Genomic DNA, 72,089 nt, shown 5'->3' with positions numbered 1-72,089 from the left:
GAGTATTTCGACCCTATAGATTCTAGTCGGAAAACCGAAAGTGGACAATGGACTAAGGATAACCTAGTGATCAGTCGACGAACTCAGTAGAGTTTCAACAGAAAAACCTGAGTGTCGAAGTCGAATCCAATGGGATATAGTGGTTGGACGTTAAACCTTGAGCGACAGAGTCGGCTCAGAATTGATCAGTAATAGTTATAAAGCCCTGTAAGGCAAGTACTTCTGAACTTTGTTTCAAGATATATCACAAATATTTTTGAACTGTTTCATAACATGTCGCTATTATTCAAAATAACTCCTGTTTTATATTGCAAGTGCTTTAAACTACTTACCCTTGAACCCCGATCTTTCTTGATCGTGAGCCGTAAGCCTTATTCTTGGTAAACCATCCTTTGTTGATTCTCAGACACCAATCAACACAAATATGATACTACTCCCCAAATGCATAACTACCAAACACCAAACACTGGAACAAAATTGTTTGAAAACACAGAAACTTTTATACTCCAACCATTCTTTATAACATCAAAGAACTATACCTTGAAAAATCATTATTTGTCTAATACCTGATCCTTTACGAACTGAAAACCATTTCTTATACATACCCTGATATACCCTTGTGATATCCATGAGTTTCCTTACGTTTTTATTCAAGTGTTTAATCATCATTGATTACGATCTTGTTGTATCAAATTATATTGTTTATCATATTGAACTGCTTTAGAATTGGATAGTTTTTTTTATATGGATCATATTCGTGGTCAGACCATATCAATGGTCAAGTTAGGCCAATGTGTGCCTTGGATCCAGTAGTTAGAGCAGTGCTGTGTGCTTTGCTCGGGGTTAGTGCGTGACTGATCAGCAGCCTAACCTTGGTTTTAAAAACTTAAAATGAATATCCAATTCTAATGATTATTTAGCAATAAACTCGATTATCCTCAATAATTGTCACTGTGACTTGCTGAGCTAGTTAGCTCACTCTTGCGAATCTTTTTATATATTCTACAGTTAAAAAGGATATGGATGATAGTGAAGTTCTTCAGTCCAAAGTGCGGTCTAGGGTTCCAGTTTGAGTTGGATCGAGCTAGCAGGAGCTTCATACGGTAGTGAGATAGTAAGATTGTAAGAATAATTTCATTATCAGTTGTAAGATAAATTAGTTGGGATTTGATACGTTATAATAAAAGTTAAGGTTGTGACTTGTTTTCATACTTTAACCTGTTGCGATCCATGGTTATGTAAAGCAGGGTCATTGCAAATAATATTTCTTATACAGGTTTATATATTGTGTATGTGCTGTGGACCCCAAACTTCTGACCCGGGTTTGGAGGGCGCCACAGGTTGGTATCAGAGCTACAGGTTATAAGTCACTGAAACAAGCCTAGATTGTTGGGATTGGGTAGAGGGTTAGGATTAGGAATAGGAAATAGAGAGATAAGACGTTGTGAGGTTGAGTGCGATTGTATGGTAGGTCTCCGGCACGGTTCGTATTATGATTCAGGATTCTTAGCTTGTGACGTGATTTCCAGACAACGACAATGGCAGATCCTGATTTCCCTGTACCATCCGATCGTTTGGAGCTTTTCGTTCAAGGACCGTCATCTTCTCTCGGATTTGATTTGTACCTTGTTCCTCCATCAGTATTAACGGTACTATCTTCTGTTATGACAGTTGCACCTCTTTAAGCTATTCTGCGCTATTCTACCACCTTTTGATACAAGACTACCTATTTAAGAACCTCCATCTGTTTAATTTTGTTTTACTGGACATTCGGCTGTGAGTGTATCTCTTTAGTCTACCCTACATCCTGTTCTATACCCTCGGTTTAAAACTTGTCCTATAAAGCAACAGTACCTACGAGGATGGATTCGGGAGTTATAGTAAATGGTGAGTACTTGAGATATAAATAAAGGTGAGGAGAAGTCTAGAAAGAAGATTCAGGTGTTCCGAAGGATAGTTGTTACCAGATTAAAAGAAGCCATTAGTGATTAGGCCACCCATGACTAGCTTGTAAAAGCCTTTTTTAATAAAAATGAGTTTTAAACATTGGTTGTCAAGTTACTACTTGAGTTTCTTGTTTGTTAAAAGACCCGGATTACCTGCAAGGATGTTTGTTTCAGATTTAGTATTATTAATTCAGAGAACAAGTAGCCCTCGATTATGAAGAAGTTGATCATGCCTAACGGCTTGACAAGGTTAATAACAGAATTCGCGTACAGAATGATTATTCATCCAGTTGCAGAGATCATTAAAGTTTATAGAATTCATTAATTTAATAGAAGCCTGGGCATGACCAAAGAAGATTGGGAAGATTTCCAGACCTTTCCAAAAGAAGAATACTATTAATAAAAGGATCATTATGTTGAATGATTCGGGGTTATTCTAAATTGAAAAGAGGAAACTCGAGGTTATCTGGTAGGGACGCCATTATGATTAAATTGTTAAAGTATTATACGTGTAGGTGCGATGTTAAAGACGCAAGACGTGACAAGTAAGAATTTATCATAATGCTTAATTTGCGAAGGCATTTCAACGTACTTTTTAAAGTTGTTATATGGAACAATGGGAATATGATCGAACAAGCTCGAAAGATGAATACAAGTGAAATGTGGATGGTGACCAATGGTGTCGTTCTTGTCTTCAATATTACAGAGTATATTCCTTTTTAATTCCTAAAAACATATGAACTTCTTTTCTTAATAAACTCCTTATAATGATAACAAAAAGGAGGATATTGCATTCCTTTCAAATTTAATTGTTTCCCTCAAGTTTTGCTTTCTGATTGGGACAAACAGTGTTATGGTGAGACACTTTGTCAGAATGACGAAGAGTCGGGTGGGACGCCACCTAATCATGTGTTGTATGCCATATGATATGAAAGACTGGCCATCTTAAGTACCAATGTGGTTGTCTCATTCATATTTAAATCCTTGTTTCTTCTTTCTTTTCAACTCTAATTTTGTTGAATTGTGAATCCTTCTAGTTGTTCCGTTTTACTGTCGTTCTTTGCAAGAGTTTTTCAAACAGAAATCAACGTGTTATGGACCAAGCGAGCGAAGTTCCATCTACCTCTCACGCATAAAAAGTAAACAAGGGCATATGGCGAGAATTGCAAATCACTAACCCAGTCAGGGATGCACTAAGAATCAAGGGAATCTACTCCAATAAGGAATACGTCTCCAAGAACGAGAGTTTATGATTTGTCTGTGAAATATGTTATTCAGAATACGGATGCGGTGACGTGAATGATTATCATGGATACCTTATGCGGTAAAGTATTAAAAGATGTGAGAGAAACTTAGTTGTTTATCTCTCAATGTTTTGTTGATAGGATGAATTACCCTGTTGAATTGATAAGATTATGATTAAAGGATTAGCAAGTCAAGAACGTGTAATTGTTAAATAAGTAAGTACCAATGGTGGAATTGAGATTTCTAGCAATAAGTTGTGAAGAATTGATATTATGGAAGATAAGAGGATTTGACATTATTCTAAGGAATGGATTAACTATTAAAACGTGATGTCCAGACAGATCGTCATGATGAAAAGATAATTTCGAGGATGCCAAATGAGAAGGTGGTGAGGTTCAGAAGATAAAAGAAGGTAAAGAATTTGTTAATGATGATTACGGTGATCAAGATATGAGCATTATGGTGATTATGGGATATATAAAAGTCAGAAGCAAACAAAAATTGAAGATTTTATAGCAATTAAGGAGTTTCAAGATATGTTTCCAGATGAGTTATCAACATTTGCTCCCGATAGAGAAATGAAGCTCGCGATTGACTTAGCACCTGAGACGAAGCCAGTGACTAAGGCCTTACACAAAATGGCACCAGTTAAAATGAGGAAGTTAGCAAAACAGATGCAAGAGATGCTAGAAGAAGAAGCGATTAGACCCAGTATATTCCATGAGGTGCACCTGTACTAATTATTAATAAAAAAATGGAAGTATGAGATTATGCGTCGACTAGAGAAAACTCAATAAGTTTATTATCAAGAGTAAGTATCTGTTACCTTGACCCAATGATTTGTTTGATCAAACAAAATAAGCAAAGTACTTTTATAAGATTGATTTAAGACTTTGTATTTCACCAATTGAAGATTAAACCTATGGGCATATCAAATATATTTTTCAGAACTAAGTATTGTGTTATAAAATGCTCGTATTGTCATTTGGATTAACCAATATACCAGTGATATTTGAACTTGATGGACAAAATCTTTAAGGGATATCTGGATAAGTTGTAGTTGTGTTACTTGAAGTCAACGAAGGACCATGTAAAGCATTTAATGATAGCCGGGAAGTCGAAGAAGAAAGATGTGGTATGAAAAGTTTACAAGGTGAAAGTTTTGATGGTAGGAAGCATAAATAATTAGTGAAAAGGAGACCAAAGGAGATCCAGTAGGAATTAAAGTTACTATGAATGAAGAAAGATCAAAAGCACCAACAAAAAAAAAGAAGTTTTATCATGGGTCGGTTACTATCAGAAATTTGTGCAAGATTTCTTGAAAGTTGCAATATCTTGGATGAAGCTAACCAGAAAAGCAAGAAGTTTATATGAAATGGTGAAGGGTGAAGAAAGTTTTGCGGAGTTAAATGAAAGAATGGTTATAGTACCCGTTTTATCACTTTGAAGGTATTAAGGAGATTTGGTAATTTATAGTGATGCTTCTTATAAGGGAGTAGGATGTGTGTTGATGCAGCACAATAAAGTTATTGTATATGCACCCAAATAACCGAAACCTTATGAGTAGAAGTATCCTACTCATAATTGGAACTAACAGTAATAATATTTGTTTTGAAAGATTGGGAAATATGATATGTATGGAGAAAAGTGTAAGATCTATACGGACCATAAAAGTTTGAAGTATGTACTCACAAGGAAAAGCAAATGTAGAGGCAGGCGAAAAGCAAAAAGGAGAAAACGAACATAGAAACTGTACCAGAAGAATTATCTATAGAATTTTAGAAGTTGAAGTTGGAAGTCAGATACATAATCCCAAGGAAACAAGGATGAGTAGTATGACCTTTCAGTTAGACTTGTTAAGAAAAGATAAGGAGATATCAAGGGAAGATAATGGGTCACGATGTTAACAGTGAATAAGAGAAAGATTATGCATCTAGAAGAACGATCACGATATTCCTAGGTTTTCTTCCGGCATTTGGATGTTACAAGTAATGGAATTAATAAATGAGATCCTACAGGGAATTCACAATATAAAGTATTTAATTTATTGAAGAAATGCCAAGATATACAGAAATTTAAAGAAAGATAGTGATAACCAGGTATAAGAAAGAAATTTCAAGATAGATTAGGAAGTGTTGGACATGTCAAAGAACTAAGGCGAAGTATTGGAGGCCTAGTGGATAAGGCAGACCCAGGAAGTGATTTTACAAGAAGTGAATCATGAAGTGTACCGGTGATGTTAAAGGAGAAAAAAGAATGAAATTATGAAAGTATGTACTGATTATCGGGAGTTTAACAAAACAACGAATAAGAAGAAGTGAGACCCTATAAAGAATTGATTGCTTATGAGACTTAATTCAAGAAGTGTGTTATGTCTCGAGGATTAAGCGAAGATCCGACCTGAGAACATAACAAAGATTACAATTAAAATTAGTTAAGAGCATTGCAAGCTCTGGTGATGTTATGTGAAATAACAAATACATCAGGTGACTATAAAGAATTAAGGAGTGTGGTGTATAAGGAGTACTCGAATAAGCGAATGGTATTTATTGATAACATCTTCAGCTGTTCAGAGAATAAGAAAGTCTGTGTGGAATGCCCAAGAATTTTCCCAAAGATTAGATGGAAAGCAGTTATACGTTAAGTCTTCAAATCTGAAATTTTGACCAAGGTTAACAAAAGATTATGATTAATCCACTAAAAACTACCTAAACAAAGCCTTATTGTAACGGATGCCTTATGCAGAAAGAAAGGATTGGACGTAAATGACCTGGAAAGAGTGGAATATTAGTTCAAATACCTAAAGGTGATAATAAGTGAATATATGAGATTACTTTTCAGCCTTAACTGATTGAAACGAATAGGAGATGTTTAGATGTTTGGAAACTAAGTTAAAAATGAGCACCTCCTATCATCCTTAAGCGAAGTGTCAAACTAAGGAAGCGATTCAGAAAATATAAGATATGTTGAGAGGTTGAGTTTTAAGGAAAACTGGGATGATCATTTATCATCAATGTCAGCTTTAGAATGCCACTTTACCAAGCCTTATGTGGACGCAAGTGTAGGTCCCCACTTTATTAAGATAAAGTGGGAGAAAGGCAGTTGTCAAATCCTAAGTTAATCCAGCACACCAAGGGCATAATGATATTGATTGAAACAGCTTGGAGTAGACAAAGAAAGAAGCGGAATTATATCGAGAGAGTATGAATATGGAAATAGGACCAGTAGTGTTAGTAAAAGTTTTACTTTAAAAGAGGTTGGATAGGTCTGAATAGAAGGGACAAGCTGAATCCTAAATTTAGTAAACCATTCGGGGTATTAATAAATATAGATAAAGTTGTTCATGAGTTGGTGTTACCGTCACAACAGTGTGTACATATAGCGTGTTCTGCGTGTCAATGTTTAAGCAATAAGTATCAAATTCAAATTAAGTAATTGATTAGGAGCCAATGGGCTCTTGTCCAAGTTTGTTCTGCATATAGTGATCGATCCAAATTCTTGATCGTTAAAGGCGAGTCCTTGAGAATGAGTGTATATCTATAGTAAGTATGTTTGAACCCTCGAGTAGAAGAGTCTACTTGGGAATTAGAGTCAAATATGCTTGACGAATATCCTCACTTGTGTAATTAGACCAGATTCTGAGGACAGAATCTTTTTAAGAGGGGAAGGATATAACGACTCGTGTATTTTTGAATTATTTAAAAATGTGATTATGGAAATTATTAAATGAATAAAATATGTGTATTGGTTTTAACCGCTATGTGTTGTTTGATTATTATCTATGTGTGATTTATGGTGTACCGGGTTGACCGCGTGATTAATTAAGGAATTGTATTGAATTATTTCACTTTTAAAAGTGGATTTAATGCAAATTTATTTGTATAAATATTTGAAGTATCTCTAAAATTGTATTTATGGTTTTATTATTACAATAATTATTTTTAGGAGTTTATAAAATGGAGAAATCAATATTTTATTAATTATTTATTTTTAAATGATTTCCTGAAACTTGTAAAACCCGTATTTGATTCTAGAATTTTTCAAAAACTATGAAACTCATATTTATTTAAGTTTGGAATATTCCGAGAATTTTAAAATTGTTTCGGAAATTTTTGGGATTAATTTCACCCGCGCGTTGTTTCGTTAATTATTAAAGAGCGGATATAAATTGTATTTCAGAAATTATTTTAAAATTTTGAAATTTATGTTTTTATAAATTTCGGGATATTTATAACATTTTAAGACAACTTTCGTGATTTTCTGAAATTATTTTAAGTGCATCTCGATTCATTAATTGTGAAATGCGGTTATAGAGCGCAATTTAAAAATTCACTAAAAATAATGAAAATTTTATTTTTATTAGTTGTTAATTATTCCTAGAATTTCAAAACTAGTTTGATAATTTTCGGTCTATTTTTTTACCCGTAAGTTGGTTCATTAAAATACAAATCGCGGGACGATAATGGACTGTCGGGAATTCGCACCCATATTATTTATGCGTGGCAATTCCTCAGGTTGGTTTGTGATACGTGTATCGATGTGGTTGACTGGAAAAAAATATATATATAATAAACAAAATAATAATAACAGCAGGAACTACCCCTGTTCCCCATTTTTCCCCATCCCCTGTATCTCTCTCTCTCGGGTGTCCATCTCTCAATTACTCTCCCTCTCGAATCTCTCAAGTCTTTTTCCTCGTTCCTGTTTTATCGAACTCTCTGCGTTCTTCCCTCTCCTGTGTTCACCGGATTGGTAAGTTCGCCGGTTGCTTTCCTTTTTCCGGCCATCTCTGTTCTCGGTTGTGATTGTTCCGCTTGGTTGTTGATTGTATATATATGTACAGTTGTGCGTATGTATATGTGCGAGTGCGATATTCTGTTTCTCTATTGTTGCCTCCGCCCCTCCCGGTTTTCCGGTGAGGATGGCGGCGCGTGGCCGTTATATTGCTGTGGTTCTGTTTCCTGCTCATTTTTGCCGATTGTTTTATTTGCTGTCATTTGGGCTCTCTCTGTGGGCTCTAATTCGGGCCAAGTATATGTGCAGTTGGATTCATACGTTATAATTTTAATATTATTCCCTTTTTATTTCATGGAATTATTGAGTATATTCATGAAATAAACTATTCGGTATTTGTGGGATTTAATTTTAATCGATAGAATTTGCGTTGGAAACCCGAAATTGTTCGAGTACCCGCGAATTTTATCGCCGTCGGCAATGAGCTTCGGTGAGCCGACGGTGGACAGTGATGAGCTAATTCTGAGTCCTAATACGAATAAAAATATAAAATGCGAATAATAGTAAATAATCGAATAATATTGGTGATTGGGATTTGTGACGTGGATTTCGGTTATATTAGTCGTTGGGTTGTTTATTATTGAATTGACGTCGAATTATTTCGACGGGTAGTCCGATAAATAAAAGAGATGCTGCCCAATTTTTGGGAAATTTACCTACGAAAATACGGGAGCGTATCCGATGATTATCGGGACATCGAGTGGTTATATAAATACATATGTGTTTATTATGAAACTTGACTGCATGACGTGATGCAATAATTTGCTAAAACCAATTACCCTGATTTCATAAAATTACAAGTATACGTATTTCCTGAAAATGAACACCGAACCGATTTCGAGAATGTGAACCCTAATTATTGGTTGTGTTATTATAATATGAATAATTACGAGTCGAAATATGATATCGTATGGGTAGGTTGGTAGCAAGGATATGTCAAGCATAACTGAGTATCTAACATAAAGTATTTCGACCCTGTAGATTCTAGTCGGAAAACCGAAAGTGGACAATGGACTAAGGATAACCTAGTGATCAGTCGACGAACTCAGTAGAGTTTCAACAGAAAAACCTGAGTGTCGAAGTCGAATCCAATGGGATCTAGTGGTTGGACGTTAAAGCTTGAGCGACAGAGTCGGCTCAGAATTGATCAGTAATAGTTATAAAGCCCTGTAAGGCAACTACTTCTGAACTTTGTTTCAAGATATATCGCAAATATTTTTGAACTATTTCATAACATGTCGCTATTATTCAAAATAACTCCTGTTTTATATTGCAAGTGCTTTAAACTACTTACCCTTGAACCCCGATCTTTCTTGATCTTGAGCCATAAGCCTTATTCTTGGTAAACCATCCTTTGTTGATTCTCAGACACCAAACAACACAATTATGATACTACTCCCAAAATGTATAACTACCAAACACTGGAACAAAATTGTTTGAAAACATAGAAACTTTTATACTCCAACCATTCTTTATAACATCAAAGAACTATACCTTGAAAAATCATTATTTGTCTAATACCTGATCCTTTACGGACTGAAAACCATTTTTTATACATACCCTGCTATACCCTTGTGATATCCATGAGTTTCCTTACATTTTTATTCAAGTGTTTAATCATCATTGATTACGATCTTGTTGTATCGAATTATATTGTTTATCATATTGAACTACTTTAGAATTGGATAGTTTTTTTTATATGGACCAGATTCGTGGTCAGACCATATCAATGGTCAAGTTAGGCCAATGTGTGCCTTGGATCCAGTAGTTAGAGCAGTGCTGTGTATTTTGCTCGGGGTTAGTGCTTGACTGATCAGCAGCCTAACCTTGGTTTTAAAAACTTAAAATGAATATCCAATTCTAATGATTATTTAGCAATAAACTCGATTAATCTCAATCATTGTCACTGTGATTTGCTGAGCTAGTTAGCTCACTCTTGCGAATCTTTTTATGTATTCTACAGTTAAAAAGGATATGGATGATAATGAAGTTCCTCAGTCTAAAGTGTGGGCTAGGGTTCCAGTTTGAGTTGGATCGAGCTAGCAGGAGCTTCATACGGTAGTGAGATAGTAAGATTGTAAGAATAATTTCATTATCAGTTGTAAGTTAAATTAGTTGGGATTTGATACGTTGTAATAAAAGTTAAGGTTGTGACTTGTTTTCATACTTTAACCTGTTGTGATCCATGGTTATGTAAAGCAGGGTCATTGCAAATAATATTTCTTATACAGGTTTATATATTGTGTATGTGTTGTGGACCCCAAACTTCTGACCCGGGTTTGGAGGGCGCCACACTTGCAAGATTACATGACTGCTATTTAATGTTTGCACGGTTAGAGACGAGGGATATAGTAGTAATTGCTGATTACTGCATGAAACAAACATTTAGCACCGCCCTTTTTAGCCTGGTGCTCATAAATCCCAATCCCATAAGCCGAGATTGGAGGAGTATCATCCCTAACTATTAACGTACTGGATACCGGCTATAAACATGACAAAAATGTAAGCCCCAAAAAATGGTTGCGAAAAGTGAGTTTTTACAATAATTACTGTCATCCTAAATTCGATATTAGCTTTCCGGATCCTAAAAATATCAACATAATCATTCTCAACATTTCAATTTCGAATAAATCTAAATATAATCAAACAAAGACATAACAAAATACTAAAAAGGAAAGACGAGAAACACTTCAAAAAAGAAACACACGAACACCCGCAAAAATGAATTTTATTAAAAGAAAATCAACGAAAATGAAAGAAAAATAAATAAACTGGGCTTTCCACGACAGGAAAACCAGTAAAAACCAATGGACTAACTTGTGAAATGACGACACAAAATGGGAGGCGGCTGGGAGGGGAGAGAGATGTGATATTTTACAATTAGCCTTATTTTTTGTCACTTTTCATTTTTCTCCTTTTTATATTTCTGTTCTTAAAAAAATATTCATGCTCACATGCTAATGCTTATGATAAATTGGTAGTTATTACAGAAATGTATTATTAATTAAATATTATTCCATATTTACTATTTAGTAATAATAGTATAGTGATATTTTTGTTTATAATTTTTGTCTTTTTGATTTTTATTCTTGCATTAAAATTAGAATAAATTGATAAGACCTTTGCTCATTTTTGCACTTTGTTGGTCAAAATTTTAATTTTTCAATATAATAACTAAATATTACTTTACTTATTCAAAAAAGTGGCTATAGTTATATGGGTCACATTTTATAACTCCCTGTTTATGTGTTTTGTGAGAATCGAACACGAGATATTTCATTCACATATACAAACTTCATACCACTATACCATATTGACCATATTCTCACATGTGTTTTTTATCATACACATAATATGTAGGTTTGGTAAATGAATATTGTTAGTCCCTTAATAATATGACAAGAATTAAAGAAGGGGGGTTGAATGGAATTCTTGAAACTTTTTTTTTCTTGAAATAAAAATGTTCTAATTCGAATATATATATAGGTGTGAATTGATTAACACAATGCGGAATAGTTACTTAAATGAATCAAAACACAAGTAATTAAAAACAAGAGTTTTTAAAAACTTTCTGGTGGATTTGAATGATTCCACCAGAGATATATATTATATATCGAGAGAACCCTGTGTGCAAAATGCTCACAGCTGCTTACACGTATTGAATAACTTAGAGTACAGAGAAATGCTAAGAATTCTGCTTACAAATATTTCTCTGCTTGTGTCTCCTTCTTTTCTTTAGTTGCCGCTTCTTGGTTTATATATCATCAAGATTACAAAGTAATGAGACATGATAATAAAACAAAAACTATCTAGTCTATTACAATGCTACTTCATTACTCTATTCCAGCATCTTTGAATATCTTCATAATAGCATGGAAATGGCAATGCTTATTTGTTCTCGAAAACCTAGTTAAATAGGCTACTACATTCCATTTGCATCCACTCGACGCATGTGACTACGTTGTCACTGTCAACAGATATTTGAATTCTTTATCCGTCGGGTTCATGATCATCCGTCGAGATATTGATCATCCGTTGGGTTGTTGATCATCCGTTGAATTTATTGTTTCTTCATCCGTCGGGTAGCAATCAGGCACTTGACTTCATTTCACTTATACAGAATTACAAGACATCATCTATGTACAATTAATCAACCTATTCTGCATATCTAACTGAGGTCAACATGACTCAAGTACTACTACAGATTCTAAACAATGTGTATGCAGAAATGTGCTATAGACTTATTGTTACATAAGCTACTCACTCGATGGATAATAAGTCATCATCCGTCGGGACTATATTGAGTCATCCGTCGGGATTATAAACCTTATCCGTCGAGTTTTACATAATTTCACCAAGTAAAATCTACCAAGGTGTTTTGTTCATGTAATCATCAAGTACACAACATATACACAACAATCTCCCCCAATTTATGTCTACTGGAATTGTATCCATAAATTAAGAGACACTTGATGATAACAAAACACCTTAAAAATACAAATTTTAAAGGACAGTAGATAATACTGAAAAGTGCTTCAATTAACAAAATGTACAAAGTTTTGCTCACAGTCATTTTCAAGATGCTCCTCTAGCCTGAGCAGATTTATCTAGTTCCTTGAAGGTCTGGATCTCTTTCCAAGCTTTTTGTTGTTTTCCTCAATCTGATTTTGGAGCTGCCTATGGAATTTCAGTTTATCAGATTCTGAGAGATTTAACTTTCCTTGCATTTCCAAAAGAGTCTCATTGCTGGAGATGCTCAATGGGTCTTCTAATCTGAAAAATCTTCTCACTCCTTTGTCATCCATGAACTCCATCAGCCAGTAGGGCCTTAGATGCACTCTTCTCCCTGTGTAGGGGATAATTAGAGTCTTTGGGAGTGCATCTTTAGCTCTAACACTCCTTAGTTCTTCAATCTTCTTCAGTACCAATCTTCTTGCAGTAATATTGAACCCAAAGTTCTTCTTGAAGGATGAATAAACTTTAATCAGTACAGCTTGGCTTTCTTGAAGGATCCTGTGAAGTGGCCACTGAATCTCCTTTCCTCTATTGTACTTGAACACTAACCTTTCAGGTAGGTTTCTGTATGCATCAATTCCTCTCACTTCATCTAGTTCATCTAGATAGAGGTTTAGATCAGAAAATTCTTTGATGTCACACAAGTACATGTAATCTCCCTTATTGACTTTAGATTGAGCTTTGACTAGAGATTTGGATTTGAGAGGTGACAACTTCACTTTCTTGACTGCTTTTGACTTTGTTCTCTTTGGCTTGTTAAGGATTGGCAAATAGAAGTCAGGAATTGGTATGTTCTCCCATTCTACTGGTTCATCCTTAGGCATAATAGGTTCACCATGGATGTTCCTGTAAGGATCCACCACTTTGATATCTTCAAATACCACAGAGGGTTTTGATGCTTGAGTTGTAGTTGGAGTGGATTCCTTGGGAAATTGATTCTCCAATTCTTTATCAACAATGTCCAATTTCCTTTTAGTTCTTTTAGCCAATTCCTTGATTCTTGGAGATTTCTTCTGTTGTTCAATTTGCTTCTTTGATTCAATAACTTCAGATGGCTGAGAAGGAATTTGTTGTGATGAATTTACAGCATGTAGCTTGGCCAAGATAGCAATTTGCTCTTTCTTTTATTTAGTCTTTTTAGCTTCCAGAGCAGCTTGCTTCTTTTCCTGCTTCAATCTAGCCTTTTCTTCTCTCTTTGCTTGAGCAAATTGAGGATGTCCAACCACCACACAAATTTCTTTCCCATTCTTAAAAATTTTAGCAATTCTTCTTTTTGAAGCTGAATCAGCTGGATCTTTGTAGAAAGCAATTAATCTTGACAGAAGCTTCTTTTCATCAGGCTTAGGTGTCTTATACACAGTATCCAAAGGGTTCTTCAATGATGATTTTGAGTAATTTACCCTTGGTTTCAGAATTGTTTCAGCCTTTGGAGATTTGATGCAGGATGGCTATCCTCTTTCCAGATAGTTCATGCTCATCTCATTCACACGAATTTGCTTGACTTGAGAGTGATGGATGGCTGACTTTAAATGGCTCCTTGACAAGTTCAAACTTCTTCTGTATTTCCTCATCAATCTTCTCCCAGTTGACTAAACTCAACTTCTCCTTATCAGCTGCTCTTATGCTGGCTGTTGCTGCATTGATCAGATCAATACTTTCTGTAATTAGTGGCTTTGAGATAGTAATTGAAGGCACAATTACTTTACTGATTTGAATCTGAGGCCTCTCCCCCTCACTTGGTCCTTTCTCCCCCTTTTTGTTATCATTAGGTTTAGTAGAGGAGGAGGTTTGAGCAGCCACCAATTTTTGAAGTAGATCTGTCTGTTGGGCTTGATGAAGATGAATGGTTGTTAAAGATGCTCCATGGCTGACATTCTTGTGTCCAAGGCATCTATCTTGGTTGCAAGATCAGAATTTTTCCTTAATTTCCTCTTGATGTCAAGCATTGTAGCTTCTGAAAGTTTAGAATCTATCTTGTCTGAAATGGCCTTCTTTATCTCCTCAATATCACCCTTCATGGTGTTTACATCCCTAGCATGCTGGAAGCCCTAGATTTGTTGAAGTTGCAGGGAGGCTAGATGTGCCTGAAGGAGCTTATTGGTACTATCATTAGTAGTGGTTTGAAGAGCAGTATTTGTCTAATTGATTAGTTGGATCAGGGTGGTCTTGAAGTAGTGCTCATCACAATGCTTTGAGAATGCCCATGATGGTATACCTGATCTTGAACTTGAGCCTACTTCTCCCCCTATGTCTATTGCCTCATCTTCATTATCCCCACTCCTATCACCAAAGAAATCAGCTGAACCACCAGTCTCATAGTCCACATCACCAGCTGTAGAAGGCAAAGCTGTGATGGCATTCTTAGCTCTCATCATTGACTGTGTGGTATGCACCAAATTCAGCATCCCTTCTGCATTGTCATTGCCCTGTTCAGCAAGAAGTTGATAAGCTGGAACAGGGTGAGTAAATGCCTCAACATCAAGGGAGGTGGAATCTAGAACAGCTTTAGGATGCTGAGATAGTCCCTCCATGTCTGCATCCTGGACATTCATTGACTCACTAGCAATGACATCCATCCTTATAGCTCCAGTACATGCATTTATCTCGTTTTCTCTCTTTTGTTGCATCAGGGTCTCACCCTGGCTCCCCACCCTCACACCCTCACCTTCACCTACTAAGGTGGGACTCCTCTCACTTTCTTTTGCCAATCCTGAAGAAATGGATTGCATAGTTTCACTCATTTCCTCTCCTTTTTCCTGGGAGCAACCCAGACTCTCACTCAAAACACTCTTCTCTCTCAATCCTAAGTGTGACTGTACAACCACTAAATCTTCTGCACTTGAAATAAATGAAGTTTGAAGCTGTGCAGAGATACTCGACGGATGAGTGATTTCCATCGAGTGAGTGGTTTTGCTATCCGACGGATAACTGCTGTTAAGCTTATCCGTCGGGATATAATCACTACTCGACGGATGAGCAATATCCATCGAGAGAGTATAAATGAATGAACTGGGAAAAGAAACTATTGTTGACTCTGTGCTGATTGAAGATATTTTGGGCACAGATGATACAACAGTTCCTGAAAGAATTGGCAAGTGAGCCAACAAATCATCTAAAAGATGATGCTCACTTGCATTAGATTTTGGCTTCCCCGACAGAGTTAAAGAAGGGGAATCAGGTATTGATATGTTTATCATATCCACATCCAGAGAATTTATTGGTGAGTTTGGTGTTTGAGGTGCTTCTATAACTAGAGATTTTGGCTGTGACTCCATATTTATTGGAGCCACATCAAACTGAATTTGTGAAGGTGCAGTGACTGTGTCTTTTGCACCAGTTTGCACAGTGTGTGTACCCTGTGCATCCCCAAGGGCTTTAGACTTCTTCTTTTTGGCATAAGTTTGGGGTGAGCTTATGTCCCTAACCCTCTTGGCATGTGCTCTTGGTTGAGAGCTTTGTTCAATAACTACATTCTTTTGGGAGGATGCATCTAGAAATGAGCTTTTATCCTTTTTAAGCACTGCAGTTTGTTGGGAAACTGCAGTGTGGCTAGGATGGGATCCACTCAACTCTTCATCCTTATCCTTAGGGTTTCTTTTATGTTCACCCCTTCCATCACCTATCTTTCCCTCCTTCACACTCCCCTCTTTGGTTTTACTGGATTTTGCAACTGGCATCTTTTGAGAGATACCAGAGGGGGCTTTCTTTGATTTGGGTTTGAAAATTTTTGCAGTTTTGGTAGCTTGGGTAGGCAACTGTTGGGTCATTGACACAGTTGCCATAGCCACACTGGAACTCAAAAAAATTGTTGAGGTTGGAATAGTGGTAGGGATAGATGAACTTATCTCACTTACCTGAGGTGCTAGCATTACAGGAAAATAGAATAATGGCACATCCTTGTGATGATTGGCCCTGTTCAAATCTGCAATGAGCCTTCTCTCTTGAACCCAACAATCTAGTTTGTTGTTAGGGTTCTCAAGCACAATCTCTTCACAGAGGTGGTTAGCTAACATCATAAAGAATCTAGCATAATACACATTCTTACCTCTTTTATTTAACTCTCCTAATTTAAAGCCTAACTCAAACAAGACAATGTCACTGAAATTATAGAATTTATCTGTAACTAGCATGTAGAGCATGTTAAGCATTGAGATATTGACTGAATCAAAATTACTGACTTTACCTGAAAAGACCTTTGTCACAACACCACACATAAAACTCCATTCTTTCCTAAGACCCATTCTCCTAATGGCACTTAACTTAGAAGTAGAAAGAGCATAGTTCATGGAATTAAGCATATTGATTATATCAGTGTAAGTATGTGGTGAGGTCACAGTGTTATTAGGAATCTTGAAACATGCTTTTATAACATCACTATTGATACAGAACTCTTTACCTTTAATGGTGAGTGTGATTGTCTTATCTGTTGAGTTGTAGGTAGCGGTTGTCCAAATCTCTTCAACAACTTCACATAAGATTGTGGGTGATTCCAGCATGGCATAGTTGAGCTTGCAATTCTTCACAAAGTCCATCATCTTGTGATAGTCACCAGATCGCTGAATACCCTTATTCACTAGTGCAGTGAAATTGTTCTTTGTCATAAATGAACCCAGTTTGAGACATAATCTTTACAACAGGTGCCATTGTTAGAGAATAAGAGCTTGAAGAGAAAGAGAGTAAGTGCTTTGAGAGAGAATGAAATTAGAGTAGTTGAATTGAGAATGATAAAAGAAAAGCGATTGAAATGAAATAAGCTTTTATACTAACTCAAAAATAACTGTTAAAAATAATAAAGTAAAATAAAGTAACCAATAGAAATTGCCTAAAATAGCCGTTTAAAAATAAACTGTAAAAATTCCACCCATTATCCGTCGTGTTATGCTTACAAACTGTAAGTATACTCGATGGATAATGTACATGGAATTAACGGCTGAGATTAAGACAATTCGACGGATGAGAATAAACTGTTATCCGTCGAGTCATAAAATATTCCAGAAAAATAATTGATTTTATTAGAAAATAGTATACCGACGGATGATCAAACTCGATGGATAAAGATCATCCGTCGAGATGTAAATTTTGACTTAGCCAAAATTTCATCCAAGACTGAAAAATCAATTAAATTTCTGGCTGCATTTCAACTTGCAAATTAACTCATATAGATTTAAGAATAATTAAGCATACCTAACTCACTTACCAACCTTGAAAAGGTGGATTCATCCAGTGGCTTGGTAAAGATATCTGCAAGCTGCTTCTCACTTGGAACAAAATGTAGCTCCACATTACCATTCATTACATGTTCCCTTATAAAGTGGTACTTGATATCTATGTGCTTTGTCCTTGAATATTGTACTGGATTTTCAGTGATGGCAATTGCACTTGTGTTATCACAGAAAATAGGAATCCTCTCAACTTGCAAACCATAGTCTAGCAATTGATTTTTCATCCATAATATCTGTGCACAGCAACTACCAGCAGCAATATATTCAGCTTCAGCTGTAGAAGTAGAAACTGAATTTTGCTTTTTACTGAACCTGGACACAAGCTTGTTTCCTAGAAATTGACAGGTTCCTGTTGTACTTCTTCTATCAATTCTACAACCTGCATAATCTGCATTTGAATAACAAGTTAGATCAAAACCAGAATCTCTAGGGTACCAAATGCCAAGTATTGGTGTTCCCTTGAGATATCTGAAAATTCTCTTAATAGCTATTAAGTGAGATTCTCTAGGATCAGCCTGAAATCAAGCACATAAACATGTAGCAAACATTATATCTGGCCTACTAGCTATTAAGTACAAAAGTGAGCCAACCATGCCCCTATAACTTGAAATATCCACAGACTTTTCAGTAGTGTTTAATTCAAGCTTAGTTGCAGTGATCATGGGAGTTTTTGCAGATGTGCAATCCATTAGATCAAACTTCTTTAAAAGATCAAAAATGTATTTAGTTTGACTAATAAATATTCCATCACTAACTTGCTTAACTTGTAAACCAATAAAGTAAGTCAGTTCTCCCATCATACTCATTTCATACTTACTTTGCATCAATTTGGCAAACTTTTTACAAAGTTTCTCATCTGTAGAGCCAAAAATAATATCATCTACATAAATTTGAACAAGTATACTAGAGCCATTAAAATTTCTAAAGAATAAAGTTTTATCTACAGTACCTCTTGTGAAATGGTTTTCCAAAAGGAACTTTGATAAAGTGTCATACCAGGCTCTAGGTGCTTGCTTCAGTCCATAAAGTGCTTTCAAAAGATAATAGACATGTTCTGGAAAATTTGAATCTTCAAAACCAAGAGGTTGACTGACATAGACTTCCTCCTCCAAATCTCCATTCAGAAAGGCACTTTTGACATCCATTTGATAGAATTTGAAATTGGCATGGGCTGCATAAGCTAAGAAAATTATGATGGCTTCAAGTCTTGCAACAGGAGCAAATGTTTCATCAAAATCTATTCCTTCTTGTTGACAATAGCCCTTACCAACCAATCTAGCTTTGTTCCTGACTACTATGCCATTTTCATCCATCTTATTTCTGAATACCCATTTGGTGTCTATTGGATTCTTTCCTTTAGGCTTGGGCACCAGCTTCCATACATTATTCCTTTCAAATTGGTTTAGCTCCTCCTGCATAGCTAAAATCCAATCAGGATCCAACAAAGCTTCTTCTACCTTCTTTGGCTCTTCCTTGGAAAGAAAGCTACTGTATAGACATTCTTCTTTAGTTGCGCTCCTTGTTTGAACTCTAGAAGAAACATCACCAATAATAAGCTCAAAGGGGTGATCTTTTGTCCATTTCCTTTATTGAGGTAGATTAGCTCTAGATGAAGAGGCCTCATTGTTGTCTTGATGTATGATTGAGTTTAGATTGTTAGAAACTCCCCCTGAGTTTGTGGATCTTTGATTTGAGAAAGGGGAACTTTCTATAGGTGATCTATCTTGATTTCCAGCTTCTCTTGATAACCCGACAGATGGTGAGTTTTGAGTACCGATGGATGAGGCTGGTTGTCTCCTGACGGATAACGCAGATTGCCTCCCAACGGATGAAGCATTATGCAACTCGACAGATGTTCAGTTTTATGCTTCATTGGTAGTGGATTTTTCTGCATTATCCTTAGATACAGTTTCTTGATCACTTTCATCATCACTGTCATCACTAACCATCTCCACATTGTCGAATTTGAGGCTCTCATGGTAATCTCCATCTTGCAGTCCTTCAATCTTTTTATCATCAAACACAACATGTATTGATTCCACAACAATGTTGGTTGTTAGATTGTAGACTCTATATGCTTTACCAACAACATATCCAACAAAAATTCCTTCATCTGCTTTAGCATCAAACTTCCCATTTTGATCAGTTTGATTTCTCAGAATATAGCCCTTGCAGCCAAAGACATGAAGAAATTTAGAGTTTGCTTCTTATTCTTGAACAGTTGATATGGAGTCATGCATGTTGCTTGATTAACCAAAGAAATATTCTGAGTGTAGCATTCAGTATTAACAGCTTCAACCCAGAAATATGTTGGCAGTTTAGATTCTTCAAGCATTGTCCTTGCAGCCTCAATAAGTGATATGTTCTTCCTTTCCACTACTCCATTCTGTTGTGGAGTTCTTGCTGCTGAAAACTCATGCAGAATCCCATTTTCCTCACAAAATGCTCTCATGACAGGATTCTTGAACTCAGTTCCATTGTCACTCCTGATTCTTCTAACCTTGAAATCAGGATGATTATTGACTTACCTTATGTGATTGATGATGATTTCACTAGCCTCATCTTTAGACTTTAGGAAATATGACCAAGAGAACTTTGAGAAATCATCTACAATTATTAGGCAAAATCTTTTTCTTGAGATAGACAACACATTGACTAGTCCAAACAAATCCATGTGCAGCAGTTGCAAAGGTTCTTCAATTGTTGAATCAAGTTTCTTCCTGAATGATGATTTAATCTGCTTCCCTTTTTGGCAGGCATCACACAGTCCATCCTTAGAAAACTCCACTATCTCATTCATGGTCTTGAAGTTTAAATGGGATAGCGTCTTGTGCCATAGCCAACTTTCATCCTGACTTGCTTTGCTGAGAAGACAAGTAACAAATTCTGCATTAGATGAGTTGAAATCAGCTAGGTACACATTTCCTTTTCTCACACCAGTGAGAACCACTTTGTTGCTTCTTTTATTAGTCACAACACAGGCTTATGAGTTGAAGGTTACTGAGTTGCCTTTATCACAAAGTTGGCTGATACTCAATAAATTGTGTTTGAGACCATCCACTAAGGCAACCTCTTCAATGATGACATTGTCCTTTAAAATCAAGCCATAACCCACAGTATAACCCTTGCTATCATCTCTAAAAGTAATACTTGGGCCAGCTCTCTCCTTAAACTCCGTGAGCAGGGTAGAATCACCAGTCATGTGTCTTGAACAACCACTATCCAAGTACCAAAGATTCTTTCTGTTTCTCTGCACACATCAAAATCAAATCAAGTTAATTTTGGTACCCAAGTTTCCTTGGGTCCTGCCTTGTTAGCTTTCTTTTTCTGTTTCTTAGGCTTTATCTCATTTGACTTGGGGATATCAGATTCATCCTTGGTCATTTGAGTTTGGCCTTTGAAACCATTCATTGCAACAGAATTATCATGCATATTATAATCAACAGGGAATGGCATGCTATTAGTAAACATGTTATTCCAGTAAGGCATGCTAAATGGTATTTGTGGCATACTAAATGCAGTATAATAAGGATTAGGTGCAAATGGCATGTTAGCAAACTGTGCATTCATATTATGTGTAGACATAGCATTCATAGGCATGGCAGGCATGACATTCATGTTAGGAAAGTGAGGTGGCACGGACATGGAAGTAGGCATGACAGATTTGCAATTAACAGACAAATGATTTACACTACCACACTTGACACAGATTTTTCTAGGAGCATATTTATCAGGTGTGTAGTTATTATGTTTGTTAATTCCTACATTACAATTTCTATTGTTTTTCTTTTTAGCAACTGTTTTTACTTCAATCTTTTCAAGTCTGTCACTTAACTGTTTGACAGTCATTTGACCAACATTAGCCTTTTTCCCTTTCTTAACTTGACTCGATTCTCCTGAAATAAAGTTCTTGGAAACAGACCCATACTTCCCATTCAGCTTAACAAGTTTGGCATTACTGATAGGCTTGCTCACAGCCGACGGATGAGGATTTTCATTATTCGACGGATAACCTTTTTTGTTATCCGACGGATGATCCTCATCATCCGTCGAGTCTACATCTGTTAGCACTCCATCTACCAAATTTGGTTCTAGTTTCTCTTTGTTCTTTTTCCAGGCTGCATCACAGAAAGACTCAATTCCTTGAACTTTGTGATTTGAGCATGGACATCCCTGGATGTTTTCCATGCCTTAATCACCTCTTGTTCACGCTCGAGCTGCTTCTTAAAAATTTCTCCTTTCTTCAAGGACTCCGTTAATTCCTCTTTGGCAATCTTACACTCAATTCTTAACTTTTCAAAATCAATGAACTGAAACTCAAGCACATTATTTCTCTCACTCAAAAATAAATTGTTTTCTTTGATTTTAGCATTTTCTTTAGTAAGAGACTTAAGTGTAAAACAAAAATGATATAACTCTGTAGACATGTCATTTATGGCATCATTACACTCAGTTTTAGATAAATGTGTAAGGTTTGTAGTAATTACCTGATTACTTGAAGAACTTGTTTCTGTCTCATCAGACTTGGCCATTAGGGCTAGATTAACATAGCTGACATCTTCATCTTCATCCAGACCATCTGCTGCCCAGTCATTTTCTTGTGTTATGAAAGCCCTTTCCTTTTGTTTGAGTAGCTCAAAGTATTTTTGCTTATAATCCACAGGCTCAAACTTTTTCTTACTGGAATCTGACTTCCTATACTCACTGGCAAAGTGCCCTTCCAAGCCACATTTGAAACATTTGAATTTTGATTTATCCACCATGTTTCTGTTTGGTTTGGCTGCTCCAAAGTTCTTTTTGAACTTGAGCTTGGAAAATCTCCTGGAAAGAAATGCTAGGTGTTCATCAATGTCCTCCATGTAATCTTGGCTCAAAGAATCTTCATTTTCAGCTGCAAGCCCCTTGCCCTTGCTTTCACAGACCTTGAAGTTGACTCAATAGCTTCCATCTTCACTTCCTTCTCTTTTTCCAACTCAGCAACTAGTGCAATGGATCCTCCTTTCTTCTTTCCTCTCTCCATCCTCTCATCTTGCTCTATTTCAAGCTCATAAGTTTTCAGGATGCCATACAGTCTCTCCAAAGTAAACTCCTTATAATCTTGTGAGTTTCTTAATGAGACTGTCATTGGTTTCCATTCCTTTAGAAGAGATCTAAGGAATTTCAAATTGGAGTCTTTTGTATGATAGACCCTTCCATGCAACTTTAGAGCATTTAGTAGTTTTTGAAACCTACTAAAAATGTCAGTGAGAGACTCACTTTCTTCATTATAAAAATGCTCATATTGTTGAATTAGGAGCTGCATCTTGTTTTCTCTAACTTGCTCAGTGCCATCACAGATGATCTGTATTATATCCCAAATATCCTTGGCAGTTTTGCAGTTGATAATGTTGTCAAACATATCTCCATCAACTCCATTAAACAGGATATTCATGGCCTTTTTATCCTTCCTGACTTGTTCAATGTCAGGATCAGACCATTCATGCCTTGGCTTGGGGACTGATGGCTCGTTTCCTGTTGCAGCTCTAATTGGAACATGAGGGCCTCTTTCTATGCAGTCAACATAGGCCTCATCTTGAGAAAGCAAATGAAGATGCATCTTTACCTTCTAATGATGATAATTATCTTTATCCAGAAATGGGATCTTGACTCCAACATCCTTCTTGTTCATCTTGTTGTATTGTTTTGATCTTTAAACTCTTTGTAAGTTAAGAGCTTGCTCTGATACCAATTGTTAGTCCCTTAACAATATGACAAGAATTACAAAAGGAGGTTGAATGGAATTCTTGAAACTTTTTTTCCTCGAAATTAAAATGTTCTAACTCGAATATATATATAGGTGTGAATTGATTAGCACAATGCGGAATAGTTACTTAAATGAATCAAAACACAAGTAATTAAAAACAAGAGTCTTTAAAAACTTTCTGGTGGATTTGAATGATTCCACCAGAGATATATATTATATATCGAGAGAACCCTGTGTGCAAAATGCTCACAGCTGCTTACAAGTATTGAACAACTTAGAGTACAGAGAAATGCTAAGAATTTTGCTTACAAATATTTCTCTGCTCGTGTCTCCTTCTTTTCTTTAGTTGCTGCTTCTTGGTTTATATATCACCAAGATTACAAAATAATGAGACAGGATAATAAAACAAAAACTATCTAGTCTATTACAATGCTACTTCATTACTCTATTCCAGCATCTTTGAATATCTTCATAATAGCATGGAAATAGCAATGCTTCTTTGTTTTCGAAAACCCAGTTAAATAGGCTACCACATTCCATTTGCATCCACTCGACGCATGTGACTGTGTTATCACTGTCAACAGATATTTGAATTCTTTATCCGTCGGGTTCATGATCATCCGTCGAGATATTGATCATCCGTCGGGTTGTTGATCATCCGTCGAATTTATTATTTGTTCATCCGTTGGGTAGCAATCAGGCACTTGATTTCATTTCACTTATACAGAATTACAAGACATCATCTATGTACAATTAATCAACCTATTCTGCATATCTAACTGAGGTCAACATGACTCAAGTACTACTTCAGATTCTAAACAATGTGTATGCACAAATGTGCTACAGACTTATTGTTACATAAGCTACTCACTCGATGGATAATAAGTCATCATCTGTCGGGACTATATTGAGTCATCCGTCGGGACTATAAACCTTATCCGTCGAGTGCTACATAATTTCACTAAGTAAAATCTACCAATGTGTTTTGTTCATGTAATCATCAAGTACACAACATATACACAACAAATATTTTATTTTAACTTTAAAGATAGTTAATTGAATTCCGCAAAAAAATAGTTAATTGAATATTTGTACAGTTAATTTTAAAGAATTGAATTCCAGATTCTAAAGTCAGGCATAGTACATAAATGGATTATTATCTTATTTATTAATAATTTTTTAGTTTGAAAATATATCTCATATATTTTTAACATATTTTTTATTATAAAAAGTAATTAAAATGTACATATCTAATTTTTTTTTATAAAGATTGAAAATAGAATCGCTTATATATAAATAATCTATATTGGTATTACATATTTAGATAAGTCTGAATAATAATAAGTAAATGCATTTTAGTTTATTTCGAATTTGAAATCAGAACTTGGCCCATTGTTCAAAAAATACTCAAAAATTGACTACATGACCCGGCCGGAAAATATCGTCACATTCTACGTTTGGTAAATTTAAATTACAAGCTCGGCGAGAATATCTTACCAATAATGTGAAATTTGTTAATATCTTATGTTAATATAAATTTAAGTGTTTGAGGTCTTTATAGGATAAAGTCAATTGATTACTTTTACTAAAATTACTAACTTCACTCGTAGCGTATTATTATTTTTGGGATTTGTCCCTATTTTAAGAATATTCGAAATTTGATATGAGATCTCACGAGATTTGTTAAAACTACGATGATATATTAGATTGATTATTTTTCATTTTTCACTTTAAAAACGAGCTTTTTAAAAAGAATTCTTTTAGATAAGAAATATTCATTGATCAAGATAATATATGTACAAATATTTTGAATTATTTTAATATTTTGAATTATTTTAATATTTTGAATATTCAAATAAAAGTTATATCTATATTATACTGTAGCATTTGATTCAATGCATTTTATATTATTTAAAGAAAAAATATAATTGTTCAATAATTTGAAGGAATTAACCAGTTCAACTGATATTTATAAAACTTTATCGAATTGAAAAATATTTAATTTTAGGGAATAGTATACAATTTTATCAAAGTATTATATGAAGAAATATTAGAATCGTAATGAAATAAAAATGGTTTAAATAACGATATAATTATAATTTTTCCTTCGAATTCTTGAAAAAATCACGAATATCAATAATAAGTCTTAAAAACATATAATTTATTTGTATTCTACAACCATAATTGATACTCGGTTGCGTAGAAAATAGATATGGATTGTTTGTCAATGATAATGTGAATAACATATATAAATTATAACAATTTATTTATTATATAATTTAAATTTTTTAAATATTTATAAATGCATGCTTTTTAAGTAATCAATTACCTCATTAGATGTTAATAATAAGTATACATGTACATAAATTAGATATTTAACATATAAATAATTGAAACCGTCATAATTTACTTAGAAGTGTAACATACGATAATTTACATGCTAATACACACATATAACTTAATCTTACTTTGTTAACAGTAGTATAAATAAAAAATTAACATTTTCCCATACATACATACGTTGAATTTCAAAAGGTAACATTTTTCATGATAATCAACTTTTATATTAATAGCAATGTAAATTTTACATTATTGTATATTATGATTGCAAGTCATTCTAAATTCAATAATGCATTTTTTATTTTTCTAAATTAAGTAAGTTAATTGTAAGTTAGTAGTGAACTCAGTAATAATATAGATCAGTACATATGGTTTATTTAAATAAAATACAAAAAAATTGGTCAACTCTGTATTCAACATATATGTTATTTTTTAACTTTTTGTTTGTAAACATACTAACGACATTCTACAGATTAAGTTTAATCGTTTTATTCTAAATGTACACTGACTACCCTGTTTATATTCATTCATTAAATATAAATTATACAACACAAACAAGAATATATATATTTTGTTTAATGGGCTATATTAGAAACATTGTGTGATTTGATAATGTTATGTATGAAAATAATACGCATTGATAAACAATCAATTTATATTTGATATACGTTAGACATTGTACAACATTTACAAATAAGAAAAAAATTAAAAGCAACTCCTATAACCTCCTTACATTTCACTACAAATAATATAAATAAATGAGCTCCTAATTATTTAGAAGCCAAAATCAAATAATTTCTCCAAAAATTCTCCTTAAACTCACTCACTCTCTATCTATCTTTTTACTCATTAAAGTCATTTATGTTAAATAGACAGGTAAGAAAAATATAATATAATAATAGTCGAGAAGGGGATATTCACTCCTAAAAGTTAGGAAGCATTCGAAACTCATAATGTTATAGAGAGGGACAAGGAGCTTGTTGAACAGAAATTTTATCTCCATTTCTTCAAAATTTGACTTAAGAGCCTATATAAGGATATTGTTGGAGTTACTCTAAGAACATTATAATTGCATGATGCTTAAAAAAACTCAAGAAAATGACACGTGCCTCGCACGGGTTATTATACTATTTCTAAAAAAGCAGCAATAGCCACATTTTAAGAATTTAAAAATAATATTTAATCATTATATTATAAAATTGAAATTCTGCCACAAAAAATTAAAAGTGGAGGTAAAGTTCAGTCAATGATCTGTAATTACTCATTAAAATTATTATATTAAAGGTTTGAGTTATAAATTTTGTATTTTTTAACTTAAAAATTATGATTTATCAAATAAATCATCTAATTTTAAAATAAAATTATCCAAATACTTAAATAAATAACTCATAAATAGTCATCTATTTATTAATTATTACTTATATAAATATACGACAATTTCCAATTCAAATAATAAGTTATATTTTTAAGAAAAATTAAACAAGGCCTGTATATTACAGTATTGTAGTGATATACATTAAACACTGTGTTATCAATTTGGGGGCAGCATGCAAGGAAAGCGGTGATCGATGTGTCTCACTTTTGTCTTACGATGGAGTAGTAATTTTAATGGATTTGCCCTTTAAGGCTATCTCCAACAGTTTTGATGCAAAAATCTAAATTTGGATCACCAACTGATCCAAACTGATCAAAATTTCTGATGAGATCCGGGGATGTCTTTTGGGTCCCAAGCGAAGATGTCGAATAACTCTCTGATGAGGTTCGTGATATCTTGTTTTAGTGGCTCAGGGATATTCTTCCTGACTTTTGTAGTTTTTTCAGGGTTTCCGGCAAATACTTCAACATTCTCAGTTTCTTCGATTGGAGAGCATGAATTGCTCGTGGGTGTGTCAGTTAGTTTTCTAGGGTCGACATCGAGGACCTGGTTAACCTCCAGTTCATCATCTTTCTTATTCCGTGAAACTGTGGTAAGACAGCATTGTCTCGTTGTTGCATGATCTCCTGTCATCTCTTTTATTCCAGAATCTGCAGGGAATTTTGTTTTGAAGTGAGAAATGGAGGTGATTGCCCGTAGGGCGGCGATCATGGTTCTACCCAATATGGCGTTGAAGTTGGAGGAGGTACTGATTACGTGGAACTTGACCATTTTCCAAATTTGGCATGAAGGTGAGCCGAAAAGAACCGGCATGTCGACAGTTCCTACCACGTGGACCTCGTTACCAGTGAAACCATACAACGGGGTGCGAGAATTTTCCAGCCTTCGGTCACCAAGGTCCATTCTTGCAAAAGCATGGTGATATCGAACATCAACAGAACTTCCATTGTCAACAAGAATTTTCTTGACGGTGTTATTACCTACCCTTGTGGTGATGACTAGGGCGTCTCGGTGACCATCGAAGATTCCAGGTCGGTAGTCGTTGTCTGGGAAGGATATAACTAGGAAGGGATTTGTTCGCGGACACTTTACAGCCGACGGGTTAATATTGAACACCTCTCTTACATAGTTTTTGCGAGAGTTATTGGAAATACCGCCTGCCGCCTGCCGCTACACCGCCGAAAATGATGTCGATAACACGATCGTCATCACCTCTATGATCTCATCGATGTGCGTCGTCATGTTGAACATAATGGATAAGTTGTCCTCGGCGAATCTTATTTTCAATGAGGTTGCTCAATTGTAAATATTATTTTGTCATATGGCATGTGTCCTTATGGTAGTCATAATATCGGGAACTTGGAGGTCGGTAGGGTTTCATTGGCCTCAGATGTCGATAATCCGGTTCAGTTTTCAATACAGCTAATATGGTTGCTTTTTCAGCATTGAGCTTAGTGAATTCTTTTTCGTTCCTAGAGCGGGGTTGTCATTCTCTTTCGCGTATGTTGCGTGGTGGAATGTCATTATCTCTTAGAATGTCACTTTCGGTTTTCCTCGGGGGAGGCGATATTCTCGATGTCTATCATTTTTTGGAGATCGAGGGCTATAGCTTCGGCGGCATCCGTATTTCGCCGAACGTTGCGGAGATTGAATACAACTAACCGCTTCTTGTAGCATCATGCGATGTTCGATGATTTGGAACGCGGCTTGGAGAGTTTTTGGTCTTTTTTCAAATATTTCTTCCAAAAGGAGACCATGCCTCGATTTGTCGATACCTGTTGTAAGGAAATTTACAGCCATTTGTTCTATGAGGTTGGGAATTTCTGCAATCTCCTCTCGAAAGCGAGTGAGGAAGCTTCAAAGACTTTCATGGATCTTTGGTGCATAGTCATAAGAGAGGCGGTGACTTTGATGCCCTTATAGTTACTTGAAAAACAAGCTTAAATTTTTGACTTTAAAGTTATCCAGGAATCAATGGAATGTGGGAGTAAGTTGTTGTACCATTAGAGTACAGTTTCTTGCAGACAAGTAGAAAAGAAGTAACATCGAGCAATTTCGGAGTGACCAAAGAAGGCCATGCGACCGTCGAAGGTGTTGAGGAATGTTAAGGGATAAAATGACCCGTCAAAATGATCGAGGGATGGTGTTTTCAATGTTCTGTCAATACGCGCCTTCTCATGAACAAGTGATAGGGGTCTTTCACTGACGATCTCGAACCCCGATTGATTGCGCATTAGAGTACGCATCTGTGTTATTTCCTCTTGCATTTTCGCGAATTCTTCGTGAAAGATATTCCGTGGACTCATTTCTTTGGGAGGCATCGGCAGATGACACTGTGCGCTGTCGGCGTTCGCGCGGTTGGGAGTACATTGACTCTGCGGATGGTTCATATTCATATTCGGCGTCATCGTCCTCGTCATAAAACTGATTTCCTGCCCTCTGATTTTGTATTGTGGTTTGGCCGAGTTGTCGGCGCAACCGGTGAATTTTGCGTTGTCGCTCGAGTTTGGCTCGGAGGAATTGAGTCTCGCGCTCCAGAAGCTCGAGTTCCTCATCTGAGTAAGATAAATCCTCCGACACTTCTATTTTTTTGTTTTTAACCGCTCAATCTTTTCAAGGTGAGGTCGCATATCGCTGGAAAACACTTGTTTACCTTTTGACGTCTGAATTTGTAACCGCCGGTCTGATTTGAATTTTCGCTTCTTGGATTGCGGTTCTACGTTGGTTGGATCTATTGGCTGATCGTGAGAGGCTCCTTCCGGCTGAGGAAACAAGAATTTCGGCTGTAACACCGGTTGTTTGGGCGACGCTTGGTCGCCGTGGTCTTTAGGAACAGTGGAAATTTCTGCCACCCGCTACTTTACCTGAGTTGGTCCGGCTTCTGTCGGATCAATCACTTCTACAATCATTGTTTCGTTGGATTTCAAGAATAAACCTCCTTCTAGCGCCAAATGATGTTCCAGAATATTTATCGAACATACGAGAGTATTATTTAAGAAAATTCGTTCTTTATTCAATTGTCCAACCCCCTCAAATGAGGCAGTGGCTCTATATTTATAGGAAGTCCCATATGGGCTTTTCCTATACAAATGGACCTATTGGGCCTTTACACAAATGTTATATAATTATTACAATTAAGTCTTCTTGGGCTCCTCTTCTTTAGTCCAAGATCCAACGAAACTAAATGTTAGAGTAAATATATTATATAAATATGTGATTGTGATAATTTTAAATGAATATTATAAATGTGATATTAATCTTTTTGGGACGTAGAGGAAAAAAATGGGCCAACGTAAAATGGGACATGGAAATTAGTATTTTTTTTTGAAATAGATAGATATAATATATATATATATATATATACTCGATCACCGAGTGTACAGTTAATAATATAAATTTGATATCGTAATAAACCATGGTTGTAAAAATCAGTAATCGGTACTGATCGGTTTAGGTACTGATTAGGGATTAATCGGCAAATCGGGGATTAATCGGAACAAAAATCGGATATATTTAAATATTTTAATAATATTTAATATATTTACATTATTTATTATGAAATATATAATTCAAAAATAATTTATAAATATTAATCGGATTTAAAAAAAAATCGACCAAATATATATATATATATATATATATATTTTTATCGTAGGTAACCCGCAGCCGCTACCCTTCGGGTGCGCACTGGGTAAACCCTACGAGCTTACGCAATAGCCTGCAAACCACGTGAACCAAGGTAAACCGCATTTAAGAAGACGACAATTTTCCTCTCTTTAACCAACTGAGCCAACCCTTAACTGATAATAAATCTTGATAAGATATTTTTTAAATATTAATCGGATTTTTTTAAAAAAAATCAGAAAGTTTTAGAATACCTTAATAAACACATGCAGGAACACATTTTGAAATCGGGAATCTACCTGCAAATCTGAGGTTGGATTGTAAAATGTAAGTAAGAGTATAGGAGTGATATACATTTATTTATACCAGTGTTCCAGAAATCACTAGGCGTGACAGGGCGGTGAGGGTACCTTCGAGAGATTAATTGGCAAGTCGGAGATTAATCGGACCGATTTATCGGAACATTAATCGGAAGAATATAAATATTATTTTTAATTTTTATAGTTATATAATGATCAATATGTCAAATATTTGTTTAAAAAAAGAAATTAGAATGGTATTAAACAATATCTACACATTTAACATGCGTTATGTATTAATTACTGAGTTTACAATATTAAATATATTTTAATTCATATTTTTAAATTATTATAATATGTTATTTTTATATTTTAAGTGAGAAAATAAATATATTAGATTACTTGTTACTTCTTACCAATACTTTATATTAAAAATTGACATGATACTGTGTGAAATTATGAAATAAATTAATTAAAATTATAAAAATGAAAAAAAAAAATTAATTATTTTCCGCCTAGGACCGGTTTTTTGACCGCCTAGCCCGCCTAATCCCGAGTTTGACCCGATTTTTTGAAAAAACGCCTAAATCACCGCATAGGTCCGGATCGTAGCGTTTTACCACCGCCTAGCGTTTAGGCGCCGCCTAGTGGCCTCCTAGCACGATTTTTAGAACACTAATTTATACACAATTACATTGTTTTATTATTAAAATATTAATTTGGGGGCAGCATGACAGGGAAAGCAGTGGTTGATCTGTATTATTAAATTTGCATTTTTATGCTCTATGAACTACTCCATGTTTTTTTACTGGAAAGCTATATTATATACATACATGTTTGGTACCCAAATTCCAATACATGTGTACCAAGCTGCAATTTTCATTATTCTATCATCTTGGTTTGTAAATACTAAATACCATGCTTGGCTCTTTCTTATTAAAAAGGAAAGAAGAAGAAGATTATAATAAGTATAAATGATATACATTGGTTGCTATTAATGCTAGATATTCATTTATTGATACACACATATACTATATAAAGAATGAATTATTATTATATATTATGAAAGTGACTGCTTTTTGCATCTTTAATACTTGCAGGAAATCTAAATCTAAATATAAATATAAATATATATATAATAATAATAAAAAAAAGAGAGTAAGTGACGTGTCCTTTTGCATGTTTAGGGGGTTCTCTCCGATAAGGCCACATGTGCAGACCTCCTCCAAACTGACGACTCCTTTTCCCAGTGCCTATCGATCTCTAACTCAGCTACTGCCCCCCACGTTACATTTCCTGTATTCCTGTATTCATTTCAGATTTTAAAGGATTTCAATTATCAGCAAATACTAAGAAATTTGGGTGTCTGTGTTTTCAAAGGTAAGCATGTCTTTAAACTTTGGTTTCTTGTACTAATAATAATCAACAACTCTATCACATGTATCATGTATGCCTGCTGCTGCTGCTGCTGCTATTATTTATTATAACCATAAATAATGGGGTCCATTTCAGTAGTTTTCTTTGTTTCCTATATTTCTTTGCAGTTGAGGAAGATGTTGGACCACCTAATTATTTGAAGAGATTAGTGTGGAGGCACTAATTTCCTTATTTTACAGTTTTTGGTGTAAGTTGAAAGTTGGTCTGAAAAACAAAAGGGAGTGTTCCTTGTGATTCTACTCAACTGTTGGTTACAAAACTAGGATCACTCAACTTGTGTCCAAATTCATCTAGTTTTGGGGGCTTTCTTCCCTTGAAAGAAAACAAGACATGGAGGCTCAAAAGAATCAGAAATGCATTGATACGGTTGTGTCACAAATTAAGAATCAGACATCACTTGAAAGAGTTGTCTCACAAAGAGCTTTTCAGATGAGTAGTTCCTATCCATGTCAAATTTGTGTGTTGGGTTTTTTTTCCGGGATTTGTATTACCACCGTGTTTCTTGCTGCTCTTACTTCATTTACTACTTTTCAATTTGCTTCTCTCTCCATTTCCGCATATCCTACTGCCCTTCTGTCATCAGATTTTGGCTCCACTCTCTCGGGTAAGTGGAACTTCTCTTCATTATTTGCTCAAGTCTCTCCATTTTTTGGCAGTTGTATAATTTAATTTTAAATGGAGGGGAAATCATGACCTTGTTATGGGGAAAGGGATTGGGAATTTGGGATGTGCTTTTCTCCGTAAGCTATTCTTCAATCTTCAACTCAACTCTTAGTAATTTTGTTATGCCAATAATTTTAATTGTAAATTTTGTAAGTCTGTTTGTTCTTATTACTGGAGCAAGTAATGATCTTAGTGAAAAAGATGACAGAAGTTATTTTTCTTAAAGAAAAATTGGTTACGTAAATCTTTACCAAACTCTCCTTCCTTTAACTAAATGTCATAGTTACTAATTTTTTTAGAAATGTGCCAAGTTTGAGGTTCATATGGAGAACTGGAACCCAGTTAAAGGAATATGTTTTCGTTATGTTAAGCATATCGGGAATCACGTAGAAAATTTGGAAGGAGATTTAGTCAGAATTGAAGCAAAATATTTGTATCAAGGTCCACCATGGTGTCCTAACAAGACTAGTAGAAGGAACTTATTGTTAACCTTAACTTGTCTCACAGATTTCATTTCTTAATCATTTTTCTATTCCAAGATTTAACTTTACTCAAAGTTGCCAACTGATGATTAATTTAACATCTTGAACTTTTATCATATTTCTTTTCTTCCCTTGTATATGGTCAACTACAACTTCTATCGTATTTCTTTTCTTCCCTTGTATATGGCCAACTACTGCCACCCTGGTTAAATTTTTATTAATCTCCCTTAATGTTGGCTTTTACTTGTAACAAAGACTTAACTACTGCCCACTTAATCGGATTAGTCATCCATTTGTATTAGGAATTAAAAAAAAAAATTACAGTTTTTTGTAGTTTGTAATTTCAATGCCTCTATCTTTAAGGTGGCCCCTTTACCACAAAGTCACCACTTTGGAGCTCTTAATGGGTCATACCCTCCTGGAAACATATGTACTTTTATTAAAAAATAAGCTACTAATGGATGATATATGTCAAGACAAGCTATGCTTCATGATTTTATAGCACAAAATCAGTATGCAACATATAATACTTTCATAAAAGAATAAAGATACGCCAATACGGAGCGCGATGATATAGCTCAAGTGGTTAAGGGCTTATCTCTTGTCGTCCCAGGTTCTGGGTTCGATTCTCGCTCACCCCCAGATTTGTTAGGACAAATACTCAATTGTAAGACATATAAGCCAAATTAGTCCAAAAAAAAAAAGATACGCCAATACTAATTGTTATTCGAAGCCTGAGTGTCGAATCAAATATATTTGTTAGTACTGTATAGAGTAAATTCTGCTTCCAAACAGCATTGAATTTCGTATCTTTCATTTTAGAGAAGTAACTAAAGGACTTTCTGATTTTTTATGTTAGTTTTGTTGTGGATCGTCTATGACCCTTAAAACTACATAAGAGTCTCTGGAGATAATGACATAATTTGTATAGATTTTGGTGGGAAAAGTAAGAAAGTTGCAACTTTTTGTAGATGGTGTTGCCCACAATGTTTCAACAACAGAAAAAATAATTTACTCCGAGAAGCATTATAGCGAACTTGAAATTGATGAAAGAGTATATCTTATGTACTCAAGTTGGAGTACCTTCCTGAATAAATCAATCGAGGATTTTGAACATCAGGATAGTACTAGACGAGGCTTACCTACTGCCCCAAAAGTTCCTCATCTAGAAAGTTGCAAACTGCATGTGGAGGTAAATCAGCATCTTGATAAACGAATGGAAAATCAGCTGCTCCCGCCATGGACAATTTGGAAGGGGACTCTACAAAATTACCTTCTCTCATCTGCAGAAGAGCTACTGAGGAATCACAACTATCGACCACTACCTGGAGTTTCGTATCCTCCATGGGTATGGTACCAGTTAATTTTTTTTATTGTCATATGCTTTTTTCAGATATTCAATGTGAGGTACAAAACTTACAAGAATTATATTCCTGCAATTGTGTGGATATGTACTGAGGGAATCTATGTTTGTTGATCTCTTAAGTCCTGACTATAGCTGTTTTCCACTCTCCTCAGCTTAGGAGCCGTGTTGAAAAAAACCCTCAGTATACGATATTATTCACATAATTAAGGTCCGAAAACAACTCAATGCAGTCAACATATTTTGAGTTATGCCTTTTCTTTTTGTGGACTAGAAACAGGATCAGAGGTTTTTCCTAAGGTTGAGGTCCGTTATCATAATATTTGGGAATAAGTGTTAAAAACAGCTACATTTGATCCCAAAAACAAAAACATGTACAGTTTGAGAACATTGAAGGTGCTATTTTAACCCGAGTAGGTAGAAACTGTACAAGTTATTTACATGTAACATTTCATATGGTGGTGCACAATATTATCTCAATTTCTTTTCTTGCATTTGCTCAAAATTTAACCTGTTTAGGATTTGATCCTTTGTTTAAATTTTAAAAATTATATTTGAGGATCATATCTACCGAATTTTGATAGCAAGGTAAAAGAAAGCACACTGCTTTTGTCTTGCATGTCGGTATATATTTATAATTTAGTCTTAATTAACCTTTTATTTCTCAGTCCTTGATCATTGGACATAACAAGTTCCATTAGTACTTTGAAAGGCTACTTATCTTAGATGATGTCAGCTTATTAACATCTATTAGATTGAATTGTGTAAGCATGATTATTGATATGTCTGGTCTTTTGCATTTCTGATATGAACTTGTATTATGTCCTGTAGATAATTTCCTAATTTTAAAGTTATGTTAAGAGGCTCTACTTAATAGTATATACAAATCTTGGAGTTCTGCAGATCACAGGATCAGATGAAGAAAATTATCCTCTTACTAGGAAAGTGCAAAGTGACATTTGGTTCAGGCAACATCCCTCAAACTGCAGTGATTCTAGTATAAAGTTTCTTGTAGCTGACTGGGAAAGACTTCCTGGATTTGGGATTGGGGCTCAGTTTGCTGGCATGTGTGGGCTTCTAGCTATTGCAATTAACGAAAGAAGGGTACTTGTCACAAATTACTATAATCGTGCAGATCATGATGGTTGTAGAGGTAAAATTTCAATCTGCTGGAAGCGCTTCTTGTTTAGTAATAATTTCTTTGGTCATTTTATGATTTGCTGAACAATATGAGGAAAGAATTATTCTCAAGTCACAGACAAGGTAAGTAGAAAATTACCACCACCCTCTCCTTCAATATGTATTTGTTTTCTTATATTTTTTTAGAGTCCTGATTCAAAGTAAAAGTGGTGCGCCTTGTGAATTTTTGAATAGTATTTACGGCCAATTTAAATATGCAATCCTGAGAGGTCCCCATATCTCGTAATCTTTCTGTCGTTTTGTCGTTTCCATACCTTTTAGGTCAAATTAGTCATAAACTAAGGATAAATCTATACTTCACTATATATCCGAAACATTAAAAGTTTGGTTGGTCAATACCTATTCTTTGGTACCTGTTTTCTGGTACCTAGTTTTTTCACTTAATTACCCTTATGTTTTGTTTTGTTTTGTTTTTAGTTAATTACCCTTATTTAGTTATTCTTTATCTATATTATTTTATTGAAGTGAAACCAAAGAAAATCCGGTATGGGTCTGCGCTAAAACAAAATTAAAATCAAACTAAAGATAATACGTCCGGGCCTAGCGGGCAGAGAGGCCAAAACAAAATTAATGTATATTATGGATCTGAGCTAAAACAAAATTAGAGCCAAACTGGATAATCTGTTGGTGGGTATAATGGGTGTAGCGGGTAAAAACACAAATAGCGTATACATTACTTGGATTTCAATCCTAAAATTTATATTGTTAACTAAATCATGTATAAATATTTAATTATATATGGGCTTACTTATTTTAAAATCAATTTTAACAAGAATATTTATTATAAAATTTACTGTTATATGTATATATCAAAAATAAATATTTAAAATACCATGTAAGCTCTATCATAATAATAACATGCATGGTTAATCCTCTTTTGGGCATCTTTTTATACTATTATTCTGAGCACTGCTGAGAGTTAAGTTATACTATAATGACTGGTTGTCCAAAAGTTGGTAAGCTAAGAAACTTTAAAGATCATAATATACTAAAAAAAATATTCTGGTGTAGGATCATCGCGCTCTAGCTGGTCATGCTACTTCTTCCCTGAGACATCCCAGGAATGTCGAGAGCGTGCATTTCAGCTCATGGGGGACAAGAAAGCATGGGAAAAAGGAATCATAACTACAAAAGAAAATTATACTTCAAAGGATATATGGACTGGACGTATTCCCAGGCAAGCCATTCTACACCTAAGGGTTGAACACTTGAACAATTTAAGCATGAGGTTGAGAAGATTACTTATTTTCTTATGACTCTTGCTTTGATTTTTCTACAGGGTATGGGGTTATCCTTGGAGTTATATGCAGCCAACAACAGAAATCAATGGTAGCCTAATTTCACATCACAGGAAAATGGACAGGAGGTGGTGGAGAGCACAGGTACAGCTACGAGTCATACAGAAAAAGAAGTATATTCTTATATTTGGTATTAACTATTAACTATTAACTAATAACATACATACAGAATAAGTTGCTTTCTATCCTACCAATATTAAAAATACTGATTAATTATTATATAAATCAGTATTTAACTTTGAAGACATTTCCTTTAAAGTAGTATGGAAACTTGTTAGGAAAAATAAGGACTTAACTTATTCTAAATACAACTGAACATCACAGAAGAAGCTGGAAAAAGTACTTTTTATAAATAAGGATGACAGGTTTAGGGTCCAGATAATTGGTATCTCCATGTAAAACCATAGAAGTTGCTTTCTAATTTTGAAACCCATTTCAAGATTTTCTTCTGCCATGTGTGTAACCGATCTGACTTGAAAGATTCCGATTTCCAGCAACTGAAAATACTTGATAGTGTGTACCTCATATGTGTACGCATTATGTTCATGCCTTATGCCCAGTATAAAGACAAGTATATTATGATGATTAATATATGTAATTGTGCATGTTTGGTGAAAAAAGTACTGCATTATTTACATAATTATATTTCATGTTATTCCACAGGCCATTCGCTATCTTATGAGGTTTAAGTCTGAGTACACATGCAACTTGCTTAATATTGCACGTCATGAAGCATTTGGATTGGAAGCTGCCAAACTGGTTCTATCATCACCAACTGAAAAATATTCAACGGTATGTCCTATTATTAGAGTATAAAAGCCACAAAGTATACAGCCTCCACCCGTGTAACATGGGCTTGGCTGCAAGCAAGTTAGCATGTTTATATGGCACGTATACAAGGTAGAAAAGATGTTTCATGATAGTCTCTAGTACATGAAGTTGACAATAGAATAGTTGTGGATTGAGAAACAAATTTCACTGGGGGCACTATGTAAGTAGCAAATTATGAGATAATAATTATTTTAAAAAGAGAATATAGCATTATTTTAATTTTTAATAAGAAAACCATTACATTCTAGATTGTTCCCTACAAGTTTTTTTCCCCTAAATCTTTCATTTTGTTACATCTTCATTGGTAAAACTAGCAGTTGCTTCTTTTTCTATTGCAGCAATAAGACAATCACTCGTAAAATGATCACCAATTCGACTGCACAAGTATGACTTCACAAGCTTAATTGTAGCTTTGGTAGAAAACGCTAAATATATTTTAGTTACATTCTTACACTCCTCAGACTGGGGTAGGTTAGAGAAGAAAGGAAATAAGATATATGAATTAATTATTTTACTTCCTGGTGAAGATGTAAGCTAGTTGGTGGTTGTCAGAAGCTTTGGTAGCAACAGTTCCATCCTTTAATTTATACCATACAATGACTATCCACCAGATCGTCAGCACAAAACACAGAATGAGAATCAACTTTCTGGATCACCTTGTTCTAGTTGTTTAGGCAGCAGCTTAGCCACACTAGTGCACATGTAGTCTACATAATAGCTCTCTCTGACCATCCTGTGTAGTGTGTAGTAGTTCTCGCTTTTTATATTCAGTCCTATCTCAACTTCCAAGATCCTCCAAAAAAATAAAAACACAAAGGAACAAAGAGATGCACCACTTCTAGCATATTATGTTCACTCCTACCTCCAACTTCCAAGATCCCCCCACCCCCTCCCCCAGAAAAACAAAAAGAAACAAAGAGATGGTATCAAAAGGAAAAATTTCCCTGTTAGTTTACCCGTTAAGTTGTTGTCCATCAATGGATATAAATATAGTAAAATTTATTGCAACGCAATTGCCTTCTGAAGTGTCTTTTTGTACAGAGTGCTTCAGGTTCAGAGAGGCGTAGGTCTGACATTGAAGAATTTGTGTGGTCAAATCACAAGCCCTGGATGCCACGACCATTACTGAGTATGCATGTAAGGATGGGCGATAAGGCATGTGAAATGAAGGTTGTTGAATTCGAGGAATACATGCGTCTTGCTTATCGCATCAGGAGCCGCTTTCCCCATCTTAATAGCATTTGGTTGTCTACTGAAATGCAGGTATAATTTAGTAGCATTTTAGTTTATTTCATTCTGAATTATAGTACTAAAGGTTACTTAAAATGATCCCAAAAATAAAAAATAAATATCTTCAGGAAGTTATTGATAAGTCAAGGTCATATCCTCATTGGAAGTTTTACTACACGAATGTCACGCGGCAAGTAGGAAACATAACAATGGCAACATATGAAGCAAGTCTTGGCCGGGAAACCAGCACCAATTACCCTTTGGTTAATTTCTTAATGGCTGCAGAATCAGACTTTTTTATTGGTGCATTAGGTTCCACATGGTGCTTCCTCATTGATGGCATGAGGAATACAGGAGGGAAGGTAATGGCTGGTTACTTGAGTGTTAACAAGGATCGATTCTGGTAAATCTGGAGTCAGTTACTAGTTACATGTATATAGGCTCATGTATTGTAAATGTACTTCAAATTAGAGACATGTAATGTTGAGGCTCAATATTGGAAGCCTTGTCCAACTAATCGTAAGCTTTAGTTAATGATAAATGTATTATTTGTCCCAACATTGAATTATATAGGGAATCATGGGACTACAAGTAAGGTGGCATCCTGTCGTGTTTAAAAAATGTACACCCTGTGTTTTTTGTTTTTTTCTAATAGTCGGTTAACTTTTTCGTATTTATTTCTCAGTTCTTTGACCGCATAGTTAAAATAATAATTTTTAATTTTTTTTTCTAAATAAAAATATATGACTTAAACTTTTATTTACAAAAAAAAAATTAAAAAAATGATAATTTTTACTATATGATAAATGTATCTCAAGCATAAGCATCTTGAGACGTGTGTAGAAAAGACAAGACAAGAGACAATTAAAATGAAACATACATACAAAATTATAATTATAGTTGCACACTTCAAGCATCTTCAATATAATTAATAAGATCCTCTGAAGAAAGCATATATAAATATCAAAACATATAACACTCTTATAATTATAACAACCATCCCTCAAACCATTTTATGAGGCCTTCTCTCCGCACCAAATCCCATATTCCTATACCTCTTTGAGATACCAATCCATCACCAAGCTCGAATGCAAATCTTCCTGGTCTTTCTGTAGCGTGTCCATGTTGCTACTGCCTCAAAATCCAACAGAAATCACCTTAATTAAAGATAAATTAGGTCATACAATTGACAATATAAAAAACTGAAGCTTGAATAAAACTAAATAATCATACATATAGATACGCCACGTAGTCCCCAATATTGGCAAAACAGATGACTTGTAATGACGCAAGGAAATCAAGTTCCTCTGAAATTTCCAAGGGAATTATAAAAAATACAACAAGGGACAACATAGCCCAAGAAGTTCCCAACATGCTTCATGTAAATGTTGCTGTCACCCCTGAAGGAAGAAATGAGCCTCAGCAGCAAGTGCTATCTTCTCTTGGGGTCGAAGAATCTGAATCAGAAACCTTACCAGAAAGAGTATGTACGTTTATTCCATATTCTCGCCTGCATGGCGTACACTCTCTGGATTTCTAGCCCCTACTTGTTTTCTATTTTTCTTGTTCCTGGCCTTCTTGGCCTTCATACGTCGCTTTTTCTCATTGGCATCGACCCATGTGTAATTTGATGGTATGTGAAATGGGTCAATTTCATCCTTGAAGCTGCGAGGCTCACTGTCACTTGACTGTGCACGGTTCCCTTTCATCCATGACATCCATGATTGGGACCCTTCTGCTTCTTTCGACTTGGCATCTTGGAAGTGCGCTGGGCTGGAGAGAGGAGTGGAGAACTCCTCAACTGGTTGAAGCTCTTCAAACTTTGTAAACGTGACCAATACCCGGATGGTGGGCACAATGGGGATGGCAATCTACAGTTACAAACAATAGGAAAGTCCCAAATTGTTAGCCAGTATACAGGTATGTCAGATATAATTGACCATGGAAATTTATTCTGCTGGTACATATACAAAATAACAAGTAAAAATGTTAAACACGTAGATATTAAGATCATATCAACAGGAATAGTTGTGGTTGCACATTATAAGATGTCTAAATCTATTTATAAATTTTAATAGCAAACGTTTGCCTGCTCATTTTGATACTCAAGAATGCAAAGAACCACAGGCTATAGTCCTGGACATGGTAACCTGTGTAGATAAGCTCATTCTAATTCTCTGGATCAATATTCAAGTCCTGGTACACGCATCATTTATAGGACATCTAATTTAGCCACTAAAGGCTATGTCGAGGGCTCCTAAGTCCTAACTTTCTAGTAATTCAGTCTTGAATCCCAAAATAGGCTTTCAAGGGTAAACTGTTAAAAAATGTTAAAGATTCATTTAGTGGATTTTCCAAAAAGAGGTTTTACAAGAGTTTGTAATCTAACTTGGGCATCATGCAAGATAAACTGAAAATCATCTTTACAATTATAATTACTTCAGATTTCAAAATTGATGAGCGGCTTTCGATGTTGATACTAAAGCATGTAAACCTCATTTGCTAGACATTTGTGCACTCTCTCGTAGTTGCTACCATTTTTACAATCTCTTGTTTGCATTTTGATTTGCAACTAACTTTAGCAATCCCTTCTGTGCATTTTGCTTCACAAGTGTAATTTAATATTTAAAAATCTGTAGTATATTTGCAAATGCAAACAAGGAGATCCATCTGTTTAGATTTTTAAAAGAATAAAACCACTGTTAGGTAGAATGGAACTAACTAGAATTATAATTACTGTAATTTATAAATCATATGGCCATCAGCATAAGAACAGCAATGAATTAGTAGTGCAAATTCCAAAAAAAAATTGTAATTAATTGATTGATAAACACGAACTGGCTATGACTAGATCATCCATGTAATGTATCAGCAAGTGGCAACACCCCCACCCTCTTGTTGTGTTTGACCCCCAAAACCTAGTTAAGCTAAATAGGTTTTCCAGTTCTACAGTATATTCTTCATCACCCTAAATAGTTGATATCCTACGAGAATATAAAACAAACATGTGCATAACAAGCCTACACTCTACGGATGTGTAAAGCACCTTAAAAACACAAATGAGTGACTTGAAGACCATCTATACAAGCAATGACCACAAGGTCATGCATACAATCGATACCATGAAGATGTTATAATAGATGTTTTTTTGTTCTCAGATATAGACATAGTCATTCTAAATATGTATATTAATCGTTCACATTTAAACAGAGAAATAACTTCGCACGAAATACATACTGAAAGAATCAAAAGTTTTTATGGATTTAGAAATATATATGAATTTGTATTTGCTCACATTATATAAACTAAATTACAGGAAACGAAAGGTAAAATGGAGATCTTTGAATTTGTATTTGGGAACTTTAAAGAATCTAAAATTTGTCCATTTAGTGGGCTCAGCTAACCAGGTGATACTCCATCATTCCTAATGCTTGTTATATGTATTGAATATTTGAATCATATTTATTAATCATGTTACATCAATCTAGTATCTATGATTCTAAATCAACTCACAGTTTGTTGTTAGATTACGTTCCACATTAAAAAAATGACGATGATGATGGCAAAATTATTTATAAGCACAAACCAGGAATAAAATGAAAAAACAAAATCCCATATAAAAGGAGGAAGGATTCCAGTGCAGGGCCTTTGTAAGATAGTAAGAGATGAATTATAACGAAGCAAAAATTACCTTGACGGGAAAGGTTCCAGGTGGTAGTTTGGTTGTTAGAAGCTCCCTCAGTCTTCTAACAGCTTTTACTTTGTTGGCTAAGATATCCAGTAAAGGTATCAGTTCTTCTGTTTGTAAAGGAAAATCTGGTGTCAACCACAAGACTGGTCTTAAACCTTTTTTATACTCGCTTTCATTTTTAGGCTCACCATTAACCCCTTTTTTCTTTTTCTTCTTGTTTCCCTTCTTTTTAAGGTCCCCTGCATCCTCCCTGTGAACGTCAGATGATGATCTTTGACTCTCATTAAGTTTCTGATAGCTACCTTCAGGGCCCAACTTTGAGAACTTTTTTAAGATTTTTGAGTCATCCTGGTTATCGCTGCCGGTTTTTGAAGCTTTCTTATTCCACCCGAACCAGTTTTTTTTCTCCTTGGAACCATTTGATTCACAACTTTCAAATGAAGTCCCACCACCATTTTCGTGACCACCCTGGACATCAGACTCCTCATCTTCACAGGGGCCTTCAGCATTACCCATGCGCAGTGCAGAATCTAACTGCATTCTTTCTTCAGCTGTTAATACATCATCATACTCATCCTGTTCAGCTCCGTTTGCTAACCTTTCATCCTCGTTCGCTGCAAAAAGCTCTTCATCTGTCATAGCACCAGGTACTCGCCTTGATTTCACGCTGACCATCACATGAAGCATATCATAAACTTTTCCCTTCCAGTGTCCTACCAGCTCAGTTCTCTCCTGTCTCCGCCAATTCAGATGGGGAACAAGCTCAGCCTGAGTAACGTCAATTCCAGGCCTATACATGTTAGTTTGAGACATCAAGGCCACTTCATGAGCAACTTCTGCTTCCGATGGCTGTGCACCAGCCCCCTCCAAAGCATTCGTAATTTCCTTCTCCTTGTGAGATAACACAATTAGAGAACCAGGAGGCAGTGATACATTATTATTATCATCTGCTGAATATCCGTCACCAAGAAAAAGAAAAGTTTGATCAGACCTCTGAATACGGAAGCCATCAAAACCAGCAAGGGTCATATCAGCTCGTAGGTTTGAACCACGCTTCCATATGCGGTAGGTGTCGGAAGGAGCAATCCTACCAATAAACGGAATGACAGAACTTTCAAAGTGAAACGTAATTTCCATATAAAAGTCACGAATTCGGCCAGCTGAGGCAACAATACGAGGCAGACGACGGCACCACTTAGCCCACGCAAAAGGCTGATAATGCCTAGCAATTATCATAGCAATATTCTCCTCACGATTACAAACAGCCTCTTGTAAAGCACTCCATCCATTCTCATTCTGCAAACTCCAATCGGCACCAGCAGCCATCAAAATCTCAGCAGAAACAGGATCCCGAAGGCGAACAGCCAAATGTAAAGGGGTCTCTCTACCAGGAACATCACGTCTATCAATGACGGCAGAAACAGCATCAGCCTCAGCCTCAGCAGCCAAACTCTCGGCCTCCGTATTAACCTCCCCAGCTTTAGCAAGCCTAGGAAGACCAGAGATAATCTTCTTCAACGCAGCATAATCAGCACGAGCAACAGCCAAATGAGCAGGACTATGTGTATAAACACACGAATCCTCCATGAAATCCTGTCTGTTATCTTTTAGCGTAAATTGCAAAAAAACAAGAAAATGCTGTTCCCACTAACCAAAAATCATTCCCACCAAACAAGCTCCAGGATTTGCACACACACAGACCAAACCCCCGAAAACCATACAATTTTCAGCCTCTAACTCCAATCACCGCATCTAAGCCTGTATATACCTAATAACCATAAAATCCATCCCACATTGCCCAATTAACAACTATCTCTCTGGCTCTCTCTCTATATCTCTCTCTCTCTATCAGTTGAATTATTTTTGACCTCGAATCTTGCAAAACACAGAGAGAGAGAGAGAGAGAGACGACAATTAAAAAGAAAAAAAGTTAATAAATAATGCAAATCTTAGCTAACAACATCACAAATCCAGTAGCACTAAAAACAAACTAACACGCACATACACATGTATACATACAAACATAAATAAAGTTGAATAAATTGAAAAATATAAAGATCGAGACTTACAAGTTGTTGAATGAGGAGGTAACAAATCTCAGATCTCTGTAGCTGTCTATCCCCCCCTCTGTTGTGTTGTGTATAATAGAGGGACACACAGCACAGCCTTAATAATAATAATAATAATAATAATATATTTTAAAAGATTATAAATGGTGTGTTATTGTGATGGGTGCTTTACTTTTTGCCTTTATTACCCAACCCGTTTCGATGGGGGATGGAATTTGATCTTCCAACAGACCCCTTTCATTATTTATATTTTTACGGTATTGCCCTTCACTGGTGCCACTCTGCTATACCGGGACACAGCAGTAGTGTCAAGTAGAGGTGGCCAAACGGGCGGTTAGCCCCGCCCCGGCTCGCCCCGACTTGTCAAAAAAACCGTATCAACTCAGCTCGTAACGGGCCGAATCAAACTCGGCACAATTCGCAAAAAATAACGGGTTGTTTATGGGTTCAGTTTTCAGGATTCGATAATCGGCACGACACGACACTCTTAACCGGCACGAAACAGACCCGACACGCGAACCCGCTCGATTCGTTCGACCCGTTCGAACCGTCAACCCGTGAACCCGCTCGACCCGCTGCACCCGCTCGACCCGTGAACCCGCACGCGCCTGGAAAAGCTGCCGCGTTCTTCCCTTCCAACTCAGTCTGCAACTTCTGCAAACATTCATGCCTGCAACTTCTGCAACTCAGTCTCTTTTCTTCTATGTAACGTAAACCTGAGCCTCTAACGTCTTTTTTTTTTAATTCTCAAGTCCAACGGCTAAAATTTTCTCCCTATAAAATTTGCAGCAGCTTCATTTTTGTTCCACAGGCCACAAACTCTCTCTCTCATTCTATCTCACTCTCACAATCTCTTCTCTCTCATTCTCTCTCACTCTCACAATCTCTCTTCTCCTCGCTCACTAACTCTCATTGTAACAAAATTCCGACGACCTTGTAATTATTCCGGCGATCTTATAAATTTTCCGGCGAAAAAATTAAAATGGAAGAAGGAAGGGGCACAACCTCATCACACGGTTCAACTCAAGCAACAAGTATGAGACCACCTCGACCCCTACAACCTGGTAAGTTATTATTCATTTTTTTATGTTTAAAAAAAATATAATTTCGATTATTATTCATTTTTTATGTTTTAAAAAATATAATTTCGATTATTATTCATTTTTTATGTTTGAAAAAATGTAATTTCGATTATAATTCGTTTTTTATGTTTTAAAAAATATAGTTTCGTTCGACTTTTATTTTTTTGTTTTTAAAAATATTTGTTCTTTAAATTTATTTTTCTGTTGTTTGCTAATAATGCGAATAAGTTTATTTTGCTAAAAATATTTCGTTCGACTTTAAATTTATTTTGCTAAAAATTTGTAAGTTTGGTTATTATTTTTAATTTTACAGGTAGTGCTTCCAGTGCAAGACATCAATCACATGTTTGGAATTATTATTCAAGAGAAGCAATGGAGGAAGATCCGAATAAATTTAGAGTGTTTTGTTTACTTTGTATTCAAAATGGTCGAAATCCACAACCTTTTATTCACTCTAAAGGCTCCGGTACGGGTACACTTGATCGGCATTTACAAAAACATCACGACATTACGAAGCAAAGTCACGAAAGTGGAACCGCGCGGGGAGGTTCACCACAACAAACACAAATGGGTGGTTTTGTGACATCGTCTCCCGGTGGAGGTATGCCTTTCGTCTATAATAGAGATAGAATGATTGAATCTTTTGCTACTTATGTTACACTAGACGAGTTACCTTTTTCTCACGGCGAGAGTCCGAATTTAGAGCATATGATTAAAGAATCAATAAACCCGACATTTAAAAAAATTCCTAGGAATACACTTAAACGTTACACACAAAAACAATATTATTCTCAGCGAGCACAATTAATTGAATATTTTCGTGATTTTGATGGTATGGTTTCTTTAACTAGTGACTGTTGGAGTTCAAGTCAAGGTGAACCATTTATTTGTGTTACGGTTCATTGGATTGATTCCGAATATTTTTTACAAAAACGAATAATTGCTTTTGATGTTATGGATGAGTCACACACCGGTTATAACATAAAAACAAGAATAGTGGAAACAATGAACGAATTTAATTTATTTCACAAGGTGTTTACGATTTCTTTGGATAATGCTTCGGCAAATGATAAAGCTATTTATTATATTTCACAAGATATTCCTACCGTATTAGATGGCGCTTTCTTGCATATTAGATGTTGTGCACACATACTTAACTTATCAGCACAAAAGGGGATTTCACAAATAACAACTTTTTTATTACCCATTAGAAAAATAATTAAATATTTACGTATAGCACACACATTAAAGAGACAATATAAAAAATTATGTAGAGAAAACGGGTTACTACCCAAAAAGTGGGGTATTGATTGTCCCACGAGATGGGGTTCGACTTATAAATTACTATGTGATGCAATTAAATATAAGGTAGTTATCACGGAGTTGTATAATTCTGATCCAAGAAACCAAGTGGAGGATAGATTAATTGATGAATCTCAGTGGGCATTGGCAATTAAGGTACGTGATTTGCTTGAGTGTTATGCACATGCTACTAAGATTTTTTCTTACGTTTACGAACCAAATGCACATCATGTTATTGTTGAGTGTGTTAATATTGTTACTACTTTAAAAGAATTTGAAAAAGATCAACATTTTGGTTCAATTGTTGTTGATATGAAAATTAAGTGGATAGAATATTTTACTGAATTTCCTTATGTTTATGGTGTTGCATGTCTTCTTGATCCTGGTGTTAGAAAAGAAGGTTTAGAAAATATCCTAGAACATTATTACATGGTGTTAGGAGTTTCATATAATCATATTCTTTATGTAACTAATTGTTTAGATTTATTACATCGTCTTATAGATGTATATACTCCCAAAACTCCAAATCTTGTATCACCTAAGACTAGTAATAGTAGTAGTAGGTTCAATAGTAAAGTGATGGATATACTAACTAAAAAACAAAAGTGTAGAATTTCCACTACTTCTTCTGCACCTACAACTTCTTTTAGCATGACTAGAGAGTTTTTTTCTTATCATTATGAGTTAGATGAGCATTTTTCAATACTAACATGGTGGAAAAATCATGAGAACCAATTTCCGGTGTTAGCTAAAATTGCGAGGGACATTTTAGTAGTTCCTGCCTCTACAATTGCTTCTGAATCCGCTTTTAGTGCCGGTAGAAGAGTGTTGGACGAGAAGAGATCAAGTCTATCGCCGGATGTGGTAAAAATATGTGTTTGCAAAAAGGATTGGGATCAAGCCGCAAAAAGACAACAAGGAAGGAAAAAAGACGACTCGGATGGAGAAGAAGAGGTTTGGATGACAATGGACACATCATCGGAATCAGGCATGTCAACAACCGAACAACAAGAACAAGAAGAAGAAGAATTTGAATAAATGAAATAGTAAAATGATAGAATATTTTAATATTGCATTTTTTAATTTTCTTTTAATTTGTATTTTGTTCAAAATGTAAAATGCGGTTTGTTCCGTTTTTTAGAGAGGAGTCATCTCAAATCAATTGTAATATTTTTGTAATTAATAAAATTTATAGAGGTACCGTCCTCTTTTCTTTTATTTAATTTAATACATGTTGACATTTAAAAAGATAAATATTTAACATAATTATTATTTATTATTATTATTATTAGCCGCAAATAATAAAAATGAATGATTCAACAGCCATTAGTTTTATTATTATGATTCAACCACATACTGAAACCACTTACAAGCTACAGACATTGACATTGACATGACACTTAAATTCTTAAAATAACAATTGCTCAAAAATAAACAGTATCAGACTCGCATAACTCGGTTCAAACGGTTCGAACGGTTCGAACTCGCCCGGCCCGGCCAACACGCGAGCTCGTATAGCTCGTACAAACCGCGAGTTGTACGCGAGTTTAAGTATTTTGATTCGGCACTAACCCGGCACGGCCCGTAACATTGAACGTGCCGACCACGAATCTACTAATACGGAACCCGCCCCGCCGGAAAACCGGCCCGGCACACACGGCACACCCGTCTGGCCGGCTCTAGTGTCAAGTGTGCTAGTATATTTATCTGTGTATATTTATCTAGGCGCTCATGCTCATACAGACTGCCAAACATATGTCATGTCACTCCCTCAACCTGACCTGCCAACGGATTGATCCAATGCCATGCAAAATTTTAGAGTTAAATGCTGGATTAGAAATATTCAAGTATTCAAAACATAAAATAAGTAAATAAAGATGTTTAAAAACTTTATGGTGGATTGTTGTTTCCATCATAGATATATATAAATGTAGAAGATCTTTGTGATGCAAAAATGCACTTACAAGTAAGTTTACAAGAGAGAGAACTTAGAAATTCTTAACATATTCTGCCTTATCTATTTCTTAGTTCTTTCGATTGATATTTTTCTACTTGCTACTCTTGGTTTATATATCACCAAGTTATATGTGAAAAAGACAAAATAATAAAACAAAACTATTCAAGTCCAATCACATGCTTCTTCATTTCTCCATCCAGCATCTTTATATTTCTTCAAGTTAGCATGAAAATGGAAATGCTTCTTGATCTTCATAATTCATGATTACAGGCTGCCACATTCCTTTTGTGTATAATCAACCTATGTGACTGTCAAGTCACTATCAACTCCTATTTGAATTTGACATATGTCGAGACTCTGTTGGATTATCCGTCGAAACTCTATTGAATAATCCGTCGAGACTCTCTTGGATCATCCGTCGAGACTCTATTGGATCATCCGTCGAATATGACTTGGGTCATCCGTGGAAGTCTTGTGGAGAACATCCGTTGAAAGTATTCCCATAGCAGTTGACTGTTGAGTGACATTTATGACATTTTATAACGCTCCGTAAAACTTTGAATTGATGATTTGTACTCAAGTTGTTAGTGTTTTTAACGTGTTTTTGTAGTGTTTGTGCATTTCAGGCATTTATAAGGAATATAGGTGAATTAACATTATTTTGATGCTAATATGGTATTAGGACGGTGTCCAAAATAGAAGCTCGTGGAAAGACCAGCTCAGATCAGCAAGAAAAGAAAGAAGTTAGAAGTTTCTTCAGAGAGACGGTGCGCCCGCGCTGTGATAGCATGCGGCCGCGCCAGGAAGGCAGAATGCCAGCGCGCCCGCGCTGAAGCAGCGCGCGGCCACGTCAGGTCGAGAACTACAATGTTGTTTCTTCTGGAATTTTGATCAATTGGACTTCTACTCTGCATGGGCTACTATATATTCTTATCTTATGTTCGTTTTTCAAGGGAGGACGTACCAGAGCTTAAGGAGAATGCGTAAGAAGACCGGAGAACACAATTCAACCAAGACGAAGAAGATCTAGTTCATACTTGTGATTTTTTGTTTTAAGTTATAACTTTGGATGCTAGTTATCTTATTCGTGAACCTATACTCTTGTTTCATACTTGGTTTATTATTATTTATTCAGTATAAAGACTACATTTATTAAACCCTGCTTTCATTGAAATCCACGTTGATGATGAGTCTGATTATGAGCTAATCGTTATCGTGGGGTTCTAACGGATTTATTTATGGATTTTTTTAGCTGATTCGTTTTGATGCCTTAGTGTGTGGTGATTGTATGATATCCTAGTATTGGTTGTACTTATTCGTCTTATGAGCGTCGCGAACTTATAAGATAGCGTGTTAATTCTTAATGAAGCGAAAGTGAATTTAAGGGTTTACATATTACCATGCTAGCATATGTTCATGTATTTGATATGCATGATTAGTAGGTAATTTTAACCATCTTACTTGCCCTATGTAATCACGATAGATAACTTGTGCATTAAACCGTTATATTGTCAAATTCTATAGACATATAGGGTCTCAATATAATTGGTGTCTATTCAGCTTCTATCTCTTTTGTGGATATCTGGTAGTATGGTATTCGTACAACAAAAGTTGGCGTTTATCAGTTTCGTGTTATCTGATTAGAATCATCACCATTACATGCTAAGGTTAAGACCGAAAAGGCTATTGAATGAAGTATTTAATGAAGTTAGAATCCCATGTTTATGTTATATAGTATTCAAATCTCTCTTTAATCTCTTAACTCATATTCTTTAGTATAATCTCTTAATTAATCGTAGTATAAGCAACCTCAATTTGTTATTCATCTTAACATTGGATAATAACCATAACATTGTTGCATAGATACATAGATTGAAATTAACTTAAACCATTCCCTATGGGAACGAACTAGAAATTATTTTATATTACTTGCGATCACGTATACTTGTGTGAATTTTAGCGCGTGCTTAGCGACTAACAAGTTTTTGGCGCCGCTGCCGGGGAAATCGGTGTTAATTTTTGGTTTATGTGTTTGTCATCAGTGTTCGTTTAAGTTCAATGACTCGGACATTGTTACTTAAATTATTCCCTTCTCTTGTTTCAGGTACTCTAGCGAGCGTGTATGCATACGTGTTCTCGGACTCGTAAGAGAACTCTAGATCAAGCTGAGGAAGAAGTTGTAATAGTTAGAGAGAAAGTTGAAGAAGAGATCATAGTCGAGGAAGAAAAAGAAGCACTTGTTGTAATGGGAGAACCAAAAACGAATCCAAAGGCTTTGATGGACTACTCTCAACCGAAGATCAATGATATTCAGTCTAGCATTGTTCGACCATCCATCTCGGCTAATACCTTTGAGATCAAATCAAGCACGATTCAGATGATAGAACTCAATTCAGTTTGGGGGTTCTCCGACAGAGGACCCCAATATGCACATAAGAGATTTTATCGAGATCTGTGACACTTTCAAGTTCAACGGAGTTTCTGACGATGCTATTAAGTTGAGGCTTTTCCCATTCTCTCTGCAGGATAAAGCTAAGTGCTGGTTACATCTCTACCATTAGGGTCTATCACCAAATGGGAAGATCTTGCTTAAAAGTTCCTAACTAAATTCTTTCTTATGGCGAAGGCTGCTACAATCAGAAACGCAGTTACTCAATTTGCTCAACAATCCGGAGAATCTCTGTGTGAGGCTTGGGATCGCTACAAGGAGATGCTTAGAAAGTTTCCTCTCCATAGGATGCCTGACTGGATGATCATTAACTGCTTCTATGATGGATTGGGTGCTACTTCTATACCCATGCTTGATGCAGCATCAGGGGGAGCCATGTGGACTAAAAGTTATGATAAAGCTTATAAATTGATTGAACTGATGGCTGCTAATGAATACCAGAATCCTTCTCAGAGACTACCTCAGGGCAAGGTAACAGGAATTCTGGAGCTAGATGCAGCTACTGCTATAGCTGCTCAGCTTAAGGCTTTGACGATGAAGGTGGATTCTTTGGCAAATTATGGAGTTAATCAAATCACTAGTGTCTATGAGCTTTGTGTTGGTGCCTATGAGACTGATCAGTGTGCTATTTCTAGTGAATCAGCTCAGTCCGTGAGCAATTTTCAGAGGTCGCAGCAACCTGTGCCAGCTACTTATCATCCTAACAACCGCAATCATCCTAACTTTAGCTGGAGCAACACTCAGAATGCGGTTCAATAACCTTATCAATAGTATCCAGCAAAGCAAATACCACCCCCCTTGTGACATCCTCAATCTCGAGTTTAGGAAATGAGGAGCCACACACCATTAAACTAAGATTAATTAAACATAAACCCCGATAAACTAATAACAGGATCAAACAGGATTAAATTTGAGACAAGATTACAACTATCAACCAGATAATATATATTACAACCCAAAATAATATTTAATTTATACAATCGATTCCGACTTGGAACCGACAGATAACCCATTGTATCTTTACAAACTTTCCGACTAAGCGCTTGCTCACACACAACCTGTACTACCTGCTCTGGCATCTGGAAGCCTACAACACGGTAGGGGCCACAAGGTACGCTCTTACGAGCAGTGTGCCTAAGTCTGGCCATCCTCTTGCTTAACTGCCATGGTTAGAACAGAGCAAAATATATGAGTATAAAACTCAGCAGGTAACTAAATGACAGTTCTATGATGCAGTAATCAATGTCTATCCACAATTACTTTTAAGGAATTCTCTTTTAAAACTCTAGGTGGTAGATTTCTGTCTTTGGGCTATGAAGGGTTTATGAAGAAATAGTTGGGCTTTCAAAATTCAAGGTTCAAGATAAGGCGAAAGCCGACATTCATCACAAATCATTAAAGGATCTCAAGGATCTTTCAAATGGAAAGTGAGAATCTATTCATCTTTGGGAATCAATTGCATGATTGATAACAATATCAGAATCAGAATCAGAATAAGAATCAGGGTTCACAAGCTGTATGCTAATCAATATCACCATCAACTCATTTCAAAACATTATAAGTCATTTCATTTTCAAAGAAGCAATTTGCTAAAGCAATGTATTCAATATCTTTTATAAAGTGATAGGGAACCCTTGATTGAACTACTTTAACTTTTATAAATAATAATACGGGTGATCAGCCCGTACCGATCTCCATCTGGTCGTTAAGATACCTATGGCATAATTTCAGCCTTAAAATGGACTAGCCCCGCTAGTCTCTTATATGACTGGACTAGTCCCACTAGTCTCTTACGTCTCAATCCAATCCATCAGGAATTCATTTAGAAAACATTGTGTTGGAAAATAAAGGTTTTAATAAATTCATTATATCATTACCATGAATATGAAATCATTCAGACTCTTTCAAGTCGAAAATCATTCTTAAGTTCAATTTCAGGGATTCAAAGAAATCAATTGGATCAAGGCAATCAAATACCAATGCTATGGTCAAGATCAAATGACAATCAAAGATCATAAGTTAGGGAATCAGATCAGTCTTAGAGATCATTATGGAATAAGGTATACAAAGGAAAGATATAGGTTAATCAAAACAATGCGCAAAGGTATTCAAAGGGTTCTTATAAAGTTAACAAGAATTCAAGATATCTAAGGGAATCAATGGGTAAACAAGGTATGAATCAACAGGTTTATAGTAAGGGTTTGAACAATAATCATATCAAGTCGTTACAAGAACACTATCAAGGTGTTTCAAGGAAACAATGACGGGTATGGTACAAGAATCAAAATCAAGGTTCGAGAATCAATAACAGGATATTGCAAGTGTTATAAAAAGATCAATACTCTATCATGGCATCATCAATATCCTTTCAATACACAACTTATACAAGTAGGCAGAGTTAATTGCCTGAATTCGCTTTCCTATTTTACAAGGGTTGAACTACTGCCACCTAGTACACTTTTCCCTTTCCTAGCCTGAATGTCTTCACGCTCCGAATCTACAATCCAAAAACAAAACCCGAATTAGATTCCCGCTCGACGTTCCCGGAATGTTTAACAATTACCCCTTATCGTAATACCCTAAGAGTATATATACTCAATCATATACACAAAGCACGTTTATACCATATACTCGTATACTTTAAACCAAATAGTCATCAAATCACATATTGCGACGCAATTACAACACATAGCATATAATCCTTGTATCCAAACTCTATACTTGAGTTATAATAACAATTACACAATCTTATATCAAGACGACTCAATCCTTCTTTTTATATCATTTAATTCGAGCTAAAACCACCAAATAACCAATTAATCCCTAGTAATCTTACATGCATTTACTTTGTGAAGTTCTATGATCAAATTAACCTCTTTTACACCCTTAACCATTCGGCTATAATCACAAAACACAATCAAAAATCGAACAACGACATGCAAGTAACAAAATCACATATAAACTTGAGATCAAGCCTTCACTCATCCTTTTACATCATTTTTAACTTAAATCTTTACATGCAAAGCTATCACTTAACATGCATTTGATACTTCATCGAAAACCAAATCAAATCATCTCTATAATTCATTTAAACACACAATTTGGAATCTACAAGATTGAACTTTCACTTTAGCACAATTCAACCTATTCTCTTAAAATTCAACCTATAACCTTCGAATTTTACCAAAATCAACACATGCAACCATCATTTCGATTCTTTAAACCATCAACTAATCTAATTCCTCAATATTTTCTAAAATAATCATCCACAACCATTTAAATTAACAAGATCAACTTAATAACATTTGAAATCAAAAACCCATTCGGTTTTAAGTAAAACACCACATGCAAACACCAGAAATTAGTTTAAGGATACTAGAGCTCAGTTTTAACATCATCACTCACCACCGGTTCACCGGAGTTCATCACCGGTGGCGGTGGTTTCATGGTGGTGCCCCCATTCGGGGGTTTCCAACCTTAAAATCTCCAATTTCTCTTTAAAAATGCAGCAACAACTACATGCAATACAATTTCATCACAAAAATAACAGAAACTCAAGTTGATCAAGCAAAACTCGAGCCTCGACTCAAAACCGAACCCAAACATATAACGACTCACGTATTTTTGTATTATTTAAAAGTGTAATTATTAAATAATTAATTAAATTGAATATGTGTATTGGTTTTTGTTGAGCATGATTGAAGCTGTATGTTTATCTCAACAATACTGGTTTGGATAACTCAACATAGGACAAGGACTTTGAAATAATCTATGTTCCACTGGAATCAGTACAGATTGGTTATTGGGTATATGCACAAAAGATTTTGTTAGCTGCAGTGAAGAAGACGTCAACAATGATCTGTATGAAGTTCATTAATATGTTCAGGCATCGGAGGAATAAGGTTGGAGTCATTCGAAGCAGTTGTCAAAATCAGTGTGAAGACCTCAAGGATTCCTAATGTAGTTGATTATATTTGGTAGAAAACTTAACAGTGGTTTTTACGGGTATAATACGAAGGCCTGAGAGCGGAACTAGTCGTCTGTGAACCAGACCCTTGCACGAGACGTCAGTGATCCGTGAAAGGAAACGGAGTATTATTTTTTTTAGAAACATTGTTAAGTGGTTTTTGTACTCGATGAGTCTGTAAATATTTTGAGGTACAAAATCCCGGAAATTAGAAGGCCTGAAGATACAGAGGAGTACAGCCCGAAGATTTACAGGATTTATTTTTTAATCAATGACTGATTTGTATTAAATAAATAAATGGAAAATTAATCATTTATTTATTTAATTCAATATCACATTTGATTTTAAAGTAAATAAATTAAATGTTGAATTATATTAAATGAATAAATTAATCTCAAAACATTTATTTATTTAATTTAATATCAATATTTAATTTTGGAAAAATAAAATTAATGTTTAAATTTTAAATAAATAAATAAATAAAATCTGATTTTATTTATTTATTTATTTTAAAGTCAAATTTATATTTTTTTTATTTTTTTTCTTTTCAAACTATTTTTTCTACCAGCTAGATTATTTTCTGCATGCATGCGTTTGGGCTTATAAACAAAAGTAATCAGATGAATTCGAGTAAACCAGAAACAGAAATGGCAGGGTGATTGTTTTGGTTGTATTGCTCGCGGGACCCACAGAAGAAACAAAGTAGTACAGTTTGGAAGTAATAAAATAAAAATGGGCTGTGTTGTTCGGCTGTTGCACGCGCGCGTGACGTGCATTACCTTCCCCCCTGCGTTACTTCTCCCGCGTGTGTCACACGATTCCCTCCTGCCAGCCTGTTTGTTCAAACTGAAAAGAGTTGTACTGTGTTTATTTCTTTTGTACAAACACAAGAATGCAATCTACTACCTGATCGCCATAGAAAAGAGTATTATGCAGGTTGCCATAGGCAATTAAATTTCCAAGGCAAAAGGCGGCTGTTGTTCGCGAGTATAATAATTGTCTGGCGATTAATCTTTGCTTCTCCTGTGTTGCCTTACAATTATTGAAAAAAAGAAAGAAAAATAAAGGCATGCAACTTCTATTACTCCAGGTCGCCACAGACGAAATAAAATGCAAAAGAAAAAGGCTGCTGTGTTTCTCTCCTTTTGCATGTGCTTTTGATCGCCACAGAAATTCTACTAGTCGCCGCAAATTTTCTTGATCGCCATAGACTTATTTCTGCAGGCTATACAATTTTAAATGTGTGGACATGGTTAAGCGACATATTAAGTCTTTATCTCTCCTACATTCTACCATCTACAAAACCAACGAATTGCAGCACAAAAAATATACTTCTCAGCAAAAACTCCACTAAAGCTCTGCAGAATTTTTCTTGTAAAGTTAGTTAATTTCATTTATTGAAATTAAGGAGAGAAGTGTTGCCCAATTTATTTTACACCATTAAAGCCTTACAAACTTGTAACACTCATTATTTAAAACTCTCTTGATTGTATTTAATATCTTTTGATAGAAGCTTTGAATTCTTAGAGTGATAGATAGAACCCCAAATTGATTGTTATTATTTTGGTTCTCTCTATATTTGTTGCTTTGAATTATTTATATTCGGAGTTGTAAGCAAACCTTTACGGTTTAATTTCTTAATAATAAGAATTATTCCGTGAATCTCTTTGTGTATGTTTATTTCGTTTTCGAGGTTTATTTTCCGCTACAATTAATTAACGAAAAATGAAAGACATACATTCAACCCCCTTCTGTATGTATATTTGGACCTAACAATTGGTATCAGTGCTTACTGATCGATATACAAATCAGATTCGTAAGATTAGTACGTTCAGTTTTGGTTTTGGTTATTACGGAGTTGGTATTGGTGGATTTTGACTATTTGGGTTATCGTATTTTGAGACCTTATATTGCTGAATTTTTGTAGATTTGAAATTATAAGTACTCGGACAGTTAATGGCATCAAGGTTCCTTCCTTCAGTAACGTCAGTGAAAACAACTATTGTAATATCCCATATTTTCAAATATTATTATTATTATTTAAAATTATTTATGTGATTTTATGTGAATTTTGGTGAATTATCTGGTAATTGGAGTGATATTTTGGATGTTTATATGTGATATTCTTTGAGTATACTAATTTTTATATATGCAGAATAAATATAGATAATTGTGGTAATTTTTTGGTAATTTTTGGATTGTTATATGAATTTATAATGATTTATGAATTTATTAATTATTTTCTGAGTAATTATAAAACTATTTTATAAAGCCGGAAATCGTCCAACTTCAACTATTTTGCGTTTTTACAACCCGAAACTCTTCCGAAAACTCCTTCCTAACCCAATCTGGTAATTCCGGACATTTTCCGTGTTTTAACTTTTTCAATCCGGATTACGGTTTGACCCGTACGAGTCTCGACGTGAAATTTTCGATACGTTAATCATTTTATAGTTCGATAAAAATTCGTATTCTCAAAAGGCGAGATATTATCACCTTATTTTCGTATAGAGTGTTTTATAGGAAATTCTGTTTTGATAATTATCCAAATCTAATATTAAAATTGTATCATTGTATAGTTACTTAGAGGCTAAGTAATCTATTTTCGGATCCGATATGTTCATGTGATCATCGAATTATTAAATAAATAAAATATGTGATGGGTCTGTCAGCGATGTGTTGCCTTATTGTTAATTATGTGTAATTTGTAGGTACGAAGATTATTTGTGTAATTAATTATTGAGTTGTATGAGTTGTTTTGCTTTTAAAGTGATTTTATTGAATATTTATTCTCATAAATGATAAAATTGTTTCTAAAATTATTTTTATGACTTTATAATTTTATTTATTATTTTAGGAGTTTAAAAAAATTTAAAGATCATTATTTTATTGATTATTTATCTCTAAATGATTTTTGGATTGCATTTATATGTAAAATCCGTATTAAATCCAGAAAAGTTTCAAAAATTATGAAACTCATATTTATTTAAGTTTGGAATATTCCGAGAATTTTAAAATTTGTTAGGGATTTTTGGGTTTAATCCAGCCGCGCATTGTTTAGTTTAATTGATAGATGCGAATACGAGTTGCATTTCATAGATGGGTTAAAAATTATGAACAATTTATATTTATTAGTTTTATTTACTTCGGGATTCTTAAAACTATTTCCGAGAGTTTTCAAATTATATATTCGTTAAATGCTCGTTAAATTCTTGAATTGTGATGTCCGAGTTTAGAGTTATCACGACACAAATAAAAAATAAAAGGGGGTAGCTAATTCAATCGGTTTTAACCCGTTTCTTTCTTTCTCTGTTCACTGTCTCTTCTCTTAATCTCTCAATCTCTCAATTCTCTAATCTCTCAATCTCTCACGTCTCACTCGTCTCTTTCCCTCTCAATTCTCTCCACCTGCCACAATCTCTGCTCCTCTCTTTCTCTCGTTAACTACGGCCGCCTCTCTGTTTCTTTCTATCCCGACGGTTTTTCCTTTTTCCGGTAAGTTGCCCTATTGCTGGAAGCTCCGGTTTACAGTTATACATACATATCTGTGTATATATATGCGTCGTGTGTGTGTGTGTTTACCTGTGTGTGCATGTGTCGAGTGTGTGTGTTTACCTGTATGTGCGTGTGTCGAGTGTGTGTGTGAGGTTGAAGGCGCCTGTGGCCCGTGGCTTGTGATTGTGGTGGTTCGACTGTGCATTTCTTGTGGTTGTTCGAATTTTGATCGAATTCTTTTTATGTTTCTGCAGAATTATTTGACTGATTTTGTGAAATAAAAATAGATTTCGTGCGGGAATAATTATTAGTTAATCGGTAAAATTGATGTAGGATGTCCGATAAACAGAAACCCGTGAATTTTACCGTCATCGGCGATGAACCTCGGCGAGCTGACGGTGGACGATGATGATTTTAATCTGAGTCCTATGGTTATAAATTAAATAAATTAGTTCGAGAAATTAGGCTCAAAATGAATAATAATAATTAATAATTGAATTCGTAGCGATGATTGGGATTGTTGAATTTGATTGTGAATTAGATTGTATTGCGGTTGATGTTGTGATTTGACGTCGAATTGTTTCGATAGGTAGGCCGATAAACAAAGGAGATGCTGCCCGATTTTCCGGAAATTAATTCCGAAACAACGAGAACGTACACCATAATAATCGGAGACGTCGAATGAGGATATATATATATATAAGATTATAATTATATTATATGAAACCAAATTACTTGTCGTGATAAAATATTTTATAAATAATCGATCACCCTATTTTCCAAAACGACGAGTATACGTACTTTATGAAAATAAATACCTAACTGAGTTATATGTGATATGAATTATGTGATATGTGAGTTACGTGTTTATGTGCTATGTGAATTATATGCATACGTGGGTCAAAAGTCTTGTATTTGACTTTTTTCTTTATGTGTGGGCCATCGTATGTGTAGACGATAGCATTTTGACGCGCAGTTCATCGAGTAATTATTGTTAGACGATTAAAGTTGAATCTTTTAATTATAGATGCGAGTCTTTCAAGAAAATCAAGACTAGATGGCATGGATGAAGACCAGAGTTGAATAGTATGGAATATTGGGTTGCAGCACTGCATGAGCAGCAGATCAAAGATTTAGCAAAGTAAAAGACGTTGATGCCTTGAGATGCCAGACTAAGATAATTGTGTTATTGTGAGTGTGACTAACTGCTAAAAACCCAAAGGCAAGTATTTTTATCATCACTTATTTTTCAAGTGATATATATTTTAAATCCTATTATGCAAATATTATTTTCCCAATTCTCAGTTCAAAATAGATAAATGTTTTATATATCGCTGAATTAAAAAGCTTATTATGCAAGTACCCTTTGTTATTCTATGTTCAGAATAGCTAAGTGATTTTACTTATCAAATTACTGGATTTATAAATGTTTTGGATTTTGAGAAAGATGATTTTGTTGCGAGTATTTTTGCTCAAGTGACTGGGAGAATAAAATTATTTAGTATGTCGATTGATTCGGCTCCTTTTTCAATAAAAAGGTATTAAGATTGGAATGGTTACTGGTTACTGGTTACAGCGTAGGTGATCGAGATATCGGTCCAGCTGTAATATCTTTCAAGGCAAGTATATGCCTTTTTTTGGCGCCCTATAGGTACCGTATGGCTGCGGGATACGGGTAGTACCTATATTTACGGTATGGCTGCGGGATACCGGTGCTGTTTCGTGACTGATCATCAGGGACAACATGAAATATAATTGGTTCCAATCTAAACTATTGTTTCTAAATTGTTTTGATATTCGTAGAATAAATGGTTTATCAACTGTTTCTATTTTGGATAAAAGAGGAAAAGTGATTTTGATTCAGTTTCTGATTTATGCCGATACTTACTTTGTTGTTAAATATCAAAGGTGGTATTAGTATAGATGATTGATGCTGACTTCAGTATGGGATATTGTGAGCATCAGAGTTCGTACTGATATCTAATTTGATATGACAACAAAATGAGTATTATTATCAAGAGTTTGGTTTTGAGTAAAGTTTATGATTCAATCCATAATCATTGTTTTTTGTTATTGTTGTTTACGATGTTTCCGTAAACACTGCTTTACAAGTGTTATTCTCGTCAAGATTCAAAGTATTGCTGAAGCATTTCGCTTGAAAATATCAAAAAGAGTTTTGAGTACAGTGAGAACCAATTATCCAATTCTTTAATAAATTTCTGTTTCAGCAATTATGATTTTAAAATGTTCTGCGCTATTGCAGATGTCGGTTTAATATCAAAACGACCATATATATATTATAATGAACTTGCTGAACATTTCTTTCACTCATACTTGCCTGTTTTCAAATTTAACCTCCAGTGAGGATTAACTTGCGCTATTTAGCCGCGTAATTCGAGGAAGCAAATAAGAAGATTTTAAAAGGTGGTTGGTCTAGGGTTTGCGGACTAGTGTAAGTTTTATTGTATAAAGGTGTTTATATTATATTATATTATAGTTGTGTATTTTATAGTTGGGCCTAGTATACTTCTTTTCGAAGTTATACTAGCGGGTTAAGTTTTGATATTGAATTTTTTTGAAAAGAGTTTTAAAAGAAAGTGAAAAATTTATTTGTGAAATTTGGATATCTTGTTTTTAGAACTGTAACCTTAAAAGATCTTGGATTAATTGGGATCGTAGATGATAAATATCTTCCGCTGACATTTATTTATTGATTTAACAGGTTGATTTGGATTGAGATTTCATAGTGACGATCAAATCTTCTGACCCCGGATTTGGGGGCGTTGTAGGTTGGTATTAGAGATGAGGTTATAGTAAACTAGAAACGAGAGTGTGTAGGGGTGTGTATAGCTATGTGAGGACGTTTAAGCTCATATCGAGTTCCTGTTGGACTATTGGATATAGTACCAACGAATAAGTTAAGATAGGCGCATTCGTTTGAGATGGTTGTGTTGAGCTGGATAGAACTCCGGGAAACTACAAACTTTTATTGTGGAATCTTCTGAGGCTACTATGATTCGATGACGATGGAAATTATCGTGTTAGATATATTTGATAATGTCATGGCTAATATGTCTTATGTTTAGCTTTCAGATCTTGTGTGAACAGGATAGATCAGTACTTAACTGTTGATCAGTACTTATACTGGAAGTCAGGACTTAAGGATATCAGTACTTATATTATTAGGAGATAATCATCAGAAGATAGATATCAGAACTTAAGTGCTGAAGGACGATCAGATAAGGACAGTAGCTGATTAAAGGAAAGAAGATAGAGATAAATCATAAGAAGAGATATGCATGAAGAAGGAATTCCGTGAAGAATGGAATACTTGGAATAGAAGATATCTGATTGATATATTTTAGGAAGCAGAATTATATTCTATATCAATTAGCGATTATCTTGTAACTGTGTAGTATATAAACACAGGCATAGGGTTTACACTATAAGTGTTATCATTATCGAAGTTATTATTATATATAACCCTAGCAGCTCTCGTGATATTTGTTCATCACTGAGAGGTAACAGTTCCATATTGTAACAGAGTTTATTGTTTCAATAAAGTTTGTTTTCTGTTACTCAAGTTCTTTAAGTTCGATTTGAGTGTACTATACACTGTATTCACCCCCTCTACAGTGTGTGTGTGACCTAACAATTGGTATCAGAGCCTATCTGTTAACTTACATACAGTTAAAGATCCAAACACAATCATGTCGGACACAGAAACTCCAACTAAGCCTACCACAACTGAGGAACCACCAAAGACACAAATTCAGAGTCGGTATGAGACCATCAGAGTTCCCATACTAAGACCATCTGAATATCCCATATGGAAGGTAAGGATGACCATGTTCCTGGAAGCAACAGATCCAGAATACCTGGATAGAATCAAGGAAGGTCCTCACAAACCAACCAAACTCGCTGTTGCAGTTGCAGGTGAAGCAGCAACGACCGTACCAAAGGAGAAGAGTGATTATACTGCTGAGGACATAGCATCAATTGCTAAGGATGCTAAGGTACGACACTTACTGCATAGTGCCATTGACAATGTAATGTCAAACAGGGTAATCAACTGCAAGACTGCTAAGGAGATATGGGATGCTCTGGAAACAAGATGTCAGGGAACTGACACAATTAAGAAGAACAGGAAGACAATACTCACTCAAGAGTATGAACACTTTGACTCAAAGACTAATGAGTCATTGAATGATTTATATGATAGATTTGTCAAACTTTTGAATGATTTGTCATTGGTTGATAAAGAGTATGATCTTGAAGACTCAAACCTTAAGTTCCTGTTAGCTCTTCCTGAATGCTGGGATTTGAAGGCAACGACAATAAGAGACAACTACAATCTTGATGAAACAACTCTTGACGAAATCTATGGAATGCTCAAGACACACGAGCTGGAGATGGAACAAAGAAGCAAGAGGAAAGGAGGAAAGTCAAGGACAATTGCTCTTAAGGCTGAAGAAGAATTCCCCAAAGAAGCTTCCTCAAAGAAAGACAAGGGTAAAGCTCTTTTCATAAAGTCTGATACTGAGTCATCAAGTTCTGAGAGTGATGATGACTCAGATTCTGAAAGCTTGCCTGAGACTGATGCTGATGAGGAGATGATGAAACTGTGTGCTCTTATGGTGAAAGGAATCACAAAGATTGCATACAGGAAGTTCAGGAAGGGAAAGAAGTTTCCCAGGAAAAGCATAAGTTCTGATAAGAAGAATTTCAGAAGATCTGAAGGGAGAGGAGGAAAATCTGACAGAGGAGATTACACCAATGTTAAATGCTATAACTGTGGTGAGAAAGGCCACATATCTCCTGACTGCAAGAAGGTAAAGGGTGACAAATGCAAGGCCCTTGTCACAAAGCAGAAAAGCTGGACAGACACCTCAGACTCTGAAAGTGAGGAGAACTATGCATTAATGGCAAATGCTGATAAAGAAAGTGCTGAGAGCAGTTCTGAAGCTGCTGAAACAAAGGTACCTCAGACTACTTATGCTTTTCATACTGATGATATTAATGAGTTGAGAAGATATCTTAAAACCATGTTTGTTAGCTATAGAGATCAAACTTTAACATGTGAAAGATTAACTTCTGAAAATCTTGCATATAAGAAAAGAAATGATTTCTTAGAAAAAGAGTTAGTCATATTCCTTCAAACTCAGAAGGATAGAGATGATGCTTTTTATGTTAGGGATGAAGTGCTAAAAATGAATGAATCTCTAAAAACTGAGTTAGAAAAGGAAAGAGAAATAATCAGGACTTGGACTAACTCTGGCAGAACAACTCAAAATTTGCTAAGTAGTGAAAATTGGAAAGAGGGCTTAGGTTATGGAGAAAATAAGAATGATAAAGGAACTGAAGAAATTAAGCCTGTTGTTAAGCAAAAGCCAAAGTTAAAACCTGTTAAGTTTGTAACTGTAAAGTCTGATAATGAGAAATCAGAAGTTAAAGAGGAATTAACTTCTGACAAACTAAAACTGGAAAAGACAGCTGAAGTAAACATAGGCTTAATGACGAAGAAGCAGCTTAAGCATAAGCTGAAAGATGTCAAGAATGCAAACAAGGTAAAATCACCTAGGAAAAATAGGAATGGAAAGGAAGGTGTGAATAAAAGCAATGATTATAAACCTGTTCCTGATGCACCTAGGAAAACATGTCATAACTGTGGAAGTTCTAACCATCTGGCTTCTTTTTGTAGGAAAAATAAGAATATTAACTCCTTACCTTCGAAATCAGGAGTTAAGAGTCAGTCAGTTAGATACAAACCATAAAATCCTTGTTTTCATTGTGGTAGTTTATGGCATTCCATTTATACTTATAAGGAATATCATAGTCTGTACTATGATTATTATCAAATAAAACCTTCTTTGAAGAAAGTTTCCATTGTTCCTTCTAGTATAAATTCTGATTCAAAGTCTGATAATGTAAATTCTGATAAGAAAAATGTTAACATAAACTCTGATGCTAAATCCGCTGTAAATGTTAACAAACTTAATAAGACCAACGGATCCAAGCAAGTCTGGGTCCTTAAAACTAATAATTAGTGGTCCTTATGATTGCAGGGCAACATGAAGAATATTCTAGTTCTGGACAGTGGATGTTCAGGTCATATGACTGGAAATAAGGCCCTGCTATCAGACTTTGTGGAGAAAGCTGGCCCAAGTGTTTCTTATGGAGATGGCAACATTGGAAAAACATTGGGATATGGCAATATCAATCTTGGGAATGTCATCATTAAAGAAGTAGCTCTGGTCTCAGGACTTAAACACAACCTTCTGAGTATAAGTCAAATCTGTGACAGAGGTTATCATGTTGATTTCTTTGAAGAACACTGTGAAATTGTGAGTAAATCTAAAGGCAAAGTTGTTCTGAAAGGATATAGACGTGGTAACATTTATGAAGCTAAGCTTTCAACAAGTGCTGATGGCTCTGCAATCTGTCTGTTAAGTAGAGCATCAATTGAAGAAAGCTGGAATTGGCATAAGAAACTCTCTCATTTAAATTTTAACAATATAAATGAACTGGTCAAGAAAGATCTTGTGAGAGGATTGCTAAACACAGTATTTGCTCCTGATGGTCTTTGTGATTCATGTCAGAAAGCCAAACAAAGAAAATCTTCATTCAAGAGCAAGACTGAATCATCAATTCTTGAGCCTTATCATCTTATACATGTTGATCTATTTGGTCCAGTAAATGTCATGTCTATTGCAATGAAGAAGTATGCGTTGGTCATAGTGGATGAGTTCACCAGATACACATGGGTGTATTTCTTGCACACAAAAAGTGAAACTACATCTATCTTGATTGATCATGTCAAACAGCTGGATAAAATGGTCAAAGATTCTGTGAAAATTCTAAGGAGTGATAATGGCACTGAGTTCAAGAATCTGATAATGGAAGAGTTCTGCAAAAGCCATGGAATAAAGCAGGAATTTTCTGCTCCTGGAACTCCACAGCAAAATGGAGTTGTTGAAAGGAAGAATAGAACTCTCATTGAAGCTGCACGTACAATGCTTGAAGAAGCAAAGCTTCCAACCTATTTCTGGGCTGAAGCTGTGCAGACTGCTTGTTTTACTCAAAATGCAACACTCATTAACAAGCATGGAAAAACACCATATGAGATGGTGAAGAAAAAGAAGCCAAATCTGAAATATTTTCATGTATTTGGATGCAAGTGTTTTGTTCTCAAGACTCATCCTGAACAGCTATCAAAGTTTGATCTAAAAGCTGATGAAGGAATCTTTGTTGGATATCCACTTTCCACAAAAGCCTTCAGAGTCTATAATTTGAGAACAAAAGTGGTCATGGAATCTATCAATGTCTCTTTTGATGACAAGAAGATCACTGGTCTTAAAGATTTCGTTGATCATGATCAGCTGAGATTTGAAAATGAAGACTCATATTCTGATACTGAAAAACCTGACAGTCTAAGTCCTGATACTACAAACTCTGACGGATTAAACTCTGATGTTATTGAAACTGTGGTGACTACGTTAAAGGAAGATGCACCTATGCAGGGGGAGCATACTCAAGATTCTACCACATCTCAAGAAACATCAGAACATGCATCTGGCTCTTCAAGTTCTGATTCGTCAAGTTCTGATAAGCCAAGTTCTGATAGTGCTGAAAATCTAAATACTGAAGAATCCAACTCAGAGAGCATAGTTTCAGGGGGAGCATCAGAAAATGAAAATGAAGATAGCATGGATCATGGGGGAGCATCCAGTTCTAGAGAAAACATTCCATCTGCAAGGAAGTGGACAAAATCACATACACCTGATTTGATAATTGGAAATCCTGATGCAGGTGTCAGAACTAGAACAGGTACTTCAAATGAGTGTCTATACAATTCTTTTCTCTCTCAGACTGAGCCAAAGAAAGTAGAAGAAGCTCTTCAAGATGCTGATTGGGTGCAAGCAATGCAGGAAGAGTTGAATGAATTTGAAAGAAACAAAGTCTGGACCCTAGTGCCAAGAACAAAATATAGATCTGTTGTTGGTACAAAGTGGGTATTCAGAAACAAAACTGAAAGTGATGGCATAATTACAAGAAACAAGGCAAGGCTGGTTGCAAAAGGATATTCTCAACAGGAGGGAATTGATTATGATGAAACATTTGCACCAGTTGCTAGGTTAGAAGCCATAAGGATATTTTTGGCTTATGCTGCTCACAAAAAGTTTACTGTCTTTCAAATGGATGTGAAAAGTGCTTTTCTCAATGGAGAATTGGAGGAAGAGGTATATGTTGAACAACCTCCAGGTTTTGTAGATACCAAACATTTAGATTATGTCTACAGGCTTGATAAAGCACTTTATGGACTTAAGCAAGCTCCTAGAGCATGGTATGAGACTTTAGCTCAGTTTCTTCTGGAAAGTGGATTCAACAGAGGGACAATAGACAAAACACTGTTCTACCTCAACCATGGAAAGGACTTACTTCTGGTCCAGATTTATGTTGATGATATCATTTTTGGATCTACAAATGATAAACTTTGCAAGAAGTTTGCCAAACTAATGCAGTCAAGATATCAGATGAGTATGATGGGGGAACTTAGCTATTTTCTGGGCCTTCAAGTCAAGCAGAATGAGGAAGGCACTTTTATTTGTCAAACCAAGTACACCAGAAACTTGCTAAAGAAATTTGGAATGCAAGATTGTTCAAGTGCATCCACTCCAATGGCCACTGCAACAAAACTGGATAAGGATACCGGTAAATCAGTAGATATTACTGACTACAGAGGTATGATTGGCTCTCTACTCTATCTAACTGCTAGTAGACCTGATATCATGTATGCTACCTGTCTTTGTGCAAGATTTCAAGCAGATCCAAGAGAACCTCACTTAACAGCTGTAAAAAGAATCTTTAAGTATCTTAAAGGAACAGCTGCTCTGGGATTATGGTATCCTAGAGAATCAGATTTTAAACTAATAGGTTACTCAGATGCAGATTTTGCAGGTTGCAAAATTGACAGGAAAAGCACAAGTGGAAGCTGCCAATTTCTTGGAGGCAGATTGGTTTCTTGGTACAGCAAGAAACAAAAGTCAATTTCCACATCAACTGCAGAAGCAGAGTATATTGCTGCAGGAAGCTGTTGTGCACAGATTCTTTGGATGAAGAATCAATTACTGGATTATGGGTTAACATATTTCAAAATCCCTATTTACTGTGATAATCAAAGTGCTATTGCTATGACAGGTAATCCAGTTCAACACTCAATGACAAAGCACATCAGCATCAGGTATCACTTCATCAGGGAACATGTGGATGAAGGTACAGTGGAATTGCATTTTGTTCCCACAGATCAACAGTTGGCAGATATCTTCACAAAACCATTATGTGAAGCTACTTTTACAAGATTAGTAAATGAACTTGGAATGGTTTCAGGTTCTTTCTTTAAATCTGCTTAGACTTGTTCTGTGTTATCAGACTTTATGCTCAGTATTTACAGAATTAATATCATTGTGTATTCTGTGCTTAATTGATAAATGTCTTTAAGTACTGACTGTTGTCTGATATATGTTTCTAAACTCTGATAAGTGATATGTTTGTTCTAGTACCTATTCAATCCTATGAGGATAACTGTGCTAGATACTGACCTAGTAATCTTCAATAAACAAATGACTCCATGGAAGAAGTAATTATTTCAATGGAAATCTTATGACACTAGCAAATTCTGATAACTGAGCTTAGTTAAGTTTACTTTGTATATCTTATTACTAAGTCACAAATTAGAATAATGCTACTCATCTGTTAAGTTCTGATACTAGTTAAACTGCTGAATGTACTAAGTGCTGATAAACCTCCCTTATCAAAAGAAAAAGCAAAAAGATTAAAGAATAAAATCAGGTACTCCTTTGAGATCTAGAGTAAAAATGTGAAAGGGACGACCCAAGTGCATTGCTGGTATTAAGTAAATATGCATTAGAAAAGCAAAATATTTTCTTGGTGACTTTTCACACTCTATGATTACTGGAGAAATACTCTAATAATAGCATAAATTCTAATAAACAGTCGTGACTCACTTACACTGAGAAGCCACTGTAAAATAGAATTTCAAAAGATGCATAAAATGAGCACAAAACAGTTGAGGTGGACTCAAGCATGAACTCATTCATCAGTAGGTTTCAGGACAATGACAGATCTTTAGCAAAATTTTAGTTTTGCCTTATTTCTAAGATATACTGAAGTGAATCAGACTTTACTCTTTGTCTGTTTTTAGCTTAATGCACACACTAATCACTCCATCTGAATGATGAAAATTTCTGTGGTGGTCTATGTTATTTTAGATAAACAGTCATTGTGTCATTTTTGCACAAATTCTAAGGACAAGTTCTAGTTACACGTTCTGATGGTTAAGTTCTGACGTTCATAACTAAGAACTTGTATGAGGATTTACTAAAATGAGCATTCCTTTTTCGAGTTAAGAAATTATGTTCTGATGACTGTTAAGTTCTGGTATAGGTCTAAGTTCTGATTTCTCAGTCTAATCCTTTACTTGGCTTATCTTTGAATGAAATTTAATAACAGTCTCAGTTTGTACTCGCATATGTTGAAGTGGAAGATTAATAGTCACTATGATTAGGATTAATGGTTTTATACTTGAACAGTCCACTGTTTCTTGTGTCTTGTGCGATCTAGACCATGATTCCTCTTTCCAATGACTGTTATTCTTTTTCAAAGTCTAGGGAGACGAGGTAGAATTAATTCTACCTGTCAGCGTTAAATATCTTTGCGTCTCTTGGCATTCTTTTGCCTATATAAACAACCACTTCACATCAGTCTTTCCATCACATTCTTCTCACACACTTATCCTCCTTCTTCTGTCAAAAACACAATGGTTCGATACAACATGTTTTTGAACACACAAACCTTCACAATGGAGCTCAGTTGTGCCGACTGGCAGCAGGAGTGGCATGTAACAGCCATTCCTGAGGAGATCTGGGACTCTGTCCCACAGGAGGTGCTGGCTCATCTTCTATTCTTCGAGATGGATTATCATCGCCATCTGGAGCGCCTGGAGGAGGAAAGGCGGGAAGCTATCCGTCAGCAAGAGCGAATCATATGACTCGCCATCTTGTTCGTCGAAGATAGGAAGAGGAAGATGACTTAATCTCGTCTTCTTCCTGTTCTTCTTCATCCTCAGCTTTGTCAGGCTTCTTAGCTAGGACTAAAGCTGTTGACGTTAGGATTAGAAGCTTAGGAAAAATCTTGTATTGATGTACTTTCTATTTCATATATGTATTGACTTGATATATTAATGAAAACTGTTTTTACTTCAAGATTTTGTCTCTGAGTTATTTTATCTTGTGTTGTTAAATCCTGCTTGATATTCTGATGGCCATTTAAATTTTGTCTTTATTTAAGTTCTGATTCTTTGTCAGCACTTATTCATCGAAATTATCTCGGTCATTTTTAACATGATTCATTTTCAGAATATTAATGTTGTAGTGAAAAATAATTCAATCAGTGCTAACGGTTTAAATTTTGAATTAAAACTGTGTCTCTTGATAAATGGAACGATTTTTCCTTGAAACAAGGCAACTGGGTAAGTAATCATTCCTGTTTTCTCGAGCCCAGTAACTATCCGTTATTACTGTATGTTTGACAGGTATCCAACGGTAACATTTTTTTTCAGAGTATAAGAACAACAGAGAGAAGATTTCTTTAATCTTTTATTTTCTTTATACTTTATCTCTCTTCTTACTTTTACTCTCTTTCTCATTCTTTCTCATATTGGTTTTTCATACAGACATTATCTCAAACACCTAACAGGCATACTTGAATCTCAATATTTTTTCACATGGCACCAAAGGATTTAATCATTGATGGAGCAAAGTTTGTTCCAAACAACTATGCTGCAATTCTTGATCATGCTGAAGCTCCATCTGAATTGCACTTTGTTCAAGATCTTCTTGCACATAGTGAGGTTGGGTACGCCTTAACTCAGCCTGAATTATTTTCAAGTCAACAAGTTCTGCGGTTCTGGAGGACTGGAGTTTTTGATGATGGTGGTAAACAAGGCACTCCCAGTATTATCTTCCAAGTGGGTGATTCATCCTATGTAGTCACTCCTGGTACAGTACGAAGAGCATTACATCTTCCAGAAGATTGTACCTTCTCTATACCAGAGGAATCAGAACTTCGGGGGTTAATGACTGATTTGGGATATGAAAAGAGTCTGACGAAACTTGGACAGTTGAAACGGGCTAATATCAGAAGAGAATGGAGTTTCTTCTTCGATTGCATCACCAAGGCTTTTGGCAACAAGTGTTCAAATTTTGATGCTATTCCCATTATGAGTCAGCACATCGGGTATGCAATTATCAATCAAACTCATTTTGATTTTGCAACTGCTTTAATTGGTTTTATTGGGGATAGGATGACAGAGGATCGAGATGTTGTTTATTTTGCTAGATTCTGTCAACTTATTTACACTTATTGTACTGATGAACCTCAGTTAGTCAGCA

At 35.3% G+C, this 72,089-nt stretch overlaps 2 protein-coding genes and 1 non-coding gene across 7 annotated transcripts; 1 reads left to right on the top strand and 2 right to left on the bottom strand.

Annotated features, from left to right (window-relative positions):
* Window positions 1-32,283: 32,283 nt before the first annotated feature.
* On the top strand, window positions 32,284-40,261 carry LOC141700876 (uncharacterized). Its single transcript, XM_074504552.1, has 9 exons — window positions 32,284-32,483; window positions 32,648-33,144; window positions 34,657-35,033; window positions 35,952-36,201; window positions 37,260-37,425; window positions 37,528-37,630; window positions 38,210-38,338; window positions 39,419-39,640; window positions 39,736-40,261. The coding sequence occupies exons 2-9, from the start codon at window positions 32,871-32,873 to the stop codon at window positions 40,012-40,014; spliced, it is 1,800 nt and encodes a 599-aa protein (XP_074360653.1). The 5' UTR covers window positions 32,284-32,483; window positions 32,648-32,870; the 3' UTR covers window positions 40,015-40,261.
* A 205-nt stretch (window positions 40,262-40,466) lies between these two features.
* On the bottom strand, window positions 40,467-45,522 carry LOC141700874 (uncharacterized). 5 transcript variants are annotated; one of them, XR_012566568.1, is made up of 4 exons: window positions 45,368-45,522; window positions 43,299-45,173; window positions 40,841-41,478; window positions 40,467-40,764 (listed from the first exon to the last, which is right to left on the bottom strand). XR_012566568.1 is itself a non-coding variant. In XM_074504548.1 (3 exons), exons 2-3 carry the CDS (start codon window positions 44,883-44,885, stop codon window positions 41,101-41,103), a joined length of 1,965 nt encoding a protein of 654 aa, XP_074360649.1. In that variant the 5' UTR covers window positions 44,886-45,173; window positions 45,368-45,522; the 3' UTR covers window positions 40,467-41,100. The 5 variants fall into 5 exon arrangements, 2 of the variants coding, with proteins under 2 accessions (XP_074360649.1, XP_074360650.1); XR_012566570.1 differs by having other exon boundaries at window positions 40,467-40,742; XR_012566569.1 differs by having other exon boundaries at window positions 40,467-40,738.
* Window positions 45,523-52,340: 6,818 nt separating this feature from the next.
* LOC141700878 (small nucleolar RNA R71) lies at window positions 52,341-52,447 on the bottom strand. Its single transcript, XR_012566572.1, has one exon. It is a non-coding gene; the product is annotated as a small nucleolar RNA R71 (small nucleolar RNA).
* Window positions 52,448-72,089: the final 19,642 nt, after the last annotated feature.

The sequence above is a fragment of the Apium graveolens genome, unplaced genomic scaffold (assembly GCF_009905375.1).
Source record: "Apium graveolens cultivar Ventura unplaced genomic scaffold, ASM990537v1 ctg3017, whole genome shotgun sequence".
Taxonomy (NCBI): Eukaryota; Viridiplantae; Streptophyta; class Magnoliopsida; order Apiales; family Apiaceae; genus Apium; species Apium graveolens.
This window is presented reverse-complemented; position numbering and strand designations above follow the sequence as displayed.

What these genes read in the sequence shown, in the direction of transcription:
- LOC141700876 (XM_074504552.1), top strand. Translation starts at nt 32,871, where the DNA reads ATGGAGGCTCAAAAGAATCAGAAATGCATTGATACGGTTGTGTCACAA. An exon ending in TTTTGGCTCCACTCTCTCGG is followed by an intron (nt 33,145 to 34,656) that starts GTAAGTGGAACT and finishes AACTTTTTGTAG; the next exon opens with ATGGTGTTGCCCACAATGTT. An exon ending in GAGTTTCGTATCCTCCATGG is followed by an intron (nt 35,034 to 35,951) that starts GTATGGTACCAG and finishes GGAGTTCTGCAG; the next exon opens with ATCACAGGATCAGATGAAGA.
- LOC141700874 (XM_074504548.1), bottom strand. Translation starts at nt 44,885, where the DNA reads ATGGAGGATTCGTGTGTTTATACACATAGTCCTGCTCATTTGGCTGTT. An exon ending in CTGGAACCTTTCCCGTCAAG is followed by an intron (nt 41,479 to 43,298) that starts GTAATTTTTGCT and finishes TTGTAACTGTAG; the next exon opens with ATTGCCATCCCCATTGTGCC.